This window comes from Lolium perenne, chromosome 3 (genome assembly GCF_019359855.2).
Source record: "Lolium perenne isolate Kyuss_39 chromosome 3, Kyuss_2.0, whole genome shotgun sequence".
Classification (NCBI taxonomy): Eukaryota; Viridiplantae; Streptophyta; class Magnoliopsida; order Poales; family Poaceae; genus Lolium; species Lolium perenne.
In genome coordinates, this window is record NC_067246.2 from 343,331,318 (window position 1) to 343,403,406 (window position 72,089).

Here is a 72,089-nt window from a genome sequence, read left to right on the forward strand (position 1 = left end):
AGCTCATCAAGTCAAGCGCTATAAACCTCAATGTAACTTTGCTTAAACCCTGTTTTGGGTAGAGAAGATTTGATCTAAGGGGTTAGATCAAATGGAACTAATAATCAACACAACAACACTTTACTCAATGATCAATTGCTTGATCTTATAAAAGATTATAATATGGTAATTCTTGTCATAACATATGAATATCCATTTAATTGGAAATCAAGTAACAACAATTGGAGAAACTATTCTTCACTCATCTTCTCCATGCCTTAAAACTATCCATGATCCTACCATACACCTCATGGTATTGATTCCACTTAATACATGGAATCATGACAAGGAGATCAACTTTAGAAATATATATATTCTTCTCTATTCCAAATAGTTTTACATCAAACCTAAAGAGGTGAGAGTCCTATTTTATTTAGGGAAGCAATAACAAACCTTGAGCTAAACCTTGGATCCATAACCAAGTATTCAAATCATCAACTTTAAGAGGAACCCTAGAGTATTATTCAAGACATTCCTTAGAGAGAGACAACATTTATGTGGAACATAGATAATGGTGATCATATCAATTTCTATGGAGCCTACACTTAGGTTAGTATTAAAGTCCTTCCCCAAATAAGAGAGAGACCACTCATACCAATCTTAGTTTTACCTATTTAAGAATAAAGGATAATCATTGAACTAAAGTATTATAAGATTAACCATTTCATCTTGGAGTGGTGAGACAACCTAATATCACATGAAATAATACCATATCCAGGAATTGATAAGGTGAGGAAGAGACTAACCCAATTAAGCTAGACAAATGGAACCTTAGCCTAGATACCTAAGGAGATATTAGGAATACACCATATAATAACTTTTCCTATATAAGAGAGCTCAACCTATAGTGTTATACTCAAGATAGTTGAGGCAGCACCTGGATTTGAGGGAGAGAACTATTCTTATACCAGATGATTATATCATCATTGTTTTTGTAGAACCCTAACAGAATATCTCAGGTATTCTCCTGGGATATAAATTATTTAGGTAACCATAATAGTCCCATCCTAGAAAGTAAAATAGAAGTAATATACCCTAGTTGATCAAGACAATGCTTGATCATGGGAGTGAGAAACCTATTTAATGAAAGATACCTTAGGAAGCCAAACCTTGATCATTATAAATTGAGTAGTGATCATAAACCCTAAGAACTTGAGGTAGAGGATATTAAGAACATAAGGAAAACCTAGTGCCAAATTCTATACCTTGCATGGTGAGAAACCATCCATCATTATAACCAAAGTTAACTATAAAAAGAACCATAACCATTTTAAATACCTTAATGATAGATTATGGCTAATATTAGAAATCTATTGGTAGAAGATAAATCCAATTCTCAAGTACTTAGCAATTAAAAGAGAACAAAAACAATTAAGCAAGTAACCATATTATCATGATTAGGGGAGATTAAACCCTAGCCCATGCAATATGGGGTCATTCCATCTCTATAACCTAGAATTATATCTCAACCCTAGTTGAGTATCATTTGGGTGATCACAAATAAAACCTAAACCACAATTAAGATTCAAACCATGTATCATTAGGTAAATATCATTAGAACCCTAATGGTTCATTAATTAAATCCAATGTTTCAATTATAAAACATAAGAACCACCTAATGCTAAGTTTTATAATTAAACCATATGTGTAGTGATCAACCATTCATCTTTGTAAACAAGATAAACCATGATGGAAACAATCCCTACTGAGATACTTTTAAATGTAGTGATAGTATTAACCTTAACAAGGGGGTTATACTAGAAATGATAAAACCCTAATAAATATGTGCTCACATAAAATCATATACAAGTGACAAAATCCTCAAAATAGAAACCAAGCCTTAATAACAATCTCTGAAATACTTTGAGTTCAAAGTATCAAATCTAATCATTCCAAAGTATTTGATTACAAGAAAAAGGGGATTAAAGTGAGTGCCTAAAATCATAGGTAATTAAAAATTACAATAAAGTTCACATATGTTAAATGATTATTTGGAAACAATACAATAATACAATGAATCTTGTATTAGTTCTCTTGAAAGCTAAATTTATAAACACCTGCAAAACAAACAAGAATTCAAATGTGAATTAAAACAAATTACAAAATAGAAAATGAAAACAGAAAATAAAACAGAAAAAAGAAACCAGAGAAAAAAATGGAGAGAGGCTTACCTGTAGCAGAGCCCAGCAACGGAGCCCCACCAGCAGCCCAGCAAGCACGGGCCCAGCACGGCCCAAGGCCAGCCCAATACCCCTTCGTTAAAAAAATCTCGAGGACGAGCTCGTCCTCATCCCCTCCGAGCACTGGAGGCCACCTCGACGCCGTGCTTCTCTTCGCCTCGCGCTGGCGCCCTCTCCTCGACCGAGTCCGTGACGAGGCACGCGCCTAGGCGCCGTATAAAGCTTTGGACGAACCTAGTCGCCCTCTTCTTCCTCTCTGCTCCAAAAATTCTTCCCAGACGAAACCCTAGCTCGCCCGGCCATCTTCCTCGTCGCCGTTTGACGCCCTCCCACGCCTCGCCGAGGACGTCATCTTCACCGCCATCCTCGACTTGCTATCCCTGCAGGAGGAATCGAGCCGCCACGCTCGGAATCATCCGATTCAAGCTCGCCTTGGCTCGCAGATGGTCCGGCCACCGTGACCATTACGTCGCCGTCCGGCCACCTCCGGCCTCGCCGACACGTCCATCGTGTTCACGGTGAGCCCGCGCATCTCGTAAGCTTCCTATCGCATCAGATCATCGCCCGTACCCTCCTAGCAGCACATGCCCATGTTCGCCGCCGCTCGGCCTCGCCGGCGATCATGCTCCGGTGACTCAATCGGAGCGGCGCCACCACCATATGGCTCACCGCATCACGCTGAGTAGAATAGGCCAGTAGTTCGACCGCGGGGGTAGCCCAACGCCGGCGATCGTCGCCAATTTCACCGGCAGGGAGCCCTGGCCACCGTGGTGATTTTGACCACGGTCAAAGCCACCGTGGCTGATGACCTGGCCGATGGCCCACGAGTCAGTGACCCTGTGGGTAGGCAGCCCGGGTGTATTTAGTTGTTTCGTTTTAAATTTAAATCTCATTTAATTACTGCAACTTCAAATAATTGTAGAAAATTAATAAAAACTCAGAAAAATAAATATAAGATATCAAAATTCTTATAAAGATAAACCCTATCCAATAAAAATATAAAATGAAAATTTTATTTTTAATAAAAATTTAATTATTTAATACTTGTTATTTAAGCCTTTAATTTTAATTCTAAATTCAAATTAAAATTCAATAAAAGGAAAACTACCTAAAATAAATAATAACCAGTAAGAAGTTGAATAAAACAATATAACTTACTTTCTTTAATTATTATTTTGTTAAATCCTTATTAGAAGGATTTAAACCTAATTACTAATTATCTTAATTATTAATTCATTTTAAAATAATAAAATGTCAAATCCAATATTATTTTTATTTTGAACTCATTAATAACTTCAACTTGTTAATGAAGTTATTAATCTAAGAATTATAGGGTAGTTAGGAAACCCTAGTTTCATTATAAACCAAGTGATAACCTCCTAATTTTATGTGGAACCATAAAACCCTAATTCAATTATGCACCAAACCCTAACTCCATTAATTCATATGAATCCTAGTTTGCTTCTAACCTAAACCCTAGGTTAGAACATGTGATCATGTTACCTCATTAGTAATCATAGATTCCTATCTAGCAACTAAATGCTAGTCTAATCCACATAAAATATGGGAACCCTATCACTATTAATTAGCATCCCATGTGTTCATCTTCATCAGACCTAGATAATTAAGTTGGGTTAACCAAGTGTAAACCCTAGATCCTATTACCAAAGACATCATTCTTATTCATTCCTAATTAGCATCACACCATTGTGATGAACCCTAATAACAACCATACCTACTATTTTACATTACAGAACCCTGTTCCACTAAACCCTACAAGTACTTCATAATTATGAATCATCCTATTTGAGAAACCAACCATTCCTTACTTAGGGGCTCCAATAGCAAACCCTAAACAACCTCAACCCAAATTGAAATACTTCTTATTCCTTAAGAAGTATGTTCTTCAAAAGTTATTCTTTTGAAGCAAATAAGGAATCATTATCAACCCTGCTTATAAAGACCTATAAACTCTAGCCAACTATCACTAGCAAGATAAACCAACCTTGACAACAACCATGTATAATGAATTGCTTAGGATGCCTAGGCTTATCTTAACCTTACCAGCCCTAGGTGTTGATGAATCCAACTTTGTTGGGATCCATCTAACACTCACTTCAGCAACTACATGAAACTATAGTTAACCATAAAACCCACCAACCTACTTATCATCCTTGTTCTTTATTAAGAACATGTTCTTCAAAAGTTATTCTTTTAAAGTATATGATAATTAATCATTAACAATGCCATATAGTGTTAAAATTAACCACTGTTCTTTATTTGTTAACATTATGCCAATTATCATTCTTTGTGTGCTCAATTAATTACTATGCCTTATTATCTACCTGTTTATAATACCAAGTAATCACACCTGAATAAGAACCTTGTTTGTGAATCACTCTAAAAGTGCAACACACCCTGAATCAATCATTACAACTCACTGATCCTAAATCATCGGAGTTAGGTCACGTTTAGAGCGATTGCATCTCATACTTATGCATTATTGCATCATTGCCAATCTTTTAAACATCGTCCTTACCGGACGATGATGCTATTTCAGAATTTGGAGTTATTGCGTATCGAAGACCTTGTCTGCATAATCTTGCAGTCAAGAAAGGCAAGTTCATCACTTGCTCATGTCATTTGAGTATTTTTATCAAATTACTTGCAAAGTATTATGGTTATCACTATTGCACAAAAAATCAAAACCACTACTTTCATAACTATGAATATGACTATGTGGTGGGCAATGGAACCATGGATTGTGTTGATATGGTGGAGGTTCCATTGCACGGGTTTATATCCATCTAGGATTAAACAACAAATGTCGCCAGTGATTCTTGTGCCGTAATACCCGTGTTAACCATAAGATCTGGAGTGGGACGGAGTAGTCAAAAGTGTTTCCACCTCTCGTTCATCAACGGATGCGCTTTACCGTAGACACTTGTATCTGTCGGCGGCAAGCGGTAGGCTGGGGAAGCCTTAAGTCCCCACGGCAAAGTCCGTAGACACTTGTCGTTCGAAGTGCAAGCGGTAGGGTGGGGATCCCATTCTAATTCCCCACGGTATTGCGGTCTATGATGGGTTGCAGCTACCGGCGTAGGAGTGTATGGTAGAGCCCAGCACTGTCGTCGTGGTCGGGGTCCACCCTGGAATTACGGGAATAATGGGACCGACGTGGACCCAGGGTCGGCGCATGCAACAACGGGTGGGTGTTCGAGGTAGCGGAGGAACATGATTGGCTAGACCTTATACCGGGCCTCACACCAAAGGAAGTGTGGACGAGAACTATAGCTCGGTTGGCACCAAGGTTAAGATCTCTTATGGGTAAAGCAACACACCTCTGCAGAGTGTAATGAATCGTGACCAGGCACTCCCTGTTCCGGGATATGGAACTGCGAACGCGGCCGGAAAGGAGCTCCATGAAGTTCTAGTAAACCGGTGAAGGCTGACGGACATAGTTCTTCTGAATAAAAGCAACCTTTTGAAGAAATGATTATGAAAACTTGCATTGGTATTAGACTTTCTGGTCTAATGCTGTAGCTAGTGCATTAAACACCTCTTTCCTATAATGAACTTGTTGAGTACGCTCGTACTCATCCCACTCTTAAATCCCCTGCTTAGATATGGAGGCATCGAAGGAGGATCTACAGTGCACTCGAAGAACGAGGAGTCAACAACTACTTCAAGATACGGGAACCTGTCAGAGGAGTCAGATACCACATCCAACAAGGAGAAAACCTAGTTTAGCCATAGAAGGGAACTAGCTTCCTAAACCTAGCTCCTATTTAGCTAGAGTCTATTCTTAGCCTCTGTAGTTAGTGAAATACTCTACAAATAGAGTTCGTGATAGGCTTAGATCACGAGTCGTTCTTCTGGAGTTTATTTGCAGTTTTACCTCATTGTAAAGTAGGAGGCTGTGTGGATCTTTTGTAAAGAGTCGATGTTGTAATTCTATAGACATGCCTTGGACCCGCATATGTTTCTGTTGTACCACTCTGAGCGATATAATACTAGTGGAACGGTGTTTCATTGGTGTTATATCAGACTTGCATACTACACCATGCAGTGGTATGCCGGGTCACCACACCATGTCCGCCATATGGATGGCGAGCTCCGTCTTCTTTCCTCTTCAACAATGAACTCTCCGTATTCATTCTTCATATTGTTGATATCTTGAAGATGCACATGATATCCCACTCCGTCTTCTTCTTCAAGATATACTTGCCACTTGATCTTCTTCATCTTCTTCGTTTTGCAACTTTGAAAGAAACTTATGGTACAAACATTGCCTATGGACAAAACCTATAAGATAAACTCAATGCAACCATTAGTCCATAGGGATTGTCATCAAATACCAAAACCACACATGGGAGCTCCATGTTATTTCAACCGCAATCCTTTGTCACATGCACACCAATCTCATCGTTTGCTGTGGACACAAACTCGGCAGGGCTTCCTACCGCCGGCAGCAAACTGCCGCTTTCCTCTGCTGCATCCACAACAACATCAGAATCCTCTGCCTTGGGTGCCACTTGAACAGAAACCTCCACATCAGAATCCATTACCAACCTCGGTAGTGGAGATGGGAGACTATCACCATCTTCGAGGGCACTGTCACCCCAAAGTCTTCGAGGAACAATCTTAAGTTCTTTATTTTCTGACCGAGAAACTAACTTGGAGTGGACCGAATCATAACACAGTCAATCTGCCCAACCCGCACTACTGGTAGGGATAAGTTTTGGGCTTGCTTAGCAGGAACATTATTAGCTTTGGGCAGGGTAGGTACCAGCTGGAGCAGGCTTAGCCGGTCCACCTTTGGGATCAGTGGTTTTATCATCCTTGCCTTTAACTTCCACATCCTTAGAATCCTCTGGAGGATGAGCATCTTGCATATGTACATCAGGTTTATCTTTGAGTTTTCCCCTTCAACCTTTAAAATAAGCTCATAGCCCTCACCATCATATGTGTGATCCACCGTAGTAGTAGGGATAAGTTCAACTCTAGTTACCTCAACAAGCATTCTTGCCATCGAATGAGTTCTAGTAAAAGTCCACTTTTTCGTTTTGCCAATGAGTGAACCTACTCCAAAAAGGGAGTGATAATCACACCTCTCTTTATAGCACACACCATGAACCTTGACCCACACCGGAGTAAGATAAAACTTATCAACATCCGTGGCTGACCAGTCCTCGAAGTGCAAAAACATGGTTATCCATGACACTGGCACATTGATTATTTTTGTCATTCTAGCAAGATCCACCTTAGAGGGAAAAAGCACTTTAAACGCACCATCATCTGTTGGCCTAAGATCCCACTGGTTATTACATGGGATAATCCATTCCAACTCATTGACAATTTGTTCAGCAGAGAGGTTCTCACCAGTCACATAAATTTTACCCAGTTTGCCACTATCATGTTTAAAGCAGTGGCGGAGTTGTAGCAAGAATTCTGGGCGGGCCAGCTGTACAAAAGCCCTTATTTTTCCAAAAAAACGAAACCTTTCTTAGGCTGGCCCAGCAAAAATAACAAAGGATTGTTCAAATCCTGGGCGGGCCACGGCCCAGGTTGGCCCCAACATAGCTCGGCCCCTGGTTTAAAGGTGACCTCAGAAAATGCAAGTACCTAATGGAACAGACTAACACCATAGGTAATAGCAACCGGTTTAGGCATAGCATGCGAAGGACAATCTTCTGATTCATGTGAAGTCTTCTCACAGTACAAGCAAAGAGTAGCATTACATGCATCCACGAAATGACCATACTCACCACATCGCAAGCACCACACCTTGTCAATTTTCTTCTATGCACGGCCTGAAAAATTGTTTACCACATTCTCAACTGATATCTATTTCCACCTCCAAGCGAAGCATCCGATCCGACCGAGGCCAGTGCAACCACCTTAGTAGCATCCGTAACATGTGCATTGAGGTTTGGAGGTGGATTCTCAGTATTGTTAAAATGCCGCTGATATCTATTTCCACCTCCATTAAACTTGTTCGCATTACCACCATGGAAACTGTTGTTATACCCTCTATTCCAATTTTAGCGATAATTATTATATGGGCGAGGTCTGAAATTTTCCCAATTCATAGCACCGTACCCATTAATGCCCTTCACACTATCCTTCATCAAACCCACCAAAACCCTGATTAGCAAAACCATCATCCCTTCTCCAATCACCCTCACGGCCTCCCTGTGACGAAGAACCTCCTGCCTTAAAACAGGAATGTTGCAACTGCTACCCACCTTGCCCATTCGAGAGACCAGATCCACCAGTAGACACGGTGCCCTCTGGCCTACCTGCCTCGTCACGGCCAGGTGTGCTCCTTGGCAGACCATGTTGTTGTAGGGGAGGATTCGAAGGAGATGGAGGCACCCCATCACGAGGATGTTGCATCTCCCTCCCAGCCATAGCAACAGAAACCCTAGCCGCCACAGGTCTTGACGGCGAGAGTAGCAAACGAGAAATTCTGGAGATTGGCGCTCACACACGTGTCTTAATCCTCTATTGACAAAACCAGGCCTTTGCAAATAATTTGCTGGGTCATGCGCCATGCCTCTGTCCTTATGCCTACGTGGCCCATGAATTTGAAAAGAGCTAGATCCAGATCAGTTGTTGAACGTCGACCGACGATGAGCGCGTTTGGCCAGGAAGGGAAGGCATCAGATCATCGACAACATGCCGCTTAATTTTCTTACGCACCACTTTCACCCTTTTTTTGCGAAAGCGCTTTCACCCATTGATGTGCATCAAAACTCTCTAGGTTAAAAACTGTCGACTCTAGGACAAGTAGTTTCAAAACTTTTCCCGGCGATGAAAAAGGCATCTGCCAAGTACATTTTGGCAAACACTCGGCATAGGTGATCTTTGCCGAGTACCATGAGATTTGGCACCCAGCAAAGAGGAAAATACTAGGCCGAAATCCGTTTTCCCGTAGTGATTATCAAATTATAGTTTAGTGGAACTAGAGTTTGATATTTATGAGAAGTACGATTTGAACACATTTTACGGGAGGAATCTTTATATGAGATGCCCCATATAGTGATATAATATGCGTATTTCAGCGGAGTTGTTGGATTTGTTCTAAGGAGGAAGTCAGTGAGGGGTAGAGAATGACTTAGTGAGAGAAGTATATTACCACGTCTGCCTCAAAAGATAGGCATCTGCACTTGTGTATGGAGCCCATTGATGTGACGACATCTAATACAATCAAGTTTAGTACCATTATATATGTGAATATATACATCAAAATGTATGAATAAAAAACCACGAAGAACGGCAAAAAGAACTCCAAAATTACGGCACAAAATAATACCAATAATCAACTTCAACCTGAACATAATGACAATAGGCTCATAAATACATATATCATTTATTTTGAGCAAGGAAATACATATAGCATGATTGCATACCAAAGGGTTCATATCCCCATCTATGACTATCTTCGTCATGGAGTCACTAAAAAAATGGAGGCATTATTTTCTGGGAAACAAGCTAGTTATCAGAACAGATCGGTGCAGCCTCAAATACATTGCAAGCCAACGGCTACCGGAAGGAATTCAACACAAGTTGATGCTCAAACTCTTGGAATTTGACTATTCCATCCAATACAAAAAAAGGCTCTGAAAATACAGCTGCAGATGTCCTCTCCAGGAAATACCAACCTACAGATACAGTAGTAGAACAAGAACACTGTCAGGCTTTGGCAATAGCTATTCCTTCTTGGACACATGATATCACTGCTTCCTATTGTACTGATGAAGTGGCCTCCAAACTCCTACAAGAGGTAACAGTTGCCCCAAACAGCCATGCTAATTATTCTATTCAATCTGGTATTCTCAGGTACAAAGGACGAGTATATATTGGAATAGCAACTGATCTTAAGCAGAGGGTCTTTGATTCATTCCACTCTTCTATATTTGGAGGGCATTCTGGAGCAAGAGTCACTTACCACAAACTCAAGCATAGCTTCTACTGGCCCAAAATGAAAAACTATGTGGCAGAGCAAATTGCAGCCTGTCCTATCTGCCAAATATCAAAGACAGAAAAGATTCAGTACCCTGGATTATTGGAGCCCCTCAAGATTCCCCAGAAAAAATGGTCTGAAGTCAGTATGGACTTTGTGGAAGGATTACCCATGTCCAAAGGAAAGAATGTGATACTAGTTGTGGTGGACAGACTCACAAAATATGCTCACTTTCTCCCTCTGTCTCATCCATATACTGTCCAGTCAGTAGCTGATATATTCATCAACAACATCATCAAGCTGCATGGCCCTCCCACAGTGATCACTACCGACAGAGACACCATATTCCTCAGCAAGTTGTGGAAGGAAATATTGTTGCGGTCAAAACCCACCGGCGAGCAGCGACGGGCAACACAGTAGAGCCGGGAACAACTTAGGGCTGCGGCTGGTCCTGGTCCCTCCGAGCGACGGCCCGCAAAGCCTCTGGTACACACGTCCGATGCTGATGCAAGGGCGTGCCACCTGACCTATACCTGGTCAGGAAGGTGATGGAGATGCCTCGCTTAGTTTCCTGCATGGCATACACGTAAACATTAAATACGAGCCTCGATCGGCTCTCAGGTTATCCTGTGAATCGGCTCAAGGAGCCGATCCACCCATGATTCGTACGAGGTGCATGAATATATGGTGGTCCTGCTTGATCAAGATAACGCTAATGCGATCTACGACGATTTAGGGTTTTCACCGCATAATCGGATTGGGCCTCGCGGCCACGCACGGTGATCGTAAGCCGATCCTAGACAAGGCCTAAAAACCAACACGAGGTTGATCCTCGGAACATCCTGTCTAGGACTAGCAAACGACACCCTACGTGCCGCTGGATCCTCCAACCCTTTGTAAGGCCTAACTATTGCAGATATTAAACTAATCCTTGAAGAATCAAGGAGCAACCGTAACGGATCGGATCTACTAAATAATAATCAAGCGGGGTGCCGCCCCTACACCTAGGATAGGTGTAAGGGCGGCTAGACATGCAAGGGTTGCACTACGATAGCATGTGATACGAAGAACAATGCTAACCCTAACATATCTAAGATAACTACGTTGCTCGCCATCAAAAAGGCTTCAGTACGAGCAACGCATGAACAACGAGCATAAGCTTGTGCTGCCTAGATCGCAAGATGCGATCTAGGCAGCATGATGCTTACCGGTAGAAACCCTCGAGATGAAGGAGTTGGCGATGCGCCGAGATTGATTTGTTGGTTGAACGTTGGTTGTTGTTTATTCCATAAACCCTAGATACATATTTATAGTCCGTAGACTTTCTAATCGTGGGAATAGTCCCAACTGGGCACGGGCCCAACTCTAACTAACCGACACGTATCCTACTATGTTACAGATACAAGGGCAACCTTAAGCCCAAATTCGTATTCAAGGCCGATTCACGTATATTCTTCCATATATAATCTTCAAGCCCATCTTAATCGCGGCCCACCTCTGACTTGGTCAAATTCGGGTGATAACACATGCCCCCTGGTTTTGGAATTAATAATTCCAAAATCACTCTGTCCTTCCTTCGTCGGGTCATGTCGTAGCAGAGCAGAACCATCGCAGTGTCCTTCATCATGATGCCCTGCCTTCTCAACTTCTCTGCGTGACTTGGCAGTTTATTTCTCTTTGGGCACCACCCCCTCGGGAACTGCTGTGGCATTGAATCTCCACCATATCCCCTGTATTTAACCGCACCGAATAGTTCGCCTCTTCCTTGCTCTGTTCTGGCCATCGGCACTCAACAAACCCCAATCCAGAGCAATGTCCTCCTCCTCTTCTTCCTCCGCCTCGTCGGATCTCTCCTCTCAGTCCTACTCCTCATCCTCCTCCTCCAGCTCGTCGGTATTCTTTGATTCCTCCTCGTCTCGTGAGCCGACGCCGGAATGGGACCCGGTGGCTGCTTAGATGAGGGCGCACAACAGGCGCGCCCCAGAAGAGTGGGACCAGGAGGACCATGCCTCCTCCGTTTGGTCCGAGGACGACAAGTCCTTGACCAGCGGAGACGAAGAACTCCAATTCCTCGCCGACGGGGAACTGGAACCGAAGAGCGAGGATGATTCGTTCTCTTGGGACGAGTATACCTCCTCTAAGGAAGAGGAGGAGGAAGACGACGCCCCCGACTCCCTCGAGGATTACCCGCCGGCGAAGCGGTTCCGCGCCGGGTCAGATGACGATGATGATGACGACGACGTCGACGACGAAGATGACGAGGCCCCCTCTGGGGGCCGCAGGAGCAGTGACGAGGAGCTCGCCGGCAACAGTGCCGACGAGAGCTCCGACGACGACGACGAGGGCAGCAACGGCCCGTAGACTAGGACCTAGTAGCATAGGCCTAGCAGTAGTAGTACATCGGCCAATAGGCCTTTTGTTCTCTTCTCCCTTGAGCAATCGGCTCTTGTCTTTGTAAGAAATCCCCTCATTAATGAAGAAATATCTCTCCCTCAACTTTGCCTTCTTGTTGATTTTGCCGATTGTCAAACGAAGTCACTGTGCAGAAAGCCGATGGTAGGGCATTGGCTTGCGATAATCGCCTATTCACATGGTCAAATAGGTTTCATTCATGCCCATGCCACCTTCGAATTTCAAACGTACGGACCCAACGAGAGAATCATCTCAAATGCCACGGGTCCTAGCTTAGGAATGGCCTGTTGACCTGCTCAATGAGCCGATGATAACGCACCGGTCGCTCACAATCCATCTTTCATCCTCCCAGCTGAAGACTCTGAGATCTGAGGTACAAAGGGTCAATGATGATGGATCCCCTTTTAGATTCCTTCTAGCAGCTCTGATGGTCTTCTCCTGTAACAATCCGCCGCCTTTGAAGAAGGTTATGATGCCGGGCCAGCCGATGACCTTCCAATCGGCTTCCAACACAGCGTGTCTACCAGATCAGCTGCCTCCCGAGCCTCAGATGAGGCGAGGATAAAGGTGAAGACGTTCAGATCATCCACCATGCCGAGCCAGCCCAAACCTGCACCCATCGATCGTCTCTTCTTCCGTCAAAAGCCGATGTCGTGGACGAATAACTGACGGCTTAATGAGCAAAGACCAACAGGCTTCTGACAGTACTGCTGGACTGGCGACCTTGCCAAAGGGTGTCGGAAATCCTCGAAGAGAAGGCTTGGGCACCAAGATCGGCTCATGGAAGCAGAAGGCCTTGAGGCTTAACTGAAGACTCAGGTAGACCCTGTTGTGCAATCTGTGCTAGAGTCGATGATTGTGCATCGGCTGTGCAAATTTTTTTTTTTACGGGCCGATTTTCTATCAGCCCCCAATATTTTACTGCGCATGTATCGCACATGCTCATCCGATTAGGTGCCCCCCGAGCCGAATCTGCCAGGTTACTGCGGATATCGGCTCTGTAGTTAGCCAAGGCACTATCTTTGAACGTCGGCTTCAGTAGGACTAACGTTTACTCTCATCAGCCGACGTAAAACCGCTGCCCATTAGATCTGTGTTGAACATAGGCATAACGTGTGCTGAAGATAATTTTGGCCGATTGCTGGTATCGGCCTCCACGTTGATTGAATCGCTCGATGAAGGCTTGCGATGTTCCTCCATAGCTCCTTGGGGCCGATCCCAAGGATCGGCCTCGCCATGTTTACTCACAGGATTGCTCTTGCTATATTGTCAGGCCGGTGGCTAAGACCAGCCTAACCCCGTCCTTTGTGACGTCGATGCGCTCACAGTCGTCCAAATTGATACCTGATAGCGGCTCTTGACCTGCTGCCTCCCAAACGTTCATGTCAGCCGTTGAAATCTCGGCTGAGTCATCTGCATGGACGACCTCTACTTCATCTCCATCCCACTGTATTAAGCATTGGTGCATCGTGGATGGGATGCAACAGTTGGCGTGGATCCAATCTCTTCCTAGCAGAACAGCATAGGTGCTCTTGCTGTCGATAATAAAGAATGTCGTAGGGATAGTTTTCCTTCCTACGGTCAGATCCACGTTCGAAACACCTTGCGCGTCAGATGCTTGGCCGTTGAAATCGCTCAATGTCACGTTGGTCTTGATTAGATCCGAGCTAGAGCGTCCCAACCGACGTAGCATAGAGTACAGCATAATGTTGACTGCCGCTCCGGTGTCCACCAGCATCTTATTGACAGGACTCCCATCGATATAACCTCGCAAGTACAGGGCCTTCAGATGTCTGTAGCTTCTTTTTCGTGGCTTCTCAAAGATAACCGGCCGTGGGCCGCAGTCAAGTTGTGCCACAAGTGCCTCATCTAATCCTGGAGCATTGAACTCTGAAGGAAGGATGAATACCATGTTTGTGCCAGCCGATGTATCATCATCGGCTTTCCTTTGCTTGGGGCGCCACTCCATTCTCCGTGGTCGACCCTCTTCATCCAGGGGTCGCTGAACTTTCGCAGCCAGATCAGGTCGCGCCTTCCTTAGCGTATGCAAGTATAACCTTTCGGCTTCCTCCAGGCCGCGCAATCGCTGAACCCTGCGCTTCTGGGAACGGCTGAGTCCATCAGGGCACCACCTTGGACGGTGGTACCTATCTTCTTCTTCTCCCTCGTCTTCTGAATCCTTGAGATCTTCCAATCAAGGGGAATCAGCGCGTTTGCTTTGAGGCGGGAGAGGCCCTAAGCGTTGGAACACGGACACGTTGGCTGCCTCCTTCTTCTTCTGGTTGCATTCTGGGCAATTGCCGATTGTGGGTAATCGGCTCATTCCTGAATCCCAGCAGTGTCTGAAGAAGGGGCAGTCCCAGTGCCTATCGTTGTCGTCTTGCTCCCTTGATTTTCCTTTGGCACGGCACTCGTACTCCTCCTCATCGCGATCATGCCGACGATGTCTTCTGGCTTCTCTAGCCAGACGATCTCTTTCATCTTCATCGCTGGATCGTCGGCGTTGGTCATACTGACTCACATACTTGTTGAGGAGGTGATCAGAGAGGGGTCGCTGATATCTTATGTTCTTCACTTCTCCCTCTGTGACGTAGCGCTTGCCATCATGACGGAGCCGATCGCGTGGAGCGGCCTCCTCTGTGTCCTCGCTACGAGAGCAGCTGCCCTCGTCTCCATCCTTGCCAGAGTGGTGCCCAGGTCCTACCATGTTGATGCTGAACGAGGATCCTGGCTGGCAACCTTCAGGGTAAGTGCATTCCACCATGTTAACGGCGGGGAAAGGGTGAGTGTCGACCTTCATGGCGTACTGGTTGAAAATCAGACGTCCTTGTTCTATCGCCATTTGGATCTGCTGACGCCACACCCTGCAGTCGTTGGTGGCATGGGAGAGCGAGTTATGCCATTTGCAATATGGCTTTCCATTCAGCTCCTGTACCGTGGGGAATTTGAGACCTTCGGGTATCTTCAACTGCTTCTCCTTGAGTAAAAGGTCGAAGATTTGCTCAGTTTTGGTCACGTCAAAATCAAACCCCCTGGGCGGGCCTGGTGGCTTTACCCATTTGCAGGACACGGGGGTTGCCCCCCGAGTCCATTCAGCCACTGCTACCTCTTGATCTCTTGCAGAAACTTCGTCTTCCTTTGCTTCGACCAGGACTACTGCACGCTTGAATTTGTCCTGGTACAAGTCCGGGTGGCGCTGTTCATATGCTGACAGTTTCTGAACCATGTGCGCCAGCGAAGGATAGTCTGCTTGGGAGGCCATGTCCTTGATTTGTGAGGCAAGGCCCACCACTACCAACTCGACTGCCTCTTTTTCAGTCACACGAACCGAATAACATCGGTTCCTCAGATTTCTGAAGCGCTGGATGTATTCTGCCACGGTTTCTCCACGCTTCTGACGTATTTGTGCTAGATCGGCAAGGCCAGACTCGGAAGCGTCTGAGTGATACTGCATGTGGAACTGTTCTTCCAACTGCTTCTAAGTCCGGATCGAGTCTGGTGGCAACGAAGTGTACCACCCGAAAGCCGATCCTGTGAGGGACTGTGCGAAGAACCTCACACGTAGTGGATCCGACGCTGAGGCCGTTCCTAGTTGCGCCAAATATCGGCTCACATGTTCGATGGAGCTGGAGCCATCTGATCCACTGAACTTGGAGAAGTCAGGGAGCCGATACTTGGGTGGTAGCGGGACCAACTCGTATTCATCGGGGTACGGCTTGGAATAGCCGATTGTCCTCCTTTTCGGCACTGATGTCTACGGGAGCTTCTATTCTTGTAGACAGTGTTGGGCCTCCAAGAGCAGAGGTTTGTAGAACAGCAGCAAGTTTCCCTTAAGTGGATCACCCAAGGTTTATCGATCTCAGGGAGGAAGAGGTCAAAGATATCCCTCTCAAGCAACCCTGCAACCACAAAGCAAGAAGTCTCTTGTGTCCCCAACACACCTAATACAATAGGTGCACTAGTTCGGCGAAGAGATAGTGAAATACAAGTAATATGGATGTATATGAGTGGTAATAGCAATCTGAATAAAATATGGCTGTGAGTAAACATGCAACAAAACAGTAAACAAACGGAGATTCGATGCTTGGAAGCAAGGCCCAGGGATCCTGCTTTCACTAGTGGACACTCTCAATAACGATCACATAATAGGACTACTCTACTGATGGGGTTCGTAGCATAGAAAACAAAAATTTTCCTATCGTAAAGACGAATAAATCCAAGATCTAATCTATGGAACACCCAAGATCTAATCTACAAGATCGAAGCAACGAGATGGAGATGAGACTAACCCTCGAAGATTCCAAAGCCTACGAGATTAATCTCGTTGTTGGTGTAGACGATCGTCCCCGGTGCTGCAATCCGGCAGCACTTCCGTACTCGGTCGCGCGTACGGTGTCGATGAAGCTCCTTCCTCTCCCGTTCAAGCGGGCAGCGGAGGTGTGGTAGATCTCCTCCAACGTCCAGCAGCACGACGGCGTGGTGGTGGTGGTGGAGGAAGAAAACTGCAGGGCTTCGCCTAAGCCCGGACAGCGTATGGTGGAGGGAGAGGCGGCCAGAGGAGGAGGCAATGAAGGGGTGGTTTGGCCGGCCACCCCCTCCCCTCTTTATATAGGGGGCTGGCCGGCCAAGGTGGCCCCCCTTCCCATCTAGGGTTAGGGGGGGCGGCGGCCAAAGGGGGGAGAGGGGCTTTCCCCTCCCCCAAGTTGATCCCCCCCAGGGAAACCCTAGGTGGTTGGCCGGCCTGGGCCTTGGGGGCCAAGTGCCCCTGGCCCATTAGGCCAGGGAGCATCCCCTCGGCCCACGGTGGGCCTCCTAGGTCGTGGGCCCCATGGTGGACCCTTCCGGAACCTTCTAGAACCTTCCAGTCAACACCGGAATAATCCCGAACATTTCCGAAAACCCAGAAATCAACTTCCCTTATATGAATCTTATTCTCCGGACTATTCCGGACCTCCTCGTGACATCCTGGATCACATCCGAGACTCCGAACAAACTTCATCTCCATACCATATTCAAATCTACTTATGCGACATCGAACCTTAAGCGCGTCACCCTACGGTTCGCGAACTATGCAGACATGATCGAGACTCCTCTCAGAGCAATAACCAATAGTGGGATCTGGAGATCCATAATGGCTCCCACATATTCAACGATGACTTAGTGATCGATTGAACCATTTACATACGACGCCAATTCCCTTTGTTTCGCGATATTTTACTTGTCCGAGGTTTGATCATCGGTATCTCCATACCTTGTTCAACCTCGTTACCGACAAGTACTCTTTACTCGTACCATGGTATGTGATCTCTTATGAACTATTCATATGCTTGCAAGCTGATCAGATGACATTCCACCGAGAGGGCCCAGAGTATATCTATCCGTCATCAGGATGGACAAATCCCACTGTTGATCCATATGCCTCAACTCACACTTTCGAAATACTTAATCCCACCTTTATTGTCACCCATTTACGCAATGACGTTTGATGTAATCAAAGTACCCTTTCGGTGTAAGTGATTTACATGATCTCATGGTCGAAGGATTAAGACAACTATGTATTGAAAGCTTATAGCAAATGAACTTGATGACTTGATCTTATGCTATGCTCATTTGGGTGTGTGTCCATTATATCATTCAAATAATGACATAACCTTGTTATTAATAACATCCAATGTTCATGATCACGAAACCATGATCATCTATTAATCAACAAGCTAGTTATACAAGAGGCTTACTAGGGACTCCTTGTTGTTTACATAACACACATGTATCAATGTTTCGGTTAATACAATTATAGCATGGTATATAAACATTTATCATAAACACAAAGATATTATAATAACCACTTTATTATTGCCTCTTGGGCATATCTCCAACAGTCTCCCACTTGCACTAGAGTCAATAATCTAGATTACATTGTAAGGTACCTAACACCCATGGCATTCTGGTGTTGGTCATGCTTTGCCCTTGGGAGAGCTTTAGTCAACGGATCTGCAACATTCAGATCCGTGTGTACTTTGCAAATCTCTACTTCACCATCTTCGATGTACTCGCGAATCGAATGAAAACGCAGCTTGATATGCTTCAGCTTCTTGTGTGACCTTGGTTCCTTTGCATTGGCGATGGCACCCGTGTTGTCACAATAAATGACTAACGGGTCCAATGCACTAGGAACCACACCAAGCTCAACAATGAACCTCTTCATCCATACCGCTTCCGATGAAGCCTCTGAAGCCGCTATATATTCAGATTCTGTTGAAGATTTCGCCACCGTGCACGCTTGGAATCTGCTCCAGCTTCATCGCCGCACCATTCAATATAAACACATAACCAGACTGAGACTTAGAGTCATCAGGATCGGTGTTCCAACTTGCATCGGTGTAACTGGTTACAACGAGCTCTTGGTCACCGCCATAACAAAGAAACATATCCTTAGTTCTTTTCAAGTACTTCAGGATATTCTTGACCGCTGTCCAGTGTTCCATTCCTGGATCACTTTGATATCTGCTAGTCAAACTAACAGCATGTGCGATATCCGGTCTAGTACACAACATGGCATACATGAGAGAGCCTCTTTGCCCGAAGCATAGGGATCTTGCTCATCCTCTCTCTTTCATCTGCCGTAGCTGGACCTTGAGTCTTACTCAAGACCTTACCTGGCAACATAGGCAAGAACCCTTTCTTGCTTTCATCCATTCTAAACTTCTTTAGAATCTTGTCCAGGTATGTACTCTGTGAAAGGCCTATTAGGCGTCTTGATCTATCTCTATAAATCTTGATGCCTAAAATGTATGCTGCTTCACCAAGGTCTTTCATTGAAAAACACTTATTCAAATAACCTTTAACACTGCTTAATAGTTCTATATCATTCCCAATCAATAATATGTCATCTACATATAATATCAGGAATGCTACAGAGCTCCCACTCACTTTCTTGTAAATACAGGCCTCACCATGAGTCCGTATAAAACCGAAGTCTTTGATCACTCTATCAAAGCGTAAATTCCAACTCCGGGATGCTTGCTTCAGTCCATAAATGGAACGCTGAAGTTTGCATACCTTGTCAGCATTTTCAGGATCGACAAAACCCTTGGGTTGTACCATATACAACTCTTCCTCAATATCACCATTAAGGAACGCCGTTTTGACATCCATCTGCCAGATTTCATAATCAAAAAATGCAGCTATTGCTAACAAAATCCTCACAGACTTTAGCTTCGCTACAGGTGAGAAAGTCTCATCGTAGTCAACTCCTTGAATTTGTCGGAAACCCTTTGCGACAAGTCGAGCCTTATAGACAGTAATATTACCATCAGCATCTGTTTTTCTTTTAAAGATCCATTTATTCTCGACAGCCTTGCGGCTATCAGGTAAGTCTACCAAAGTCCATACTTTGTTATCATACATGGATCCCATTTCGGATTTCATGGCTTCTTGCCATTTGTTGGAATCTGGGCTCATCATTGCTTCTTCATACGTCGCAGGGTCCTCATCATTGTTATCCACAATCATGACATTTAGACAGGGATCATACCAATCAGGAGTGGTACGTTCCCTCGTCGATCTGCGAGGTTCAGTAGCTTCCTCGTTCGAAGTTTCATGATCATCATCATTGGCTTCCTCTCCTATCGGCGTAGGCTGCGCAGGAACTTCTTCCGGCACTGCGCTACTCTGATCTATGAGAGAAGGTTCATTAACCTCGTCGAGTTCTACTTTCCTTCCAGTCACTTCTTTAGTGAGAAACTCCTTCTCAAGAAAGGATCCGTTCTTGGCAACAAAGATTTTGCCTTCGGATCTGTGATAGAAAGTGTACCCAATTGTTTCTTTAGGGTATCCTATGAAGACGCATTTCTCCGCTTTGGGTTCTAGCTTGTCAGGCTGTAACTTCTTTACATAAGCTTCGCAACCCCAAACTTTAAGGAACGACAGCTTAGGTTTCTTCCCAAACCATAATTCATACGGTGTCGTTTCAACGGATTTAGATGGTGCCCTATTTAAAGTGAATGCGGCTGTCTCTAATGCATAACCCCAAAACGATAACGGCAAATCGGTAAGAGACATCATAGATCGAACCATATCTAAGAGAGTTCGATTACGACGTTCGGACACACCATTACGCTGTGGTGTTCCCGGCGGTGTCAACTGTGAAAGTATTCCGCATTTCTTTAAATGCATGCCAAACTCATAACTCAGATATTCGCCTCCGCGATCAGAACGCAGAAACTTAATCTTCTTGTTACGTTGATTTTCTACTTCACTTTGGAATTCCTTGAACTTCTCAAAAGTCTCGGATTTATGTTTCATGAAGTAAATATATCCATATCTACTCAGATCATCCGTGAAGGTTAGAACATAACGATAACCACCGCGCGACGCTACACTCATTGGTCCGCATACATCGGTATGTATGATTTCCAATAAGTCTGTAGCTCGCTCCATTGTACCAGAAAATGGAGTCTTAGTCATTTTTCCCATTAGACATGCCTCGCATCTGTCAAGTGACTCAAAGTCAAGTGACTCAAGAAGTCCATCGGAATGGAGTTTCTTCATGCGCTTCACTCCAATATGACCAAGACGACAGTGCCACATATAAGTAGAATTATCATTTAATTTAATTCGCTTAGCATCAATGTTATGAACATGTGTATCACTACTATCGAGATTTAATAAGAATAAACCATTCTTCTCAGGTGCATGGCCATAAAAGACATTACTCATATAAATCGAACAACCATTATTCTCAGACTTAAACGAATAACCGTCTTGCATTAAACAAGATCCAGATATAATGTTCATGCTCAACGCAGGTACCAAATAACAATTATTAAGGTTTAAAACTAATCCCGAAGGTAAATGTAGAGGGAGCGTGCCGACGGCGATCACATCGACTTTGGATCCATTTCCAACGCGCATCGTCACCTCGTCTCTTGCCAGGCTTCGTCTATTCTGCAGTTCCTGTTTCGAGTTACAAATGTGAGCAACCGAACCAGTATCAAATACCCAGGCACTACTACGAGAACCAGTAAGATAGACATCAATAACATGTATATCAAATATACCTTTCTTTTTGACGTGGCCGCTCTTCAGATCGGCCAAGTATTTGGAGCAATTGCGCTTCCAGTTCCCCTTCCCCTGGCAGTAATAGCACACAGTCTCAGGTTTAGGACCAGCCTTAGGCTTCTCAGGATGCGGTGCAACTTTCTTGCCGCCCTTCTTGAAGTTACCCTTGTTAGGCTTGCCCTGCCTTTTGAAACTGGTGGTCTTGTTGACCATCAACACTTGGTTCTCCTTTTTGATCTCTACTTCAGCAGATTTCAGCATGGAAAAGAGTTCAGGTAAATCCTTATCCATGTTCTGCATGTTGTAGTTCATCACGAAGTTCTTGTAACTTGGTGGCAGTGATTGAAGGACACGATGAATACCCAGCTGGTTAGGGATCATCATCCCCAAGTCATTGAGCCTCTTCGCATGCCCGGACATGAGGAGCATGTGCTCACTAACGGAGCTGCCTTCTTCCATCATGCAGGTAAAGAACTGCTTCGAGGCCTCATAGCTCTCCACGGCCGCATGAGTCTCAAAGATAAGTTTGAGCTCACGCATCATCTCACAGGGGTCGTGGTGCTCAAAACGTTTTTGGAGCTCTGCCTCTAAGCTGCACAAGATGGCACACTGAACTTCGGAGTACCGAGTTGCCCGAGTCTCATAAACATTCTTTATGTCCTCGGACACTACAGGAGGTGGTGGGGGACCTAGCGGTGCATCGAGCACAAATTGCAGGTTTCCACCAGTGAGGAAAATCCTCACATGACGGGACCAGTCAGTGAAGTTGCTACCATTGCCCTTAAGCTTTTCTTTCTCTAGGAACTGGTTAAAATTGATGGAGGGGGGCGCCATGATCTACAACATATTTGCAAAGAGTTTAGACTAAGTTTATGATAAATTGAGTTCAATTTAATTCTGAAATTAACTAGGTGAACTCCCACTTAAAACAACATCCCTCGCATTGTCTTAGTGATTACACGAACCAAATCCACTACACCAAGTCCGATCTTCACGAGAAAAGATGTAGCTTCAAAGGCGAACACTCCAAGTGTTCATCATATCATTCATATGACTCATGCTCTACCTTTCGGTATCCCGTGTTCCGAGACCATGTCTGTACATGCTAGGCTCGTCAAGGCAACCTTGGTATCCGCGTGTGCAAACCTGGCTTGCACCCGTTGTATGCACATGTAGAGTCTATCACACCCGATCATCACGAGATGCTTCGAAACGACAAGTCTTAGCAACGGTGCATACTAAGGATGAACACTTTATTATCTTGATATTTAGTGAGAGGGATCATCTTATAATGCTACCGTCGCGATCTAAGCAAAATAAGATGCATAAAAGGATTAACATCACATGCAATTCATAATGTGTGATATGATATGGCCTTTCTTCTTTGTGCTTTTGATCTCCATCTCCAAAGCACGGACATGATCTCCATCATCACCAGCATGGCGTCAAGGTCAGTGGCGCCGCTTCATGGTTGTCCATCACTTATAGCTACTATAACAACTACTTGAAATAAAGCTATTACATGATGAATAGACACGCAGGTCTTTAAACAAAAATTAAAGACAACCATTAGGCTCCTGCCGGTTGCCATAATACAATAATGAACATCTCATACATCAAATATAATCATCATCACATCATGGCCATATCACATCACCAAACCCTGCAAAAACAAGTTAGACGCCTCTAATTTTGGTTTGCATGTTTTACGTGGTTGAGGGTTTTCGAGTAAGATCCAATCTACCTATGAACATGAACCACAACGGTGATACTAGTGTTGACAATAGAAGTGCAAATTACAATCTTCACTATGGTGGGAGAGACAGACACCCGCAAAGCCACTTATGCAATACAAGTTGCATGTCAAGCGTGGAGCAAGTCTCATGAGACGCGGTCATGTAAAGTTAGCCCGGGCCGCTTCATCCCACCATGCCGCAAGAAGCAAAGTACACAAACTAAAGCAACAAGAGCATCACCGCCCACAAAACCATTGTGTTCTACTCGTGCAATAGATCTATGCATAGACCTGGCTCTGATACCACTGATGGGGTTCGTAGCATAGAAAACAAAAAATTTCCTATCGCAAAGACGAATAAATCCAAGATCTAATCTATGGAACACCCAAGATCTAATCTACAAGATCGAAGCAACGAGATGGAGATGAGACTAACCCTCGAAGATTCCAAAGCCTACGAGATTAATCTCGTTGTTGGTGTAGACGATCGTCCCCGGTGCTGCAATCCGGCAGCACTTCCGTACTCGGTCGCGCGTGAAGCTCCTTCCTCTCCCGTTCCAGCGGGCAGCGGAGGTGTGGTAGATCTCCTCCAACGTCCAGCAGCACGACGGCGTGGTGGTGGTGGTGGAGGAAGAAAACTGCAGGGCTTCGCCTAAGCCCGGACAGCGTATGGTGGAGGGAGAGGCGGCCAGAGGAGGAGGCAATGAAGAGGTGGTTTGGCCGGCCACCCCCTCCCCTCTTTATATAGGGGGCTGGCCGGCCAAGGTGGCCCCCCTTCCCATCTAGGGTTAGGGGGGGCGGCGGCCAAAGGGGGGAGAGGGGCTTTCCCCTCCCCCAAGTTGATCCCCCTGTGGAAACCCTAGGGGGTTGGCCGGCCTGGGCCTTGGGGGCCAAGTGCCCCTGGCCCATTAGGCCAGGGAGCATCCCCTCGGCCCACGGTGGGCCTCCTAGGTCGTGGGCCCCATGGTGGACCCTTCCGGAACCTTCTAGAACCTTCCAGTCAACACCGGAATAATCCCGAACATTTCCGAAAACCCAGAAATCAACTTCCCTTATATGAATCTTATTCTCCGGACTATTCCGGACCTCCTCGTGACATCCTGGATCACATCCGAGACTCCGAACAAACTTCGTCTCCATACCATATTCAAATCTACTTATGCGACATCGAACCTTAAGCGCGTCACCCTACGGTTCGCGAACTATGCAGACATGATCGAGACTCCTCTCAGAGCAATAACCAATAGTGGGATCTGGAGATCCATAATGGCTCCCACATATTCAACGATGACTTAGTGATCGATTGAACCATTTACATACGATGCCAATTCCCTTTGTCTCGCGATATTTTACTTGTCCGAGGTTTGATCATCGGTATCTCCATACCTTGTTCAACCTCGTTACCGACAAGTACTCTTTACTCGTACCATGGTATGTGATCTCTTATGAACTATTCATATGCTTGCAAGCTGATCAGATGACATTCCACCGAGAGGGCCCAGAGTATATCTATCCGTCATCAGGATGGACAAATCCCACTGTTGATCCATATGCCTCAACTCACACTTTCCAAATATTTAATCCCACCTTTATTGTCACCCATTTACGCAATGACGTTTGATGTAATCAAAGTACCCTTTCGGTGTAAGTGATTTACATGATCTCATGGTCGAAGGATTAAGACAACTATGTATTGAAAGCTTATAGCAAATGAACTTGATGACTTGATCTTATGCTATGCTCATTTGGGTGTGTGTCCATTATATCATTCAAATAATGACATAACCTTGTTATTAATAACATCCAATGTTCATGATCACGAAACCATGATCATCTATTAATCAACAAGCTAGTTATACAAGAGGCTTACTAGGGACTCCTTGTTGTTTACATAACACACATGTATCAATGTTTCGGTTAATACAATTATAGCATGGTATATAAACATTTATCATAAACACAAAGATATTATAATAACCACTTTATTATTGCCTCTTGGGCATATCTCCAACATCTACACCCTCTTGTTGGATGATGAACACCATTGTGTAGGATTACACGAACCCTCAATGCCGGAGTTAACAAGCTCCACAATATTCAATGTTCATATTTAAATAACCTTAGAGTGCAAGATAGATCAACACAACCAAACCAAGTACTAACATAGCATGCACACTTCTACCATCACACTATGAAAGGAGGAATAGGTCGCATCAATACCATCATAGTAATAATTAACTTCATAATCTACAAGAGATCACAATCATAGCATAAACCAAGTACTTCATGATGCACACACTGCCAACATTACATCATGGAGGAGGAGTAGACTACTTTAATAACATCACTAGAGTAGCACATAGATGATATTCAACTAGATCACAAAGAGAGAGAGATGAACCACATAGCTACAGCGGAGCCCTCAGCCCCGGGGGTGAATTACTCCCTCCTCATCATGGAGGCAGCGATGGCGGTGAAGATGGCGGTGGAGACGGCGGTGGAGATGGCTCCGGGGGCAATTCCCCGTCCCGGCAGGGTGCCGGAACAGAGACTTATGTCCCCCGAATTGGAGTTTCGCGATGGCGGCGGCGTTACAGTAGTTTTTCTGGAGTTTCGTCAATCGGTACTGCGTTTTTAGGTCGAAAGGGGTTTTATAGGCGAAGAGGCGGCGCAGGAGGGGCACCAGGGCGCCCTCCCCATAGGCCGGCGCGGCCAGGGGCCTGCCCGCGCGGCCAGGTGGTGTGGGGCCCCTGGGCCTCCTCTCCGGGTCTCCTTCGGTGTTCTGGAGCCTTCCGGGAAAAATAGGAGGTTTGGCGTTGATTTCGTCCAATTCCGAGAATATTGCCCGAACAGCCTTTCTGGAACCAAAAACAGCAGAAAACAGGAACTGGCACTGTGGCATCTTGTTAATAGGTTAGTTCCGGAAAATGCATGAAATCATCATAAAGTGCAAGCAAAACATGTAAGTATTGTCATAAAACAAGCATGGAACATCAGAAATTATGGATACGTTGGAGACGTATCAGCATCCCCAAGCTTAGTTCCTGCTCGTCCCGAGCAGGTAAACGATAAAAGAATAATTTCTGTAGTGACATGCTACTTACATAACCTTGATCATACTATTACAAAGCATATGAAATGAATGCAGCGATTCGAAGCAATGATGAAGATAATGAGTAAACTAATGAATCATATAGCAAATACTTTTCATGAATAATACTTTCAAGACAAGCATCAATAAGACTTGCATAAGAGTTACTCATAAAGCAATAAATTCGAAGTAAAGGTATTGAAGCAACACAAAGGAAGATAAAGTTTCAGCGGTTGCTTTCAACTTTAACATGTATATCTCAAGAATAATTGTCAACACAAAGCAATATAACAAGTGCAATAAGTAAACATGTAAGAATCAATGCACACAGTTGATACAAGTGTTTGCTTCTAAGATAGAAAGAATAGGCAAACTGACTCAACAATAAAGTAGAAGATAAGCCCTTCGCAGAGGGAAGCATTGATTACTATATTTGTGCTAGACCTTTTCATTTTGAAAACAAGAAACAATTTTGTCAACAGTAGTAATAAAGCATATGAGTTATGTATAAGACATCTTATAAGTTGCAAGCCTCATGCATAGTATACTAATAGTGCTCGCACCTTGTCCTAATTAGCTTGGGTTAACACGGATTATCATTGCATAGCATATGTTTCAACCAAGTGTCACAAAGGGGTACCTCTATGCCGCCTGTACAAAGGTCTAAGGAGAAAGCTCGCATTGGATTTCTCGCTTTTGATTATTCTCAACTTAGACATCCATACAGGGACAACATAGACAACAGATAATGGACTCCTCTTTAATGCATAAGCATTTAACAACAGTTATTATTCTCATAAGAGATTGAGGATTAGCTGTCCACACTGAAACTTCCACCATGAATCATGGCTTTAGTTAGCGGCCCAATGTTCTTCTCTAACAGTATGCATACTCAAACCATTTGATTGTGAAAACCGCCCTTACTTCAGACAAGACGAACATGCATAGCAACTCACATGATATTCAACAAAGGTAAAAGAGTTGATGGCGTCCCCAGAAAACATGGTTACCGCTCAACAAGCAACTTACTAAGAAATAAGACACATAAGTACATATTCTTCACCACGATAGTTTTTAAGCTATTTTATCCCATGAGCTATATATTGCAAAGGTAAAAAATAGAAATTTTAAAGGTAGCACTCAAGTAATGTACTTTGGAATGGCGGAGAAATACCATGTAGTAGTAGGTATGGTGGACACAAATGGCATGGTTATTGGCTCAAGGATTTGGATGCACGAGAAGAATTCCTCTCAATACAAGGCTAGGCTAGCAAGGTTGTTTGAAGCAAACTCAAGTATGAAACGGTGCAGCAAGACTCACATATGAACATATTGCAAACATTATAAGACTTTACATCGTCTCCTTGTTGTTCAAACACCTTAACCAGAAAATATCTAGACTCTAGAGAAACTAATCATGCAAACCAAATTTTAACAAGCTCTATGTAGTTCTTCACTAATGGGTACAAGGTACATGATGCAAGAGCTTAAACATGCTCTATATGAGCACAACAATTGCCAAGTATCAAATTATTCAAGACATTATACCAATTACCACATGTAGCATTTCCCGTTTTCAACCATATAACAATTAACGAAGCAGTTTCAACCTTCGCCATGAAAATTAAAGGCTAAGAACACCTGTGTTCCTATGAACCAGCGGAGCGTGTCTCTCTCCCACACAAGCATTTATTCAAACAAAAACAAAAACAAGAAACATACAGACGCTCCAAGTAAAGTACATAAGATGTGACTGAATAAAAATATAGTTTCAAGAGAAGGAACCTGATAATTTGTCGATGAAGAAGGGGATGCCTTGGGCATCCCCAAGCTTAGACGCTTGAGTCTTCTTGAAATATGCAGGGATGAACCACCGGGGCATCCCCAAGCTTAGGCTTTTCACTCTTCTTGATCATAGTATATCATCCTCCTCTCTTGACCCTTGAAAACTTCCTTCACACCAAACTTCTCATAAACTTCATTAGAGGGGTTACTACATAATCAAAAACTCACATGTTCAGAGGTGACACAATCATTCTTAACACTTCTGGACATTGCTCAGAGCTACTGGAAGGTAATGGAACAAAGAAATCCACCCAACACAGCGAAAGAAGCAATGCGAAATAAAAGGCAGAATCTGTCAAAACAGAATAGTCCGTAAAGACGAATTTTTAATAAATACTTCGTTGCTCAAATCAGAAAACTCAAAACTAATGAAAGTTGCGTACATATCTGAGGAACACGCATGTAAATTGGCATATTTTTCTGAGTTACCTACAGAGAAAACAGCCCAGATTCGTGACAGATAGAAATCTGTTTCTGCGCAGAAATCCAAATCTAGTATCAACCTTCGATTAGAGGCTTCACTTGGCACAACAAGACACAAAACTAAGATAAGGAGAGGTTGCTACAGTAGTAAACAACTTCCAAGACACAAATATAAAACAAAGTACTGTAGCAAAATAACACATGGGTTATCTCCCAAGAAGTTCTTTCTTTATAGCCATTAAGATGGTCTCAGCAGTTTTAATGATGCTCTTGCAAGAAATAGTATTTGGAGCAAAAGAGAGCATCAAGAGGCAAATTCAAACCACATTTAAGTCTAACATGCTTCCTATGCAAAGGAATCTTGTACACAAAAGAATTCATGAAGAACAAAGTGACAAGCATAAGAGGATAAAACACGAGTAACTTCAAGATTCTCAACATAAAGAGGGGAAACTTAATATTATTAAGATGCATATAACCATATTTCCCTCTCTCATAATAACTTTCAGTAGCATCATTGATGAAATCCACAATATACCCATCACTTAAAACATTCTTATCATGGTTCATATGCATAGAAGTATCATTAATTTTGGCATACGAAGAGTTCTTCTCATTAATAGTAATTGGAGCAAGATTATTATCAAGAATTTGAACATGGTAAACAAGTTGCATATTAAGGGAATTGTTTTTGGTAATCCAATCATGACTATGACAAGTTTCATAAGGATAGTTATAACCTATATCATAGCATTCATTATAATAATCATCAAAGGTCGGAGGCACAGTGTAATCATAAGAAATAGAATAGTTATCTTTCACAGTTGGTTTATCTGTGTCCATACCATCATTGTTATTAGAAGGAGATGTATCAAACACATAATAATCAGTAGCAAAAGGATTTTCAAACACCCCTTCCCCAAGCTTAGAGCTTTCTATATATTATGGGAGGAAGCATGGATAGCACTGACACTATGGCAATTATTATCATTTTCAGAATTAGTTTCCCAGAGATTTGTAATATCAAAAGTATTGTGCTCATTCAAATCATGATCGCTAATGTATGTAAAGGGCATAGGAAGATCATCATATTCAGATTCATTGTCATAATAATCATTAGGAGCAACATACTTACGGTTACCTAGCGTTATCTCATTCACGCGGGGATGTGTCATTACCTCTTTCTCTTTATTCTCCTTCTTCTTCCTCTTCTTCTTCGTTCCCTTCTTCTTCTTCTTCTTCTTCTTCTTCTTCTTCTTATTTTCCTTCTCCTCGTTCCCTTCTTTAGGAGGAAGAGGCTTGAAGGGTGGCTTGTCCGCATAACCTGATTTACTTTCAGAAACAATAGAAGAAACTTAGGAGGATCCCTCCTTTTCATTAATTAGTTGAAAACACACAGCGGTCCTATCATATTTTGGCAAGGTGTCATCTTCTAAAATATTTTGTATGTAAGTATTTGTATGGCTATTATCAATGCAATAAGAAAAACACCCATGCAGGACATCATCAATATCAAGATCACTCATATGTAATAAAGAGATTTTTCTTGAGAGTTCTTCACACCCCAAAAATAAAGTAAGTTCATCATGCTGATTAGGAGTAATTTCATCATCACAATACAAATTTGCAGCACTCATTGGGTTCAAATTATCATTGGAGGAGCATTGAAAATTAAAATGACCCACTTCATGGCAAACTTCACAAATAAAAGGATAACTAGCACAGACTTTTTTACCAAGATCATCTAAAGCCCTAGACCACTTTCTAGTTTTTTCATTCATATGGTGGATACAATATTCATCTTTGCTTTGATTAATTCCACATGGTCTATGCATTCCACAAAAATTAACATGCTTATTGCAATCATTAACAACAATTTCATCCTTCATGCAAGCCTCTTTAAAAGGTTCATGATACTTATCAAAATTCTTTTTAGGCAATTCGAAATGAGAAGCAAAGGCTTTATAAAGATTTGCAGCAACTTGAGAGTCAAGACCATAAGTAGCACTCATATCTCGAAATTTATCGGTATCCATAAAAGCTTCAATGCATTCATAATCATAATTTATACCTGACTCTTCACCTTTGTTGTTCTCCCATCCTTTAGCGTTGTCCTCAATCCGATCAAGAAGATCCCACTTAGCTTCAACCTCCTTGCTTGTGAAAGATCCCTCCGAACAGGCATCCAGATAGTCCTTGTGTTGTCCTGAAAGCCTTGCATAAAAATTGTTAACAATAACATTACGGGGGAGCTCATGAATGGGACATTTGAGCATTAGTGACTTCAATCTCCCCCACGCTTGAGAAATACTCTCTCCATCACGAGGATAAAAGTTATAAATATAATTCCTATCAATATGCACTTCATGAGGAGGATAAAATTTAGAATAAAAGAGAGGTACAATTTCCTCCCAACCAAGAGAATGACTATTCTCCAACAATTTATACCAATGCGCCGCTTTGCCAGACAGCGAAATAGAGAATAGCTTCTTCCTCACTTCATCCATAGAGATACCTGCACACTTGAATAACCCGCATAATTCATGCAAAAATAGTAAATGATCTCCAGGATGGATAGTTCCATCCCCTTCATAGTGGTTATCCATAACACGTTCAATGATTTTCATAGGTATTTTATACGGAATACTTTCAGCAGGTGGATTTAAAATATCAGAAGCATCATTAGAGTTGTCGCATATGGGAGACAAAGCATTATCAGAGCAAAATATTTCTTCCAAAGCTGAGGAGCAAAAAAGATTATTTTTATATAAACTAGCTTCCCCAAGCTTAGACTCATCCATAGTATTAGCAGTGATTGCGTTCATACTAATATGTTCCATGGGTTTTTTAATTTTCGGATCAAACCATCCATGTCTTAAATCAGGAAATAAAGTAAGAAGCTCATTGTTGTCCATTATGCCAAACTAGTGTAAACAAGAAACAAAAAGATGCAATTGCAGGATCTAAAGGAAATAGCTTCGAGCACAAACACAATGGCGCCAGAAAAGTATCATTACAGGAACCGAAGTATGAGTGCCTTTTACCTTTCCTCCCCGGCAACGGCGCCAGAAAAGTGCTTGATGTCTACGGGAGCTTCTATTCTTGTAGACAGTGTTGGGCCTCCAAGAGCAGAGGTTTGTAGAACAGCAGCAAGTTTCCCTTAAGTGGATCACCCAAGGTTTATCGATCTCAGGGAGGAAGAGGTCAAAGATATCCCTCTCAAGCAACCCTGCAACCACAAAGCAAGAAGTCTCTTGTGTCCCCAACACACCTAATACAATAGGTGCACTAGTTCGGCGAAGAGATAGTGAAATACAAGTAATATGGATGTATATGAGTGGTAATAGCAATCTGAATAAAATATGGCTGCGAGTAAACATGCAACAAAACAGTAAACAAACGGAGATTCGATGCTTGGAAGCAAGGCCCAGGGATCCTGCTTTCACTAGTGGACACTCTCAATAACGATCACATAATAGGACTACTCTACACCCTCTTGTTGGATGATGAACACCATTGTGTAGGATTACACGAACCCTCAATGCCGGAGTTAACAAGCTCCACAATATTCAATGTTCATATTTAAATAACCTTAGAGTGCAAGATAGATCAACAGAACCAAACCAAGTACTAACATAGCATGCACACTTCTACCATCACACTATGAAAGGAGGAATAGGTCGCATCAATACCATCATAGTAATAATTAACTTCATAATCTACAAGAGATCACAATCATAGCATAAACCAAGTACTTCATGATGCACACACTGCCAACATTACATCATGGAGGAGGAGTAGACTACTCTAATAACATCACTAGAGTAGCACATAGATGATATTCAACTAGATCACAAAGAGAGAGAGATGAACCACATAGCTACAGCGGAGCCCTCAGTCCCGGGGGTGAATTACTCCCTCCTCATCATGGAGGCAGCGATGGCGGTGAAGATGGCGGTGGAGACGGCGGTGGAGATGGCTCCGGGGGCAATTCCCCGTCCCGGCAGGGTGCCGGAACAGAGACTTCTGTCCCCCGAATTGGAGTTTCGCGATGGCGGCGGCGTTACAGTAGTTTTTCTGGAGTTTCGTCAATCGGTACTGCGTTTTTAGGTCGAAAGGGGTTTTATAGGCGAAGAGGCGGCGCAGGAGGGGCACCAGGGCGCCCTCCCCATAGGCCGGCGCGGCCAGGTGGTGCGGGGCCCCTGGGCCTCCTCTCCGGGTCTCCTTCGGTGTTCTGGAGCCTTCCGGGAAAAATAGGAGGTTTGGCGTTGATTTCGTCCAATTCCGAGAATATTGCCCGAACAGCCTTTCTGGAACCAAAAACAGCAGAAAACAGGAACTGGCACTGTGGCATCTTGTTAATAGGTTAGTTCCGGAAAATGCATGAAATCATCATAAAGTGCAAGCAAAACATGTAAGTATTGTCATAAAACAAGCATGGAACATCAGAAATTATGGATACGTTGGAGACGTATCAGGCACCATGCCGAACTGGTCCCTCAGGATCGTACTGATCTGATCCGCGGTGCTGGCTGTAGGAGTCGAACTCTGAAGATTCGCCGGGGTGGCGTACTTAGCCAGCCATGCTTGCTTTTCCAGCTCTGAGCCAACTGCAGGAGCTGTGCTCTGGAGGTTCGTCGGGGTGGCGTATTTAGTTAGCCACGTCTGCTTCTCAAGATCTGTTGCTGACGTTCCTCCCGTTCTCCCAGAAGTCCCTGATGTCGCGGCCTGGTTTGTGAGCGCCCAGTTACCGCAATCTGGCACATACGTGCACATGTACCCGTGAGGGATCTCCTTAGGCGCCTCATGCAAGAACTGGCAGTCACTAGGGTCACCACCGATCTTGTAGACGACGAATGCCGGTGAATTCGGCACTTCTGGTGCTGCCAAAGCAAATGGCAGCGGTGGACGGGACTGGAGTGGCATCTCTCCTTGGTGTGTCCCGAGAGCTGGTCCTGACGGAGAGTATTGACGACTCATGATTTCCTGGATCACTCGAAGAGCAACACGCTCCAAAGTGTTCACCAGGTTCTCAGAGTGGCGGTGTAGCGAGTGAGCCACCATGTAGTTAATCTCCTGACGAAGGGACCTGGTGCGTTCTTCTGATGGGGCAGACAGGTCTATTCCATCGAGCGCACCTTGAGGTGAGAACCCTTTCCACCTGATGCCATGTGAACGGGTCCTGTGGAACGAGCCGATGAGGTCGGCTTCGAGGATCGTTTTAACCTCGTCATACTTCTTCTTGAGCTCGTCGGTCAGATCCTCGTACGTGACTGGAGTGCCGTCCGCCATCTCAGATGTAGATGGCGATGTGGTTGATGACGAAGCTTGTCCCACCGGGCGTGCCAGAATGTGTTGCGGTCAAAACCCACCGGCGAGCAGCGATGGGCAACACAGTAGAGCCGGGAACAACTTAGGGCTGCGGCTGGCCCTGGTCCCTCCGAGCGACGGCCCGCAAAGCCTCTGGTACACACGTCCGATGCTGATGCAAGGGCGTGCCACCTGACCTATACCTGGTCAGGAAGGTGATGGAGATGCCTCGCTTAGTTTCCTGCATGGCATACACGTAAACATTAAATACGAGCCTCGATCGGCTCTCAGGTTATCCCGTGAATCGGCTCAAGGAGCCGATCCACCCATGATTCGTACGAGGTGCACGAATATATGGTGGTCCTGCTTGATCAAGATAAAGCTAATGCGATCTACGACGATTTAGGGTTTTCACCGCATAATCGGATCATCCTACTCACGATTGGGCCTCGCGGCCACGCACGGTGATCGTAAGCCGATCCTAGACAAGGCCTAAAAACCAACACGAGGTTGATCCCCGGAACATCCTGTCTAGGACTAGCAAACGACACCCTACGTGCCGCTGGATCCTCCAACCCTTTGTAAGGCCTAACTATTGCAGATATTAAACTAATCCTTGAAGAATCAAGGAGCAACCGTAACGGATCGGATCTACTAAATAATAATCAAGCGGGGTGCCGCCCCTACACCTAGGATAGGTGTAAGGGCGGCTAGACATGCAAGGGTTGCACTACGATAGCATGTGATACGAAGAACAATGCTAACCCTAACATATCTAAGATAACTACGTTGCTCGCCATCAAAAAGGCTTCAGTACGAGCAACGCATGAACAACGAGCATAAGCTTGTGCTGCCTAGATCGCAAGATGCGATCTAGGCAGCATGATGCTTACCGGTAGAAACCCTCGAGACGAAGGAGTTGGCGATGCGCCGAGATTGATTTGTTGGTTGAACGTTGGTTGTTGTTTATTCCATAAACCCTAGATACATATTTATAGTCCGTAGACTTTCTAATCGTGGGAATAGTCCCAACTGGGCACGGGCCCAACTCTAACTAACCGACACGTATCCTACTATGTTACAGATACAAGGGCAACCTTAAGCCCAAATTCGTATTCAAGGCCGATTCACGTATATTCTTCCATATATAATCTTCAAGCCCATCTTAATCGCGGCCCACCTCTAACTTGGTCAAATTCGGGTGATAACAAATATTTGCTGCATTAAAAATCTCCTTGCATTTCTCTACTGCTTACCATCCAGAATCTGATGGGCAAACTGAAAGGGTCAATCAGTGTATGGAGCAATACCTCAGATGCATGGTCTTTCAGCAGCCAAAGAAGTGGATTGATTGCCTCCCTGCTGCAGAGTTCTGGTACAACTGTAGCTACCACACTGCAATCAAAATGTCCCCTTTTGAGGCACTGTATGAATATGCTCCTCCTCTATTGACTGAACTACATGCAACTTCCTCCATGACACTAGCTGCACAAGCAACTCTGCTGGACAAGGAGAAAGTGATCTTGACCCTGTAGCATAACCTGGCCAAAGCCCAGAAATCAATGAAGAAGTATGCTGACATGAACAGGACTCCCAGGTCGATGCTACCACAAAGAGAAACAGCACTGGGTTCAGGTAATCCTTTGAAATTGGCGTCTAAGTGGTATGGACCTTACAAGGTGATACAGTTGGTGGGCAAGAGAGCATACAAGCTGCAGTTACCCGAAGGCACCCTCCTGCACGATGTCTTCCATGTCAGCCAACTAAAGAAGCACATTGGACCCAAGGCTATTCCCTCAAAGAACCTACCATTGGTGACACCAGCAGGGAAAGTCAAGTACTGTCCCGTGGCCCTTCTACAGCGACGCCAAGTCCCTCGCAGTGCTGGTGACTATGATGCCGCGGTGCCTCAATGGCTCATCCAATGGGAAGGAATGACAGCTGACGAGGCCACCTGGGAGGATGCTGATTTCATCGCCAAGACTTTCCCAGCCTTCAAGCCCTGAGGTCTTGCCTCAAGGGGGGAGCAATGTCAGGACAGTGACCTGACGATGAGGTTATTTGTTCAGTTGGCGGACGGCTCAGATAGTTTTCGACAAGATCCAACGGTCCACAGCTGTCGTGTTTAAAATTCTGTTTTCCCCGCCTTAATTGCATTAGCAAGTTGTAATCACACTTTATCTGAACTAAGCGTGGCCCTGTCCTAGAATATAAAGGGCAGGGGTGGGTGGATGGGAGGCACGCTAAGCAATATGAAACCCTATTTTCCTGTTTATCTCCTTCCTCCTCCTACCGACGAGCGCCGCCGGAGCGCAATTCCCCTCCCTCTCGCATAAATCTCGGTCAGCGAGCGTCCGTCTCCTGACAGGAAGTCAGTGAGGGGTAGAGAATGACTTAGTGAGAGAAGTATATTACCACGTCTGCCTCAAAAGATAGGCATCTGCACTTGTGTATGGAGCCCATTGATATGACGACATGTAATACAAAGTCAAGTTTAGTACCATTATATATGTGAATATATACATCAAAATGTATGAATAAAAAACCACGAAGACAATAGGCTCAGAAATACATACAGCATTTATTTTGAGCAAGGAAATAGTACATATAGCATGATTGCATACCAAAGGGTTCATATCCCCATCTATGACTATCCTCATCATGCCTGATAGCTGCTCACACCTAAGGATCAACGAATGGAATGTATAAGGCCGACCAGAAAACCCTGATCTGCATGGTGTGGCGAGCGCAGGGAACGATCGCACGTCCTTCGCCGCAGAGAAGAGGCATGAATGTGAAGGACGACTTCATGGTTGCTTCTTGCAAATCGTCGCCACCGCAACCAGCCCATGTCTCGACCGTGACCACTAGCGAATCCCGCACAGGCACGGCCACCACACAACGTGAAAGCTTGAGCACACCGTCGTCCCCAAGTGCGATCGCAACACCGGATGCCCCGCTGTCGAAGAGCACAATCTCCTCCGAGAGGCCGGAGTTGCGCGCCGAGATTTTCCCATACAATCCGCCAACAAAAGCATCCATATTATTCCCATCATCTTCCTCTTGAGTAGAGTCCTTGAGTATCTTGACCTCGACGGTGGACTCGAGCGCCCTCCGCACCGGCGCGTAGTTCAACTCGAGAATGCTGTGAGGGGATTCCAGCTTGTTGGAGATGGAGGGGGACTTGTCGAAGATACAGTTGTGCATTATGGTCCCTCGGCTGAAATCCACGTCGTCCTCCACGAGCCGTGTCTTGAGCTTGAGGTCGACCTCGAAGTCAAGGTAATCAAAAGCCACAAGGCCTCGAGTTGGACCTGTCAGCAGCAATGATTCATCCTGCCAAAATGCAGTCATACATGAAAGAAGCATGTCATATTTGAATCGGATTTATTCAAGTAATTAAGTTAGTAACAAGATGAAAGTGAGATGATGATTAACTAGCTAATACTACTACTACTAAGGCCGGGGTACCTGTGAGGTGATGATCTGGGGGTCGTCGCGTTCACGTCGGAAGAGGCAAATCCCGTCGTTGTCCAGGGCGTCCTTGACGAGGATAGACCCGTAGAGGCTGAGAGGGAAACCTGCCGCGCCGGAGCTGGCAACCTTGACGGAGAGCACGTTGGCCGAGCAGTGGAGCGACGGCGCCAGGGCGTCCGTGTGGCGGCCGGGCTGCAGAGGCGACTCCTCCTCCAGGTCGAAGTCGACGAACTGGCAGTCGACGCGGCCTCGGGCGTCCGCGTCGTGTCCCTTGTACCGCGCCGAGAGGATGTTGGGTGATGGCGGTGCTGCTGCTGGTTTGTATCCGGGCTCCCACAGGAGGAACACCTCGTCGTCCGTCTCCGCCTGCATCGTAAGCTTCGCCATTGGAACGTCGGACATGGCCGACACCGCGGACTTGAGATCCAACGTCTCGACGTTGCATGGGGTCACGCGACTACCAGCCTCCATCTTTTGAATCGCCGCGGGCACGCCGGCGGCGGTCCCCATTTCGTTCTCACCGCGGCGCGGCGCGGCGCGGCGCTGCTCTCCTCACCCGATCCTAGCTACTCAAACAGCACGCGCGCTACAGCTTTTATTGAGCGAATCGGCCGGGGTAAGTAATCGGACACGATACAGCTTACAACGCGCCGAGTTCTACTCGTATGTTGATCGGTTTTGTTTTCTTTTGGTGGGGATGTGTCGATGGGAGGTCGGTTTCCGTTTTAGCTCTTTCTGTTTCCCGATTGGTCTAGATTCTTTTTCTTCGCTATTTTGGTGTCCTCAACTTCCAATCATCTCTTTCTTTTTTCGTTTTCATGTGTTCCGGCACTTGGTAATTCTTCGACATCACTTTTGGTAAGAATGAGCAGATAACATGTTTTCTTTCATCAATCGGTAGTTGAATTAAGATTTTTTTGAGATATTTTATTTGACATCAAATAAGTATTAACACATGTATTCTCTCTATTTTAGGAAAGTGAGTGCGTGCTATGCTTAGCTACTCTTTGTGCCACCAACAGCCACCTCCATCTACATTGGATTGACGAAGATGACATAGCCCTTTCTTTGTTTATGGTCACAGCGTTTGCTCCGAACATTTAATGTTGAATACAGTGTAATCGCATTCACGATCTTAATTGAGACTTTGCATGCTTAAGTTTGACAGTAACAGTCGCCAAACGACCCGTCAATGAAGATGACCACGAAGTCAACATGACAACTTTATATAAATAGCACTGAATGTCAGGTGAGATCTAAGATCGACACCAAACAGAAGACTGCTGGTGCTGGACCTGTGTTAAAAAAAAAGGCTTATCATTATTTAATCCATGTATGTACTCACGGAATCTACCATGCATTGTGTTTTATACAACAAATATTTTTTGTGTTTGAGGATTTCAGTCAGATTATTGATATTCAGAAATAGAGGTGTGTGATATGTAATTCGCTTTCCTTTAAGGTCTTGTTTGGTACTAGTGTTTTAGTTGAGAGTAGTGGGGATAACACTCTAGAGTATTGGGTGAATCACTGCTGTCACTCAATCCCCACAAAACCCCATCCCAATCCACTAGGTAGGGGTAGAGTATTGGGGATTGAAAAAATTACACTAAAATTTGGTGAAAGTAGGGATAAGTGAGGATTAAACTCGCTCATACTCTAGCACCAAACATGTATTGGGGATAAGTGGGGATTTGAAGTTTGGGACGGATTATCCCGCTAATCCCCACTAAACTCTAGTACCAAACAAGCCCTAAAGCTGCGCAGAGCGTTCGATAAATTTTCTAACTCTGATTATTGCTGCAAGCACAATTTAAGCACTCAAATAAGTTGAACTTCCTCAAATGATAGTCAGACAGACAAAAGACAACCGGTATTTCCTTGGAACAAATTAAATACCGGAGCAGACAACGTACATTTTAAACTCATCCCAGGTTTTGACATTATATGCACAAAACTGACAAAATGCCGTGTCAGAAATCACCAACATTCAACAGCTACCACACTTGACTCACAGCTTCACATAGATTCAGAGAAAGATTCCAATGGCAGAAACCACGAGCTCGGAAGACCATCGACCATGGGAGAGTAGAGCAGCGACCAGGTAACTTTGCCAGAAAGTTGATAGGAAGTATTGCGCAGGACGAAGGTGTCACAGCCAGAGGCGCGCCCAACTAACGAAGTGACGTTATGCTCACCGGTAGTAACCTTGAGCGACAACCTACCGCATATTGGCACAGAAACGGCACATCGTGACAGCTGAATGAACCCCTCGTCGCTCACCGCGGTCACGGTGCCATCAGCCTCGCTATCATAGAGGACGATTTCCTCCGGAACCCCGGCGATGCTGACTTTGACCTTGCCGTGGAACTCGGGGTGTTCCTTCCTCTGCACCTGGCTGAACGGGACCCACTCCCTAATGGCATTTCCTCTTCGGCTCACTCTGATGGTAGTCAAGATCTCATCAAACTTAAGTTCAACCGTGGCCTCTACTGCGTGGTGGACCGGTGAGTAAGTCAAGTCGATCGTGCAGAGTTTGCCGGCGATCCTGTTTCTGACGACCTTGGAAGAGGAGGTGGTTACGTCGTTCTTCAGGCAGCACCTGGCAACATCTCTGTCATCTTCTGCTTGACGACTCTTGCTCTTCAAGTTGATCTCAAAGTGGACATCGCGGCGTAAAAGGAGCCCTCGAGATGGTCCGGTTAGGGTTAAAACCTCATCCTACAATGCAATAGCAGAACATGAGGTGAGATGCATCTATGCTGGAATGTCATGAGCAATAAAACTGAACTTTGGCACTAGAATTGGAAGCTGAACCGTTATGCTTCAGCATTTAGATTGTAGGAAATCTCACTTCCTGGAATCTCTCACTGCATAGGCAGTTCTTTATGGAGAGCAAACTGTTTGGTGAGCAATCACGAAGAAAAAAACGATCATCTAAAACAAGAAATCGCCTGCTCAGGAGTCAGGACTCGGTTAAGTGGGGTTTATGGAGAAGTTGTAAGCGCAACTAAAAGCCTGATTCTTCAGGGTTTCTAAGACCAAATTAATATTTGGTCTTGGTGTGCTGAATCCCAGCTTCGTATGCAAAGACACAATCAAATGCCATCTCTCCCATTTTGTAGACACAATGGCGAGAGATGGATTAAATTTTCAGCCAAAAAAGGTTAAACAATGGCTACACGCTTACCTTGGAGTTTATCCTCTGGCAGTTGTGGCGGCCACGGCGGAAGATGTAGACGCGCTTGCCGTCCAGGTCGTCCCTGACGAACACATGGCCGTACACATCGACAGGGTACCCCGCCACCGACCTGATCACTCTGACGGCGAGCACGTTCGCCGACGACGCCAGCTCCGGGCCGCCCAAGCACGCCCCGTAGTGCCGCATCGGCAGCAGCGGCGGCGCCGCACCTGCACGCACGCCAACAACCAGCGCATATGTAAACACGAGCGAGAAGGATCGATCGATGGAGCTAGCGTGGAATGAGAAGCGAGTGACGCACGTTTTTCCTCCGGTTCGTCGCCGGCGGGAACTTGTTGGATAAGTTGTTCTTGATGCTGCCGGCAGAGCTCCCGCTGCTTCTCCGCGGAGTGCTCGAGGATCCGCTGAACGTCCCAGTCCCCCGCTGCTCTCCGATTCGCCCTCTCCGACTTCGCCGCCGCGGCGTCGTCGTCGTCCTCCTCCTCGTCGACCAGGTACGCGGAGAGGAAGAGCTCCTCCTCGTCGTCTGCCGCCATCTCGACGCCGGCGCTGCAGTCGAATCTCGCCGGTGTGCTTATGCTGCTGTCCAAGTTAAAGGGTTCCTTCTCTTTTTTTTCGGGAGACAACAAAGGTCCTCGCAGTTAGAGTTCGAGTCGGGATCGGAGAGGATTTTTTTTTCTTTTTCATAAAGCCGCGCGCCATCCTTATTTTGAAACTTAAAAATCCACTTTATTAAGCTATAAGTTTTTAGGGTTACCACTTACCACCAACCTTTATTTTGAAACTTGCAACCCACTTTATTAAGCTAACTGTTCAGGATTGCCGTATGATCAGCAAACGACTCCGCGCGTGTCCTCCTATAGTAGACCCGGAGCCCGCGGTAAGATTTAAAACACGGCTCGACTCGTGAACTCGCTAGTACCTCGTTTAGCTCGTTATAAGTGTGCACAAAGGAGAGCATACGAGAAAACTGTAGATGCAAAGCATGGGCGATAATAAATAACTCTTCATAAACGATTCTTGTTTTTCTATATATATAAACTTACAAATTAAAGACAACAAAAGGACAACCCAAACGGAGGATGGCGTGCCGGCGCCACTGATACGGTAGTGCCGACGCACCTATCGGCGCCTATTTGGGGGCAAAGGTGGAGATGCTTCTAGGATCGATTTTTCATCTAGCATGTAGGTGCAATGACAATGTTTGTCAGATGCATGTATATTATTGTTTGCATTACACACCTAAACAAATAAAAGCTAGGTTGAGAAGAGGTTGGGTGGTTAGGAGGGTGGTTTACCCCTAGCCCACAAGAGTTCGAACTCCAGGTTTGATATATGTGTGTCTCATAAAGGCGGAATATTTATTCAGTGAAAGGCGTTGTTTTTATCGATAGCGAGGCGCCTATGATGACTTCGTCAATTTCAAGATACAATCCGCCGGCTCAATCATTCGGAGGTGCTCATAGAGGTAGAGTGTGCGTGTGTGCGTTCGTAGGGATGAGTGTATGTGAGCGTCTATGTTTGTACTGTATTTCTAAAAAAGCTAGGTTTAATACTCCGTACCATACATACCTCTCCAAATCATTGTCTTGTGGAGGGAAGCAGTATAGGAGCCTCCGGAGGAGAAGTGTGGCCGTTTTGCGGTTTAGATCGTGCATAAGCATAAGCTCGTCTTTTCCCTACTTTTGGAAAGATGGCCATGATTTTACAGGTTCACACTTTCAAATTAAGTAAAATTATTCCATCAAGTGATGCTAGTTATACATGTTTTGTCCAGTTTAGTAAAAAATGCTTGTACCGCTACCGCCATGTCCTAACAAAGTTTCATCGTATTTTAGATCCCTAGGCAGCACAGACACAGTTCAGAAGAATTGAAAAGGTAGCAGGTGCTAAACAGGAACAGGATATACCTGGGGCTGTGGGGTTCCTTCATAGTGGTTCCACTTTCCCACATAGTTGGTTGAGAGAGCAATTCTTAACTCCCATATTTCAGTAGTAGCAGAACCTTAAAACCAGGACAGTGAAAACACAACCTGTGTGATGCATCATTCATATAGAAGATGGGAGGACTGGTTTCCGAACATACAGCATGGAACTGATTACTATCTGCACAAGTTAACCTGGCAAAGGATTCAAAATCACGATTCTTGATTAGCCTCTTCCATTTTCAATATCCGACTTGGCACTACAGCCTGAAATAAAAGAACAAGCAGTGCTAGTAGCAGAACCTCAAAACCAGGACAGTTAAAACACAACCTGTGTGCATCATTCATATAGAAGATGGGAGGACTGGTTTCCAAACATACAACATGGAACTGGTTACTATCTGCACAAGTTAACCTGGCTAAGGATTCAAAATCACGATTCTTGAATAGCCTCTTTCATTTTCAATATCCGTCTTGGCACTAGTCTGAAATAAAGAAAAAAGCAGTGCAACATGTAGGTTCGTGCCAAACATTGTTTTGCATCAAGGCCGAGTAATGCATTACCGGGCTACTCGTGTACTCTTGTCATCGGGAATCAATAGAGCTGGAGGACACGCCCTCTAGATTCATGTCCGCTTGATTATATCCCGCGTCCGAAGAAACTGCCCAGGCATTGCCATAGGTTTCCTTCTCTGATTACACAGCAGGCAGATGTACTTTTATGGCTCTTACCGTATCACTGTTTTTCAAATGCCAAAGCATTATAAAATTAAAAGTTTCCATCCAAACATTGGACTATGCAAGCAAGATGGTAATTTATTCAACCAACTTTTATTGAAAAAGAAGAATCATCGTGCTATTTAAAAGGTGACAAGGATGCCAAAAAGTTAGTGAGTGTACAAGAAACGTGAAGTCTTTACATTAATGCCAAACACATGAGCCAATATTACATAAACTTACAACATTGAACAAATAATCATCTAAAATTACACTCCTTTTGCCAGTCCTGTGGCTGAATCGATCAATGCGTGGCTCTCATCAGCGAGAACTTTGGGGCCAGCCCCAGGCCTGCTGCAGATAAAGTAGCTTACATCGCCTTTGAACTTTTGGTTCGGCATCTTCATCTCCGGAGGCGCTGGAAGGGCCTCGATGTCGGCTACGGACTGCAGTCCCGCGTCACTTAGGATCGATTTGTCGCCGAGCATATAGCTGCAATGATCATGTTTGTCAGATGCATACATATATATTATTGTTTCCACTACACATAAAAAAATAAAAACTAGGATACACACCTGTCCAAGTCATTATCTTGAGGAGGGAAGCAGTATAGGAGCCTCTGGAGGAGAAGGGTAGCCGTTTTGCGGTTCCGTGCTATTAGGACAGCGTTAGGCCCAGCATCAAAGGTGTAGGCAACCTGCCATTACAAGATATCAAATGCAAAAATAGGTCTTCACACAAAAGTTGGTTCGAGCATCAGATAAAGCCCCAACACTTATTATGGATCAGAGGGAGTAATAGATATAATACAGAACTATAAAAGTATTAAAAAATCCAGCTACTTCAGGACTGAGACAAGTAGTAATAGTAACTCTTCAAAATGAACTATATTATCCCAAGAAACGAAGGGTTCAAAGCATAAGCATAAACTCCTATTTTTGCAATGACAATGAATTTACAAGGATCATGCTTTTATAATTAAGTTAAATTACTCCATGACTCCATTCAATAATGCTAGCTATGCATGTTTCGTCCAGTGTAGTAAAAATTGCTTGTACTGCCATGTCATAATAAAGTATAACCAAGCTAGTCATATAGCAGAAGCGTATTTTAGATCCCTAGGTAGCACAGACGCAGTTCAAAATAATTGAAAAGGTGATAAACAGCAACAGAATATACCTGTGGGGTTCCTTCTGCGTGGTTCCACTTTTCCACAAGGCTAATTATCCTGCAGTATAGAAAGAAAATTTAACTCTGGTACAACAACAACACCAAAGCCTTTTTCCCAAGCAAGTTGGGGCAGGCTAGTTTTAACTCTGATACTTCAGTACTATTTTTTTTTTTAAACTCTGCTACTTCAGTAGTAACAGAACCTTCAAATTAAGAGTTTAAGACTGCTTAGGAACTACCTGTGTGATGTATCATTCATATAGAAGATGGGCGGGCTAGTGTCCAAACATACAGCATGGAACTGGTTGCTATCTGCGCAAGTTAACCTCGCAAAGGATTCAAAATCACGATTCTTGATAGCCTCTTCCATTTTCAATATCCGACCTGGCACTACAGTCTGGAAAACAATAACAAGTAGTGCAGTGCACAGTGAGAACAAGAAACAGTAAGCTACAGCTAAAGCGATATATCAGTATAATTATGAAAACACTTGGTAATTTTTTTCAAACTAGAAAATTTGATTGTACACAAAAGAGGAGCCTGAAAATTACAGTTCAGATTTCAAAATTTCAGCTCCATAAGATTCAAAAAAGAAATCAGCTCCATGATTGTGCATCCTCAACGATTATTGGAAAAATAATATGTCTGCAATTACCTGGGCCCTGTACTGCAATAGGGGGCTTGTTTCGACACTGTCTCGCATCCCACTGGTGCTACTGGTTTCCTTCTGCTTTGAACTGACCTAATAATTCCACAAAGCAACATAATAAGAAAAAAAAGGCCGGGATAGATATGGTAAAGCAGTATGAGTACCTAGGTAAGGATTGGCATTAATGAAATCATGACTGAATGAGCAAAACACAGTGATAAGTTATATGAAGCAGATTGTGTTATATAACAGAGAACATATTGACATACCACTGCTATGATTATAACAAGTTCGTCCCAATGCGACTCATCAACAACTTGTACTGCCATACTATCACTTCCATTGTCATTCTACAAGTATAGTATAGAGTCAAACTCAATTGTTATCCAACAGAAAAGCAAGCATTTAAGTAATGCAACTAATCCGCCATAACCAATAAATAGATTACTTACTTTTCCCATACACCATTTCACAAATCCACCATATATACTGCGACAAGCACTTCCAGACCCCTGCCTGCATTGAAATTTGTCAGCTGGGAGAACTAGAGAAGTATAAGTAAAAAAGAGGACTTGTTGTTAAGTAAAATGAAGTGCAATTGTTACGCTACATGATCAAGCAAACATCACAAATAGGAGAGAGCACAAACAGGGTGTTGCTACATAACGCATCAGTACAGACCTTGCTATTGAAGAAAGTTCTCCATAATCTTCATTCACGTTCATTAGCTTACCGAGGGTGAAAACTGCAAACAGTGTTGAGATGAGAAACCAATGCTTAGAATGAGTATGATAAAATAATACAAGTAAATAAGTAAGATGGAAACATCATTTTGTCATGGATAGCTATATCTAACTGCAAGATAACGTAACCAATATTTCACACTATGAGCAGTGACAGACAAGCAAAATAGACTCGGAACCAGATATTAGCAGAATTATCCATTCACAAAAAAAAATTAGCAGAATTATCAGTGAAATTGTTAAGACCAGCCATTTCTTCAAAACTAGCAGAGTTAAGATGAGCCAGCAGTCAAGCTCCCTGAAAAACGTTTTTTACTTGCTATGTTTTGATGCCTCTGGATAACCATCTCAAGTAAGACACGTGATTCAGTGTTTTATTTTAGGTGATAATTGCATAACAATAATTTTGCCCTATGATTATGAATAGCACAGGCAGGTGTATAGGACAGACAGACACGACACGTCTCGAAAGGATAACAAACCATGAGACCACTTCTAACTAGAAAAACATCTATCCTCCTCCATAGAATATTTGCATATTGCGTAGGCAAGGGAAGTAAGAAATACTCCCTATGTTCGTAAACATAGTCAAAATAATCCAAGTTTGACACGAAATATTCAGAATTGTATTCATGCATCGGTTACTAAACATAAACATTGGTCCTTTTTGTTGTGTGTGATGCCACAAATAAGAAGTTTGACACGGAATATTCACAATTGCATTCAACTATATTCATACATCTGTTCGTTTAACCATATATGAGGGCTAGGAGACTTACCAAGACAAGCAAAGCCAGCAGCCGAAGAGGCCAAACCAGCAGCGGTTGGGAAGTTGTTGTAGGACGCAATGTGGACGTGCAGCTTCTCCCAGTCCTCTTTCTTGATCTTGATCCCCTTTTTCTTGTCCTCGACGTCACGGGCCCGCTTCCTGATCTCCCTGAGGCAGCTCTGAAACCTCCCACCCGATAACTCGATCTCCTGCACACCAAAAGGAATCAGCACTACTACCATTTACAAGACGACACTTTGTGCAGTTGTGTTGGATGATGATCCGGTTCAAGCCTACTATATAGGTTATTTTCAGTGTCTTGTTCGAGATGGTGACGTGGCAGCTAATCTTGAAGTCAGAACAAGGTCCTCCCCGCCCTATCCTCGCTCCGGGCGGTGCATCTAGCGCCAGCCGCCGGCGGAGGGTGCGTGAAGTTTTACATCCCGCGGATCTTCTCGGATCCAGTGGGTTTTCGTGTTTGTTAGCGTGGTTTCAAAATTGACTCTTCCGATCTATGGATCTCATCTTTAGCGATGGTTGTTGCTCTTGCTCTGATCCTTAGCGCAACGAATTCCCATTTGTCTATTATATAACAAGCTCTATCACGACAAGCTTTGCCCGGTTCGTCGCTAGGTGGTCTAAACATTTATATGTAGTTTGTGTTACTTCTTGGATTCTTTGTACACTAATATGGATTAATTATCAATAGATCGCAGGACTTTTGTCGCAAAAGCAAAAAGAAACTACAGAAAGCGCCTTTGGTCTTTTGTTGAAATAATAAAAAAGACAAATTTGCAGCCAAATCTTTCCGTAATTGCAGCTAGGTTTTAGTAGAAACAAGTTGTCCCGATCCAGATCTAAACTTGCACCGGTACCCAGATCGGCCGGCGTTGCTACGCGAGAACAGGTGGCAGATGAATCCGCATTGCCGGAGGTCGGAATCGAAGGGAATCTTATCGATCACAGCCACCTAGAGCTAGACAGTCGCAATGGGTGCGCGTGAGGCGGAAGAAATTGGTGCTGCTTAAAAAAACACTGTAGGGAGGGAGGGGAGGGAGGAGGGAAGCGGACCTTGCCGTTGAGCCACATGCGGTCGGAGGGGAATGCGGGGCTGGCGGCGACGGTGGTGGTGGCGGAGAGGTGGTCGGGGTCGAGGGTGACGCTGATGCTGTCGTTGACGGGGAGGATGAGCGCCTCGTCCCGCTTGCCCCAGTACTTGATGACGGCGATGTTGGTCGGGGAGCGGCCCGTGGCCATCAGCACCCACTGCGGCTCCGCCGCCACCGCCATGGGTGATTCGCCGGTGTGGAGGGAGGGCGGGCGGGCGAGGGAGTTCTTGGCTGGGCTGGGCGGCGGAGTGTACGAGGACGGACGGAGGAAAGGCGGGTTTTTTAGGAAGGCAAGAAGAGGTGGGTGGTGATCATGCCGGGGCGGTGGCTGCTGCAGTCAACGGGGATGGTGGTGATCGTGACATCGTGCTGCAATCAAGATTTGGCTCAGTTATTAGTCAAGGCCCGCGTGGAAGGCAAGAGCATCTCTACCCGATTTCTTTCCAATTTAAATTACACTGCTCAATTATACACCCTAGTATTCAGTTCAATCTTTTTTTTTTGCACTGCAGTGGACAAAACATGTAAATAACGAGCATATATCACTCGATAAAGCAATTTGACAAGGTTAGAGCATCTCTAACAACTGAAAAACTCGAGTTTAGTTCGCCGAACTCGTGTTTACCGATCGGAAAATGGCTGACGCGGCGGTTTGCGGGCTCTGTTCCGCGACGGCAGCATCCAAACATGTAAAACCAATGTTTTACATAAAATCGCCATATGATAAACCAACAACGGGAAACAATCGATGCATAGTTCGTAGTTTTACATCAAATCGCCACGACCAGTTCATACCAAATCGAGCATAGTTCGTAGTAAAAAGTTGATGCAGCTCGTCACCTAAATCAAACGGAGTCGGGTTCGTCGCCACCTCATCCTCTTCGTCTTCATCCTCCTCGCTTTGATCTTCATCCCCTTCATCGTCTTCACCGTCATCCTCCCCCCCCCCCCCCCCCTCACCGTCCACCTCTTGGGTGTCACGGCCGAACGGAGCGAGTGGAGGAGCGGCAATGTCAACCTCCCCTAAGAGGTCCATGAAGGAAGAATCGTTGTTTCTACAAAGTCGGGCTCAATTTTCGCACACAAATTCAACCGTCTCGAGGATAGAATTTTCTTTAACTTGTAAACCCGTCGCCGAGCACGTTGGGGGCACCATTTGCGTTGTCACCTACTTGCGGCGGGAGGATTGTGTCCGCCGGCGGGAGGGCGCTACGAATGGTCTTGATCTTCGGCTTCGTCCCCCTCGGCCCCGCTGACTGAACTTTGGGGCGGATGTCTTCGTCGACTTGGCTGTAGTTGGCGCCCGGACGGGGACCGTCAGCAGAGCCCCGGTTCCCGCAACACATGCTTGCGGGACCACGTGCGTACCCGAGCGCCTCCACTTGTTGATGCTCGTCGCCGCGACCATGGTCACAACGTCGCCGGCGGTTGGCAGACCTCTGCCCGCCTCGAGAGACACGGTCACCACATGAGAGGGTGGTGGAAGCTGAACTGGCTCTGATGGCCGGTGGGGTCGAATTGAGCCTCATCAGGCCGAGATCCGGTTGCGGCATCGCAGGAGACGGTGGGGGTGCGTAGATCGGCGGCGGCGGGAGTGGAGATCGGGCCGCGCTCAGTTTGGCCTTCCAACCCCTACAACTACGGGCTAAGTGGGGGTGGGGGGGGAGGGTTGGCGCCTCTTGCAATTTTTTGTACGGATCACCCATAGTAGCTGATGTACGCCCGTTTTTCGAACCAAACACTTAAACTGACTATTATTTATTTTATAGTTTTCACGTATTTTACGAGCTCTGTTATACATATATCACTGGATAGAGCAATTTGACTCGGTTACAAAAGTGTGATTTTAACTTAGATTCTATATATCATATGCGTGCAGGGATGTAATTGTTAGAGTATGTCTAACAGACTCCCTAAATTTCTGCCCCGTACAACACACGCGTAGAGGGTCCTGTATTCGATTTCGATCGGCTGAAAACTCGTTCGAGCTAGCAGACTCCGTATCTCTAAACTGTAAAAGGGCATATTCCTAGAATATGCGAATATGCCAAATCAAAAAATTCTTTTATTCCTCATTTTCCTCCTCTCCTTCTTCCTCCTCTAGCCACTGCCCGCCACGGCCTCCGTCGCGCGGCGCCCCCGCCCGCCACAGCCCGGCCTCCGGCCGCCCCGCCCCCGCATCGGCCCCGTCGCGCGACGCCCGCCCGCCACGGTCCGGCCTCCGGCCGCCCCCGCCCGACACGGCCTGCTGCTGCTCATCGCTCCATGCCCTGCACCAGCCTCCGGCCGCCCCGCCCCCTGTCGCGACCGACGCGAGGCACGGACGAGCGCCAACAGCCGTCGCTTGGGCATATGGGAGCACCAGCGGGGCCCCATGGCGGAGCACGCCCGCACAACTGCAGATCGTTGGATGATTCGGATGTTGAGGAGTTGCTTCAAGACGACGATGTCGAGATGGTGAGCCTCCTCATCGACGTGCAAGAGTTTGAAGACCGCAAGAAGCTGATGGATCAGAGGAGAGGGTCGAAGATGGGGCGAGTCACCATCTACCGGAACCGCGCTCTCGGCCACGAGCAATTGATGCACGACTACTTCGCGGAGGTACCGACAATGTTGGTACCCGTGTGCAACCGGAAAGAAACAGTTCTCGCGTACAAGCTTTTCTTGAAGCACATCGTCAGATTGAGAATGAAAAGACTCATGCCCAGCTCCGGGATGATCTAGTAGAGCACCACTGGTAGATAGGTGCTGGACAAGTGAGCGTCTGGCGCGTCGGGGACTGCCCCACGCGACAAGATGCCCGTTGTGTGACCAGTCGGTGGAGACCATGGCGCACATCTTGACCGGCTGCTCCTTCTCTAGGACAGTTTGGTTTGAGGTTCTGTCGTGGATTCGATCCACCGATGGGCCTCCTACGATTGAGGGTGACTTCGCGGAGTGGTGGTCGCTAGTGTGGCGCGGACCTCCCCACGCCAGTTGCGCAAAGGAACATCGTCACTCATCATGCTCACGGCGTGGTGGATTTGGAAGCACATGAACGTGGCGGTCTTCGACAACGCGCGTCCCTCGGTGGCCTCCTTATTCAGTGACATTAGGACCGAGGCGCGACAATGGGCGGACGCGGGCGCCCGAGGGCTTCGCCAACTCCTCCCCTAGATTAGGTCTTTTGAGTTGAGTTGTACGGCGTGGTGTTGGTCTTTCTTGGGGACATTGTACATACAAACCTTCTTTATCTATCAATGTATCGACGCAAAGCTTTTGCGTTTTCGCGAAAAAACTGCAGACTCGGCCACAACTCTATTACATCCCATCCTGGATGCTAAAGATAGCCCTTCCTTCATTGCCGTCACTTCCGACCATCGCAACTGAAGATATGTGGGGAGAAGAAGAGCTATAAAGTTACCTTGGTAATCTTGCAGGACTGCCCCAACCGATCCAACATGAAAGGAAGCATCAACATTGATTTGCACATGTCGTGGATCAGGCCTCGTCCACTTTGCATCTCCTTATCGAATAATCCCCCTGGCAACCTTTGCTGCATTCGCTGTCATGCCCAGGATGGATAGTCTGCATCTATTGATCGGCGGTGTTACTACTTCATCGTGTGTACGACGACGTCTCATCCACCAAAGATATCAGAAGGTAACTGATATAGTTTCCTTCAGATCAACGACCTCTAGTCCTCGAAAAGAATTATCTGCCAGCCCAAGAAGATGTGCCAAAACTGCAGAACCCGAACACATACTGATACGTTTAGTTTGTCAAGAATCGCAGGACTTCCGAAGCCTTTTGTACTGTATTATTGGATGGATGGGGATCCGTTTGCGTACGACCTGCCGACCTCCGAAGCCTTTTTATACCCTGGGGCTGGACCGCGACAGCAACAAGGCAGGATGGAAGCCGCCCGATCATCCAATGCCCCGTCTCGTCGGGCAAAGCGGATGCCGCTAGTGCTCTGGGTCCGCCGCCCCTGGTCTCAGGTGTCTCTGTTCAGGCCAAGAAGGAAACGTCGGCGCCCTTATTGCTGCACCAAGCGCGCACGCGCCGACCTTGCCTGCTCCACCAAGTTACAATTTGAGCTTAAACTATCTCTTCTTCTTCTTCAATAGATTACGGGCGCTGATTAATATGGATCCCATATGATTTGCAGGAGGGAATGGGTGAATCTAGGGGACGACATGGCGGGGCTGATCGCGGAACGCGTCCTCGCCTACGACGTCGCCGACTACATCCGCTTCCGCGCCGTGTGCCGCTCGTGGCGGCGGTGCTCCGTGGACCCACGAGCGCAAGGCTGGCTCGACCGCCGGTTCCATCCTCATCGGTGGAGTCTCTTCCAAGACGTAAGCGCCACACCCGACCGCCTCCGCTTCCTCAACATCTGCACCAGAGAGTCCATCTGGGTGGACCTCCCGGAGCTCCGTGGCCACAAGGTGCTCGGCCACAGCTGCGAGGGCCTCCTCGTGCTGCTCAGCGACGACTGCAATCACCTCGTCCGGCTGCTCAACCCGCTCACCTGCCAATTCACGCACCTCCCACCGATCACCACTCTGCTGGTGCCCTCGGAGAGCCAAAACTTGCTCTCTCAATGGTCTATCGACACATACTTCAACGCGTGGGGCTCCGGAGTTTCCAAAGATGATTCAGCGTTTGTGCTCTGTCTCAACTCACTCGGAATTCTAGGGGTTGCCAAGCCGGGCGATCTGTGCTGGACGTTGTTGAAGTCTGACGGCAAGGAAAAGGTATCCTCAATGTTTGCAGGCCCTTTCTAGTGTTGTAATATATACCTCCATTTTTTTTAGAGTAGTTTTGTCATAAATCGAGGGAGAGACCACACTTTGAACTTTTGAACAATTGGTCGCATGCAAAATCGGAAACCTGGTTGAGTTTGCCTCGTCGAGTTGATTGAAAACAGGTAGTACAATAAATGAAAGACCCATATGAAAATATCTCCCGCCGGCCCGCCGCTCACCATGCTCCGAGAACCACAACAAGCTTTCTGGATGGTCTTCTCATCACATACTTTAGCACATAGGGCTTTGACGTTGGCGAAGATGATTCATCGTGTGTGCTATGTCTCAACTCACTCAGCAATGTAGGGGTTGCCAAGCCGGGCAATGTGTGTTGGATGTTGTTGAAGTTAAATTCTGACAGTACTACATATGAAAAGGTATCCTCAATGTTCGTGGGCCCCTTCTAATTTGTAATACCACAAAGTTTTAACGGTAATCTATACCTACTAATAAATGAAGGAAGGTTTCTCCCCAAAATTTTCGTCCTTTTTTTTATTGCCCTTATTTTTTATGAAAATTACGACAACTGCCACCGGTTATGTACAAAACGTTTTGCAGCGCGGAGAAAAAGATCGAACTCTGCTTCGCCTTTTCATGAATAAAAAGGGAATCACATCACAGCTTCGGCTCTGTCCGCAATGGGGGCAAGCCCAATCCTTTGCGCCGCACCTCCCACCGCGTGGTCGTTCAGGTGGGCGGGAGCAGGGCGTCCGTCCCGGAGGAGTACGGCGGCGGGGAACCTCACGTGCCGCCCCTTGCCGGCAAGCTCCTGCCCCACGCGCCGCCCCTCCTGGCGAGATCCCTTCACCGTCTAGCTGTCCCCGTGCGCAGCCCCTCCTTGCTGCCCCGGCTAGCCCCTCGCGCCTCCACATCGTCCTCGCCGAGGCCTCCCTCGCCTGGCCGGCGCCAAGAACAGAGGAAAGGCTCCGCAGTGGCGTTCGTGGTGGTCCTCGCCGGGATCTCCCCCAGCCCTAGCCGGCGCCAAGAATCCTCCCATGCGCCCACCACGAAGGCCATGCGAGGATGAGCATATCCGGGAGTGACTTATGCAGGGGACGAGCCAGGATTGAGACGGGTTGCGGGAAGGAAGCAGAGCGACGGTGTTCGGGTGAGGCGGGGCTTGCTCCGGAGTAGGCAGGCGCGGAGGCGGACGCGTAGCTGCACAGGTTGCGGCGAGCGCGGAGGCGGGCGTGGAGCTACGCAGGCTGCATGAAGACGGAGTTGCTGGATCAGGTGTACAACCGCTCGCTCAGTGTGGAGCTGATGGGACTGCCGCTCTCGCCTCTCGCACGAGTTCACAAAGGGGCTGAGCATCGGGGTGCTGCAGAGGATGATCGGGCTCTGAAAGAAGTCCGTGCTTGCACTTCCCCACATCTCCAGATCTCCTTTGCAACCGAGCGCCTTCGAATAAATTTGATATCAGATGACAATGAAATTACATCATCTCCGCTCGCTAGCAATATAGCTATCAGTACATTCATTCACTTCAAAGTTTCGAATCTGAAAACCAGATCCCGTTTTTAGTGATGCACAATGCACACTTCCAAACATTTGATACAGACTTGCCACGAAGATTTAGTTGACTGTTGAAGTAAGAAAATTCAGCAAATTCAGCTACCCACACGAAAGAAGTGTTTCAGTTTATTATTTGCTTGTGATTTGCCTACAACTTACTTTCTACAATATCGGTTGTAAACCATTGGGTGAATATCTCACCATCAACATCACACCTTCGCACATAACTTACCGACAGAAAATGATACTTATGTTTTATTAATTCTCCAAACTATCTAAATTACAATTTTAGATGACTCATAGATCTTATAGATACTAGAAAACTAGCTAAAGAGCAATGTAGGTTACTGAAATTTATGGACAGTGTAAGAGACATAGCAATTAATAAAAACTTATTATGAAGTTTGCAATTTATGTTACGGATTATGGACAGTGTTAGACACATGAAAACTAACAAAACTATCTTCTTAAATATTGTCGATGGTAGTTGCATTTTGTAAGCAATATCAGGAACAATAATCCGCCGCAACGCGCGGGCATTTTTCCTAGTACTACACTTACGGACGGATTGGTTTACGGAAACGTTACGGACGAACGTGGCCTGCTATAGTTGGTTGTTGTGTGATCCCCTCCTGAAAAATCGGGCCAGACTCTGGATTTCTAACGCTGCCGTGTGAGTCCGTAAGATTTTTCTGTAAAATATTCCCGTACGTGTAGCATTACTCAAGTTTTAAAGACTAGCTTTCAGTTGAACCATGACAGAGTTGACCAAACTTTGACCTTTGATCCATTCTTTTCACAAAAATCGGAAAGAGTTGTTCAGTTTGCCTTCTCGAGTTGATTGAAAATGACTACTTATTTTCCTAAATCGAATATCAGATGAGTTTGGAGAGCTAGTTAGTTTCAGCCGTGGGGTCTATTTTTAAAATACAAAACTTTCTCCGATTCATATTACTTGACAATAATATAGATGTATCTAGACACATTTTAATTGTAGGTACATCCATTTTAGTAGCGAGTAGTATGGATCAGAGGGATAGATATCTCCCGCCACTCACCACGCCCATGGTCTAGAGCTGGCCCTGGGCAAGGCCAAATCCCTATGCGCTAGAGTATGTGCAAACAATGAAAAGTGGTCAATGATTGGCGCGCTCTGATAAATGATTTTGTGTATGGAGGTAGTGTCGCAATCCGGGTTAATGATGACACCGGTCACTATTTCCAAACACGAAAAGGGTTACGCAAAGGGGATCCGTTATCACCGATGTTGTTTAACATTGTAGCAGATATTCTGGCTATACTCATAGAGCAGGCTAAGGCTGATGGCCAGATTGAAGGAGTGATTCCACATCTAGTTGATGGTGACTTATCTATACTTCAATATGCCGATGATACAATTCTATTTATGGATCATGATCTTGAAAAAGCTCTAAATTTGAAATTAATCTTGGCGGCTTTTGAGCAATTGTCAGGATTGAAAATCAATTTCCATAAAAGTGAATTGTTCTGTTTCGGTGATGCCCAAAATGATATGACTCTGTATACAGAGTTGTTTGGTTGCGGGCAAGGCCAATTTCCGATTCGTTATTTGGGTATTCTGATTCATTATCGTAGACTTTCAATCGCGGAATGGAAATTAGTGGAAGAAAGACTACAAAAACGTCTTAGTAGTTGGAAAGGCAAGTTGCTGTCCCTAGGTGGAAGATTGGTACTCATTAATTCGGTACTCACAAATATGGTACTGTATATGTTATCATTTTTCATCCTACCAAAAGGAATTCTGCATAAACTTGATTATTATCGATCCAGATTCTTTTGGCAAGGGGACAGCGAGAAAAAGAAATATCGACTGGTTAAGTGGAGTATAGTTTGTAGTCCCAAAGACCAAGGTGGGCTTGGAGTTCATGATTTGGCAGTCAAGAATTCGGCTCTATTGGGAAAATGGCTGTTTAAGCTCCTCACTGAGGATGAGACTTGGCAGACTATCCTTCGGCGAAAGTATATCGGTTCGAAGACATTATCCCAAATGGTTTGGAAACCAGGGGATTCTCACTTCTGGGCCGGGCTAATGGCGACAAAAAATGAATTTTTTCGCCATGGCACTTTCTCAATCAGAAATGGAGCACAAATACGTTTCTGGGAAGATGCTTGGCTTGACAATGCACCCTTAAGTGAACAGTATCCAGCTCTTTATAGGATTGCTCGTCGTCAAGGTGATACCATTGCTACCGTAATGGCTACCTCACCCCCGAATGTGACGCTCAGACGGGTTTTACTTGGACAAAGGCTTGTGGCATGGAATACCTTAATTCAACGGCTCGGGGATATTCAATTATCGGACGAACCGGGCGAATTTAGATGGAACCTTCATGCCAATGGTGCTTTCTCTGTGAAATCTTTCTACAACGCGATCCTTCTTTCTGATTTACCAGTTGATAATAATAAGAAGATTTGGAAGATGAAGATACCATTAAAAATTAAAAATTTTGGATGGTATCTTCGTCGAGGGGTAATCCTCACCAAAGACAATCTTGTTAAGCGTAATTGGCATGGGAGTACTCGATGTGTTTTCTGTCATCAGGACGAAACAATCAAGCACTTATTCTTCCAGTGCCAGTTCGCGAGATCTATATGGTCAGTCATCCAAGTAGCGTCTACCCTGTATCCTCCGACTAGTGTTGCCAATGTCTTTGGCAATTGGCTTCATGGTGTCGATTCAAGGTTTAAGTTGCTTCTTAGGGTGGGGGCGCTAGCAGTTATCTGGGCGCTTTGGCTATGTAGAAATGACAAGATTTTTAATGATATAAATTGCTCTTTGTTGCAGGTCATCTACAGATGTACAGGTATTCTCCGTTCGTGGTTACCTCTTCAGCGAGTGGAGAACCGAGACCTGTTTACGGAGGTCTGTACACGGTTGGAGGCTACGGCGAGGGATACTTTTTCCCAACATGGGTGGCAGCATAGTCTACGGATAGATGCCCCACCCACTTCTTAGGCGTTATATGATTCATCGTTCCGATATGTATCTCGCCTAGTTTTTGTTTTTTATCTTTTTTGAACCTGAGACAACATAAACGGCTGTGTGCATCCTGGTTATGCAGAGGCTGGATGTAATTGCTTATAAAAGTAATGAAAGCATTCTTTATCGAAAAAATGAAAAGTGGTCAAGTAAACAATTAATTTGGTACATATTATATTACAACAAAAATCACCGAGTAATTTTTACAAAAGTCACAAACGTTTACAACAAAAATTACTCAAAATTACTCAACAAAAATCACCAACTAATAAGTTCCAAGACAAATTACTCCGAGACACTAATTTATGCTCAAGTCTATTCAGTCGAGTTACATATAGCAGCCTACTTGGCATGGCTAAATTGTACAAGCAACTTGCTGCATGCATAAACAACTTAAAAAGGGTAGCAGCATGTATTGATGTTTTCTCCCATCAAACTTCAGTCTCAAGTACACAGATTTTTTTAGCACAACATGCATCAACGTGTTTACTCAGCCTCATGTCATCCTCACAACACCAGTACAAAAACAATGTGCATACATAAATCTAGCTAAGCTGTCCTTGCAGAACTCTTCTTTGCACTAAACTAGCTAAATAGATGATTACAACCCTGCATGTATGCACACAACTCTAGCTCGTGGCTTCAATATGCAAATTAAGCAGGCCGAGTCAGCCATACATAACTCTAGCTAGATGCATAAATATATAAACTCAATAGTATCTAACCAAATGGTATAAATAGTGCACACTGCCTAACCAACCAGGCATGCTAAATTATGAATCATCAACAACAGTATTGGGACAGAGCCAAACAGTCAACGAGAGTATGCAGGCGTGGCACCAAGCTACAGCGTAGTTTGACGCTTCCATGTGCGAGATGATGTCAACACCCGGATTTTTAAGTCCAGATGCCTATTATGTCATTTCTCGCAATCCCAGGAATATTATTTTTGCGAGACATAATAGATTGATATCACAACACATCATTCATTACAACACATAATCGTCTTACAAATAAAGGATCACATGATCCAGTCTTATTACAATAATAGAAATTCTATTGATCCATTACATAACACATAGCGGAAGCGAAATAGCGTAGTAGTAGTCCATCTATTCCACAGGCAACTGTTGACGTCAGGAGGATCCTAGTTGTCGTAGACGTCCTGCTGTCCTTCTTCCGGGTTCTGGTACTCGTCTTCATAGTCTGGCCATTTGAATAGCCAGGGACACAGCCATGAGTACTTTAAAGTACTCGCAAACTAATACTAAGGTAAACACTATCAACTATAGTAAGGGGGTTCTAAGCTCTAGTTTTATTTGCATAAAGCCAATTTTATTGCATAAGCACTTTAATAATCAAAGCCTCTTCATTTAACTAACTCAAGTGGGAACATTAGTGTCATTCCCACAATGTGATTCAAAGTCAAAGTCACCTTTCAATTCAAATCACCATTCACCATTTATTTTTTTAGAAAAGTTCTGATGACGGAACAGTATGGCCTTTCCAACTGTCCATAACCGCGGACGCGGCTATTCGAATAGGTTAAACTCTGCAGAGGTTGTACACTTGTGCCACAACAATTGCAATAGTTCGTCAGGGGTAACTGGCCCTGATTTATCGTACGCAGTACGCGAACTACCAATCCTAACCTTTCATTTACATACCCTAGTATAGGCACCTCTCCCCATGAACTTGGCCTCCCGGTGAAAACAAACCGTCAACCCGGGAACTGCACAGGGCTTGGGTAGTACATTCACCTCATATCACGTCATTTCACATTCAATGGAGGCAGCCTCGGCATAACCCCTATGACGCTTGTTCAGAGGGAACCCATACTAAAATACATAAATTTCCAGCTAAGCCTTACCCAAATTCAGGTATTGTGGGGGTACTTGTAAAATTGGAATGGTATCGAATCCGAACCCAACCATCAGTTTTGGTAAAATTCACCAAGTCATTCACCAGTCATGTTCACCTTCAAAATCTTTCAATAGAATGACTCATCATTCCAAGGTTTTCAAAGTCATTTCAATTCACAATTTCCCAACTAGAGTAGTCACTTTTAATATTTAGCACTAGCAACTAGTCATGAGGGGTGCTAAGTAGTTTGCCTTGCTTCTAGGCTAAGTGTGATGCTCTTGTACTACTCTATAACTAAACCAAGTGGATCATAAATCAAAAAGTAACTTTGATAAATAAAATCCAGTAAAGCTTGTAAAGTAAAAACTTGGGATAGGATCATAAAGTAAAATGCAATGGTGCCTTGCTCTTGTAGAGCTTTGCACTTGGCAAGAATATAAGATTGCAACCAAAATAGCTTGCATTAGTCTAGCTTGCATTGGTAATAGCTTGCCTTGATTGGTGAGGTGATCAAAGTTTTCTTGCTCTTCCTCTTGGTAGAAGACCTCTTCCTCTTGATAGTCTCTGGTACTAGTGTCTATAAATGAATACGAGGATACAATCACCGAACAACACTTAAGTAGTCTTACTTAGCCTTATTGGCTCACACAAATGATATAGCATCACTACTTAACATTTATTCACAAAGTCTAGGGTAAAGATTTATAAATATAGCCATAGGCACATATGCCTTTTTCTTATTTAATTTCCTTTTATTTAATTTTAACTTGGGTGGTGAAAAGAGGGGTGAGGTTTAGGGTTTAAGATCATTTCAAAATACTTTAACAAGCAATCATGGCAATAGCACAAGATTTAAGCAAGATCACTATGTATCAAACTTAATTTAATAAAAGTTTTTGTTGGTTCCAAAATTTGGAACTAGGGAAATTCATTTGTTTTGTTTTGAAATTTTTGGGATGTTACAAACCCTTCCCCCTTAAACAAATCTCGTCCCGAGCTTTTAAGAAAAGTTAGGTTCCTAACAGAGATTGAGCATTCTAATTAACAGGAAGACATACTTGGCATGGTCTGGGGTGCTTCCTGAGCTTCAGTGGCAAGGCGGCCGTTGTTGTTGTTTTGGTTCCTTCTACCTGCGAAGCGGCGTTGTTGTTGGGCAGGTGCAGCGGTATTGGCGGCAATCTTGGCAAGCTTCTTGGGGCACTCGTTGGAGTAGTGACCCACAACTCCACATTCATAGCAGTTGATTGTTGCCTTGTCCTTGGGGGTGATGGGGGTAGCATTGCTTCCAGTCCTTGGAGCAGTATTGGTGTTGTTGTTGTTTCCATTGTTGTTGTTGCTGTTGTGGTGGTTGTTGTTGTTGTGGCTATTCACTACAAGAAATGTGCCATAATATGACGTTTTTTTTATGACTGGAAATCAAAATGTCATAGGTTTATGACGTTCCTAGCTTTGACCGTCCTTGGCCACTCCGGGGGGGCAAAACCCTAGAAAATCGTGACGTTATTGGGCAAAAACGTCATTGGCAATTTAGGTCAAAACGTCATTAGCAAAATTAAGTGGCCTACGACGTTTTTCCAATGCCGATTGCGACAAATCAATAGCGTCATTGGCATTTGGCTCAATACAGTGGTATGTGTTTGGCTGCCATGTCATCCATTTTGCCTATGTGTCCCTTTTCGGGTCCCACGCGCCTCACACGTGTCACTGGAAGCAACTGGCTTGAACTAACTGACATGTAGGACCAACTGATACTTGTGGGACAAAGGCGTCTTGTTATTTTTTTTCTCTGTGCCGTCCACCATTTTAATGGGCTGCTGGTGATATCCTCCTCTTTTGGGCTGTCCTCTACTAGGCTGCTGGCTGCTGGCCTACCCCACGGCGGCCCATCCGGGGGTTGAATTGCTGGCCCGACGGCCCATCCGGGGTTGGAGTGGCTCCCGATGGAAATAACTGGCAAAAATTGCGCTTGCGGGGACTCGAACCCTCGACCTGGCGCTGCCGCACTACCACTCCCTACCGCTTTGCTACAATAGTGTTGTTGACACAAGTATGGTTATCCATGTATATAGACATGATAGACTAATCAGTTGTCTTAAAAATCCCTCCACCTCGACCAAAATCCCTCCGACCAGGTGCATCTAGCTAGGGTTCCTCCTCCGACCAAAATCCCTCCGACCAGGTGCATCTGTTGCATGGCGGCGCGATTCCCAGCCTGCTCGGGCAGTTCTTCTAGGTCGGAGCGTCGTCGCGTCGCCGCCGGCGGCCGGGCACGCCCATCCCGTATCGGCAGCGGCCATTCGATTATGAGCCCGCCGACGTATGTGGCTGTGGCGAGAAGATGCCGCAATGGATTTCTTGGAGTGATCCGAATCCTGGGAGAAGATACCGGAATCGCAAAATTCGCTCGGTTAGTATTCTAGCACGCCCCACGCCCCCATTCTGAATTTCGCCCGCCGTCTTCTGAAGTTTCTTTTCTACTATGGCTTACTTATCCTCTTTTGTTCTTCATCTGTCAGATTGCTGGTGGAATAGGGTGTAAAGTGTTTAAGTGGATTGATGATCCGCTGGATGCACGTCACAAAGAGTTAGTTCGTGATCTGCGTGATGCTGTTTGGGATCGAGATGAAGAAATTGAGAGGCTCCAGGTAGAAATTGAGAGGCTCCGGAAGAAAAGTTTCTGCTTGCTGCAAGGAAACAGAGCAACCATTTACCTAAGAAAATGTTAGGCTTCATGGTTTTGGTGCTATCTTTAGCTTTTGTCAACTCGTTGTACAGGTGATGTGTAGGAACTGAAATTAGGGTGAATTCGGTGATCTGTTGGTCGAGGAGAAGAAGCTAGAGTATATGCTAGAGTTATTGTGTTGTAATTCCAACCATTTGTCTGTTCGTGCCACAATGTTTAGTTCCTGAATTTGAACCATGTCTATGTATGTGTGCAATTCTGTTCAGTTGAAAATGTGTTCTGTTGAAAATGAGTTCTGTTGAAAATGTGTAGCAGCTACTTTTGCACGGCGCGTCGCCATATATGGTCGCCGGCGTCAGCCATGCACGGCGGCGCCGCCCATATATGGTCGCCGGCGTCAGCCATGTATTGAAAAAATTGGGCATGGATTCCCCTCAAAATTGGGCATGGAGTCCCCAAAAAATTGGGCACAAATTCTGGGTACAAATAGCTGACATATTCAACATAAATTCGGGAATATTGAACATAAAAATTGGGCACAAATTCTGGGAACAAATAGCTGACATATTCAGGGAACAAATAGCTGACATATTCAACATAAATTCTGGGAACAAATAGCTGACATATTCAACACAAATTCTGGGAACAAATAGCTGACAAATTCTGGGAACAAATAGCTGACATATTCAACACAAACTGCTACTCATCTTCTTCGAAAACTTGACGCTTCCTAGTCCTATTTCCTCCATCATCATCATCATCATCCTCATCGCTGCAATATTGGTACATTGTCTGATCAACCTCCTCGATTTCTTCGGGCACAACCTCTTTGCTATGTTTCTTCAGTTTGTCCACAATGACTTTTTCAAGTAGCACACGTTCCTGGTCACTTCTCGTCCTACTCCGTGCTGCCTTCTTTTTCTTGCACAGGAACTTGACTGGAATCTTCATCTTGATATGATAGTACAGCAACACCGGGTCCCTGTTCATTTTCTTTTACACTCCATAGATGTCTATGGTGAAATTTCTGCACAACTTGCCATTTTCCTTTCAACTTGGTGTCTGGCACATAGAAGACCTTGGTTGCTTGTGATGTCAGAAGGAAAGGATCAGTCTTGTACCAAAACTTTTACGTGTTAACACTCTTGAAGTGTCCATCATCGTCGAGCCGGGTTTCCTACCACCAAGGTCAAACCAGTCACACCGGAAGAGGACAACTGACCGATGGACGCCACCGCTGGAGTTGTATTGCAATCTGATGATGGATTTGAGCTGACCAAAGAAGTCAATGCTGTTGCCATCATGATCTCCCTCAGAAACGATTCCACTATTTTGTGTCTTCCTGTTCTTCTCGCGGTCAACAGTATGGTACCGAACACTGTCAACAACACATGCCGAATATAGTCTCACTCTAAAATCTGGTTTGCACGCCAAAGCATAGAGATCAGGACAGACATCATTTCGCATTTTTCCAATCTGCATAAAATCAACCGGGGGTGAGTAACACACACAGCAAAATTATATCATGAACTTTTCCAATCTTCAGAAATAAACCAGCTAAAGATCTCACATGAGTATGAAACCATCTAGCAAAGTTCTTGGCAAGCCATCTATCAACATTGATCTGACCACCTTGTTGGTTCAACTCTTGTTTGCACAGGCTGGAATGGCAACAGAAAATAGATCCTAATTATTATTTGGAGAGGCTGCAATAACCTATCTATATAAGGGGATGAAGAGAAACGTACTCGATGTATGGATCAACCTCAGGGCAACTTCGGAGCACATACCACACCATGTTGTCATAGTCCTCACCAGCAAACACATATTGAGAGGCTCCAATAAATTTCACACCGTGTTTGAAAACAGACACATCACCAATATGTGAATCATCCCGCTCCGGATTTCTGCTTGGACGGTTGAATCTTGTTTCAACATCGTCGAAGTATCTCGAGCAAAATGTCAGGCACTCATCAACAATATATGCTTCGCAATCGATCCCTCCGGCCTGGCATTGTTCGGACATAACGCTTCAATGTTAGCAACCTTCTTTCGACTGGTACATCCAACCGTAATGCAATCGGGCCTCTAAGCCTTGCCTCTTTTGGTAAATGGATGGCCAAATGCACCATCACGTCGAAGAAAGATGGGGGGAAGATCTTCTCAAGTTTGCAAAGAATAACTACGATTTCCTTTTCAAGTCTGTCCAGAACGTCTCTCTTCAGTGTTTTGCAGCACAGCTCTCTGAAGAAATTTCCAAGTTCAGCAACCGCTTCATATATGTCTTCATGGATTGTTCCTCGAAGGCCAGCCGGTAAGATCCTTTGAAGCAATATATGACAGTCATGGGTCTTCAGCCCTTGAAGCTTGCACTTATCAGCAGCAACACACTTGGATATGTTAGACGCGTACCCATCTGGAAACCTCACAGCTTTTATGAATTCACAAAAAGCAATTTTTTCTTGTTTACTCATTGTATACCACGCTTTGTGGCATCTCAAAAGAGTCAGCTGAAACAGGCTGCAAATGCAAGTCACCTCTTATGCCCATGTCTTCCAAATCAAGCCTTGAATTCACAGTGTCTTTGGTCTTGCCTTGTATGTTCATGAAAGTACCAAGCAAATTGTCACAGATGTTTTTCTAGATGTGCATTACATCGAGATTATGCCTCAGCTTTAGATCTTCCCGGTATGGCAAGTCCCACAAACATGATCTACGGCTCCAACACCGACCGTCCTCACGTTTCCTTTTCTTACGAAGCTTGCCTCGGTATCACATCTCTAACCCTATCAAGCTGTTGCTTCAGCTCTTCCGGAGTGAATTCCATTGGCTTCTCACGGCTTTAAGCACCATCGAATTCTTTGCTATTTCTCCAAGGATGGTGCCGAGGTAGCCAACGGCGGTGCCCAATAAAGCAGATTTTGTTCCTTAATTTCTTGGAGCAATTCTCTTTGTCACAACGCACACATGCCTGGTAACCAGCTGTGGCCCTCCACGACAATGTGTGCGGTGCGGGATAATCATGAATACACCATAAGATTGCAGCACGGAGATCAAACTTGTCTGGACTATTGGCATCATACGATTTTACACCTTTCCAGAGCTCTGCAGCTCTTCCATCAAAGGCTCCATGAAGACATCAAAATCTTTTCCGGAGAGGATGGACCAGGGATTAGCAATGCAAGCATGAAGTTGGACTGATCCATACATGCCCACGGCGGAAGGTTGTATGGCACCACGAATACAGGCCACATCTTTGTAGGAGTTGCTCATATTCCCGTAGGGATTAAAACCATCCGTGGCAAGTCCAAGCCTTATGTTCACGGCATCGACGGCAAAGTCTTTATGAATATTGTCAAAATCCTTCCATGCATCCCCGTCTGTTTGGATGACTGAGATCATTCTCCACGTCTTGCCGCTTTCGATTTGTGCCACTGTACTTCCTTTGATTGCTCCTTTGAAATAAACATTCTTTGCAGCCTTGGAATCAATGGGAAGTGCCTTAGCACCTTCTCTGGGATCTTTCTCCTACCATCAGCATCTTTCCATCTGGAGGCTTTGCACTTGGGGCAATTATTCTCCTTGGCATAATCCTTCCGGAACAATACACAGTTATTCGGGCACACATGGATACTCTCATAACCAAGTCCCAACCTGCCGACTCTGCTAAGTGCCTCCTCGTATGACTTTGGTATTGAGCTATTAGGGTATTGCAAGGCCAAAATCAGGAGTATCGCGTTGAATGCAACGTTGCTAATCCGGTAGTACGACTTGGCCTGAAGTAACTTGACTGTGAGTGAAAACCTTGACATTGTACCCCCATCGCTGGCTGCGCACTTGGCTTCCTCTATCAACTCAGCAAATATAGTGTCCTTTCCAAAGACCTTGCGGTTCGAGTTGTACAAATCAGCAAGCAGATCAGGAATTCTATCATCTTCGTAACCATCTTCCTCTTGCAAACCATAATAGTGTGCCTCGCATCACCTCCACCAACATGGTGTGCCCCCGCATCACCTCCATGTCCAGCCTCAGGTTCACCTCCATGTCCAGCCTCTGGTTCACCTCCATGTCCATGTCCGGCTTCAGGTGCACCTCCTTGTCCTCCATGTCCAGCTTCAGGTACAGGATGTAATGGTTCTCCATGGAAGACCCATCGGTCATAAGTGCTTGCCATCCCAAAAAGAAGCAAATGAGACTCTACTACATCTAGAGGTTTTGTGCACCGGTTGAGACAGCTACGACATGGGCACATCACCTGATCAACATTGGCAGCATTCAAGCGAACAAACTGCATAAACTCTGCCACTCCCTTTGTGTGTTCAGGGGAAAGCCTTCTAATTCTTGTTGTAATCCAGCGTCTGTCCATCTGCGGAAGAACAAAATGATGCAATTAGCACACACCTAACTGCACAGCAGTTCCAATTTCAAGCAATGCACATCAGTTCAATTCGATTTTGTGAACTGATGAAGAAGAACAGATCGAGAGGGGAGAGATGAGAGGGGTGCAGACCGGGAGATGCGGAGGGGCTCGTCCTGGAGAGGGCGAGGGGCTCGTCGTCGGCGAGGCAGATGGACAGCAGATCCCTTGCTCGGACGCAGCGCCTCACCGCCGTCACCTCGGACTCGGTACTTTAGTCCTAGTAACAGCACATATTGGATCACAGAGATTCGATATTGTGAACTGACGAAGAAGAATAGATCGAGAGGGGAGAGGTGAGAGGGGTGTAGACCGGGAGATGCGGAGGGGCTCGTCGTCGGAGAGGGCCGGGGCTCGTCGTCGGAGAGGGACGGGGCTCGTCGTCGGAGAGGGACGGGGCTCGTCGTCGGAGAGGGACGGGGCCGCCACCGCCGCCGCTCGTCGTCGGAGATTCGAATTTCTGCTAGGTTATCGGAGGGAGTTGGATTCGGAAGGGATATTTGGGCTTCTCCTGGGCGCCAAAAAAAAAACAAAAAGAGTGAGGGCTGGGACTCGAACCCAGCACCTCTAGATGTGTCAACGTGCCAGTTAACCAGTGGAGCTATTGGAGAGATCTTGTCAGCTTACCATCCTTTATCCTTTACCTCGTGGAACTAAGGCAACTTTTTTTATAGTTATGGATATGATCTTGTTACATAATCTATCAGAGGGGATACTGATTTAGGACAACAGTTAATTTGTACAGGAGCATTAGCTAAGCAACAGGCTAATATATGACTAATAATTAATTACGGCTAGCAAACTATATATATCTATATATACTCCAGCATATATAGACCACCAAAAGCACATTATATTACACATATATAGTGCCAGCCTTGAGCTCAATAACATAGTACCAAAAGGACACGTTAATTATAGATACTACCGAGGAGGTTCAACGCTCATTTACTTGAGCACATTACATAGACCAACAGGCCATTAGATAGTACCAGATCGATCGATAAGAGGTTCAACGCTCATATTAGTTGAGCTCATACTACACACATATATATAGTACTACTAGCTTAATTAGAGAGGTTCAGCCTGCTAGCTCATTTCTCGAGCTTACGACATACAACTTGAGACCGCCCGGGCGCGAATGCGGAACCAAAACACAAAGATATCATTTGCCTTCATCTTGCTCTTCCGCACCACAAAGACTCAGGTTTGTTGTGATCATCGCACCGTCAAACTTCCCTTTGCCCTGGAAAATCCTCACTTTCACACCATGTCTCTCACCGTAAGAGACAAGAAAGTCATTATCCGGAAGCTGCATATTCTTCGAGATGTACTTCTTGGTAAACTTCCGGTTGAAGTACTGCAGATTATAAGATGCAAAACTTCGTTCAGATGAAGTAATTGTCAACATATAAAGATGCAAAAACATCCTTGATCGAGATGGAGTAATTATATTTACCATTGGAACAGCCTTCCACGGTACTTGCACTCTTTATAGTGCACACATAAAAAGGAATTGCGGGGCGCTTTTCGTCAACAAGATATCTCAGGGTATCAACTTGTGTAGGATTCATTTCCACTAGATTGGGATACATGCAAAAGTCATCCCATTCCTCACCTGCCTCTATCCTGGGACCTACATATATAAGGAAACCAGGGAATAAGGCCTAGTTTAAAGTTTTCCTAAAACTGAAGTATATCAAACCAACAGTATTTATAGAAGCTGAAGTATTCCTTGAATGCTACAAATTGACTAGCTATTATGCCAAACCGAGACTAATTAAGCATTTGACCTATATCCTCCAACTATAACTAATATATCTATATTTTACCTCGACGAGTCGAGATGGACATCAGCGGGGAGGAGGAGGAGCAACTTCCTCATGCTCAGCTGCACAATCCATTGCTGCAGCATCATCAGCTTTCTCTTGCTTGACGTGAACCCTATCTAGAGCACCATCCTCACCTTCGGAGGATGAGCTGATGTCGATGGTCTCAACGGCCTTCTTGGATGGGACCAAAATGGCAACTTCATAGTCATAGGGGTCCATGGTGTCTACCTAATAACAAGCAGTGAACAATTTGAGAACTATGAAACTATTAATTACACATTAATTAAAACTAAGTTGGGATGTTTAGGTTCAGATTGACATTCGCACTAGCAGCACTAGCACATGTTTTGAATCAATCTAAACCAGGAAAATCTACTCTAGCACTAGAATCTACTTTGAATCGATCAAACCCTAGGAAAATTGCCGCTCGGACAAAAAAACCCCAATTAAAATCCCCCGAGATTAAGTACGGCAAACCCTAGAAAATCCCCCGCTCATCCCCCAAATTAACCCGAGCTTCGGCCGACGGAGGCGATCGTGGAGCTTCGGCCGACGGAGCTTGACGGAGCTGCTTGACGGAGCTTCGGCCGACGGAGTTGGGAGAGGAAGAGGCGCGGTGGCGGCTGGGTGAGAGAGAGTGAGACCGGGGAGAAAGGTGCTTTTGGGTTGGGCCATTTTGGGGTGGGTGGGGCAAAATGGCACCCACTGACGTGTGGGGCCATCTGACGGGTGGGTTGGGCCATTTCCGGTAATTTTATGTGGATTAGGGGCCAGCAGGTAAAATGGACCCCTCCTCCTCTGTTTTTACTAATTATAATAAATCAGAAATTCCCTCCTCCGCCTCTCCGCTTGACGGTTCCACTCCGCTTCTTGCCGGTTCCACTCCCACTAGACGGAAAAAACCCTCCTCCGCGCCAAGACGCTCGCCTCGCCGCTTCGCCTCCTCCGCCGCTTCCTCCTCCGCCGCTTCGCCTCCTCCGCGCCATGGACGCTGCTTCTTCTTCCTCTTCCTCTGTTCCGCAACCGCTTCGCCTCCTCCGCCGTCGGCAATGCAGGCCATTACTCAGATCGGGACCTTCACCGTCCATGGCGGCAAGGAGATCGAAGTGGTGTACACGAACGAGCACGAGACGATGAGCAAGTACACGAAGATGTACGCGCAGTGGTATGCGGAAGAAGAAGAGAACAAGTTTATAGGATTGGATCTCGAGTACACTCCGGAGGACCCCAACCACGAAGAAGACAACTACCTCGCCGTCGCTCAACTGTGCATGAGGAACCACGTCCTCGTCTGCCACTTTTCCTGGTTTGTAGACCTTAATCTTGCTCTGATTTACTTAATCTTGCTACTGATTTTGTTAATCTTGCTCAGATTTTAGTTAATCGCTAGTGCATGATGAACCAAGTCACCCTCGAGTGCTCTGTTTTAGTTAATCTTGATCTGTTTTAGTTAATCTCGAGTGCAACAAATTAAACTACAAACCGTGCTAGCTGCAAAACTAGTTTTGTTTCTGTGTTTTGTGTAACAAAAGCCACAAAGCATGGTGTGCTGATCTTGCAGATTGAATCTATCCATATGCTCATCTAGCATGTACTGGATTTCATTATACCAAATTAATTATATGATGCAAAATGATATTTCAATGACTAAAAAATTTGCACTTGCACATTTCATAAAAGTGTTGGTCATGCATTCTTTTAGTACCAAATGGATTATGACTAGATAATTTTCAGACTCTTGATCACGCACTTACTAAACTTATGTCAATTTTATTCAAGTTATGAGATTGCATAGACTAAACATTCGTATTCCCAAATTTTATTCAAGTGTTGATCTCGCAAGTACTAAATTTTTGCATCAAATTGAATCTATCCATATGCTCATCTAGCATGTACTGGATTTCATTATACCAAATTAATTATGACAAGCAAATTTCCGGAGTCTTGATCTTGCATTTAATAGAATTTTGTTAGTTTCAAAATTATATGATGCAAAATGAAATTTCAATGACTAAACAATTGCACTTACACATTTCATAAAAGTGTTGTTCATGCATTCTATTAGTACCAAATGAATTATGACTAGATAATTTTCAGACTGTTGATCATGAACTTACTAAACTTATGTAGTTTCAAATTTTATATTCAAGCTATGAGATTGCATATAGACTAGCTTCGTAGTCCCAAATTTTATTCAAGTGTTGATCTCGCAAGTACTAAATTTTTGCTTTCAGGACCAACGGGGAATGTCCGGCGCTGCGCTCATTCCTTCAAGATCAAGGAATTGTGTTCTGCAGCGTTGACAAGAGAGCAGATTTTATAAAGTTATATTACGAGAAGATTATAATTCCAAGGCAGAACTGGATCGATATCCAGGAAATTGTCATCGTCAAAGGTCTCAACGAGAGAGGAAACTTAATGAGGGATGGAATGGCTAGTCTTGCAACTAGCATCATCGACGAGTCGTACAGCCAGATGAAGAGCAAATTCCCTCGAGAGAGGCACAATTACTGGGAAGAGCAGCCGTTGTGCGATTTAAACCTGGAGTATGCAGCTAAAGATGCTTACGTGAGCTACCGACTCTACGTTAAGATATGGTTCTTCTGCGTTACCTTGTGTTTTGCCCCGGTTGCAAGAAGGAAGACGAGCTGAGGGGACGTACGTGTTGCAAATGCAGGGTAGCAGAGATCGAAGCTGAACAGCACGAGAGAAATGCTGCAGCTGAAATAGCAAGGTTAAATGGTGAACTTGCAAGCGCGCTGGCTGAACTAGCAATCTTGAAGGCACCAGCTTCCTGCAGCGACAACACCCAGCAGACAAGTCCCCCTCATGGCAAACGGACGAAGATGAATGATGAGCAGTGGCTGGAGCGTAGTGATGCGCCGAAGAGTAGTGATTATTGGCGAGAACACGAGGATGCGATCGTGGACTGGTGCTGATCGAAGAGTGATGATCCGTGGACGACGGAGATGAGTGATCAGCAGAGCCCGAAGAGTGATAATCCGTGGTGGACGAAGCCAGGCAATTACTGACGACTTCTCCAAGATCCATGCCTAGTTAATTATTTGTATTTGCTTGTCAAGAAACTTTGCTTCTATCGTCTCAGATTATCAGAGAAATCATACTTTTCCCGATGTGAATAGTCTTGTCGAGATCTGGTTGAATATTCACACCCAGATTTATCTTTTTTGTTTCTCTAAGTGTACAAAGTGTGTTTTCTGTGGGGAACAGGAGACCATTCAACACCTTTTATTGAATGCCCTTTAGCTAAACTCTTATGGCGTCGTGAATTTTACTTATGCTCTCCCACCTCCCACCAATATTACCAATATGTTTGGTAATTGGTTGAATGGAGTCGATAGACAATCAAAAGCTTTTATCCGGATTGGGGTTTCGCTTTATGTTGGTCTATTTGGAAGAGTAGGAATGACATAATTTTTAATAAAAAACCTTCCTTTCATTTTTTCCAGGTTATTCATATGGTTTCCCATTGGGTCCAACTTTGGGCCCTACTCTCTCCGGAGGGGCAGCGGGATGCCATGGCTTCTGGATGCACACGGCTCCTGATGGTCGCTCAGGATATCTTGTGCCAGGCTGGTTGGCATCATACTAGAAGACTATGTTGATGTGTAGTCTTACTATGTGTTTCTTTCGATGGTTGATTCTTGTATCAATCCTCGATGATGAGTGATTTGTAAACATTTATACTTTAAATTTTTTTTAATAAAAGGATGTGTGCATCATCATGATGCGAAGCCGGGATGACCCCCATTTCGAAAAAAAAATGTCGAATTTGAATTTGAAGTTACATGTACATCTCCATAATTTATGTGTATGCCTCAAGTTTCACGAGAAATCTAGGGGGGTAGACCCGCCGGGGCACACGTTCCGCTGTTTTGGGGGAAGGAGGGGGAGAACGACCGCCGGAGCACCAGAACCCCACCAAATCTTGCATGTGGACCTATGATATGTGTTAAAGTGTGGTGCAAGGTCTAATGGTGCAAAAGTAGCTCCCCTAAACCCTAAACCCTAAACTGGGGAGGCTTGAGCCCTAATCCCCTCTAAATCCCTAAACCACGACGCGGAGCTACGGAACCATGCATCATAAACCCTAACCCTAACCCTAAACCCTAATCCTATACCTA

General features: G+C 45.0%; 4 protein-coding genes across 4 annotated transcripts; 1 reads left to right on the top strand and 3 right to left on the bottom strand.

Annotated features, from left to right (window-relative positions):
* The first annotated feature begins 35,644 nt into the window (after positions 1 to 35,644).
* Positions 35,645 to 36,070, top strand: LOC139838309 (uncharacterized). The gene has a single exon (XM_071827717.1). The coding sequence runs from the start codon at positions 35,645 to 35,647 to the stop codon at positions 36,068 to 36,070; it is 426 nt and encodes a 141-aa protein (XP_071683818.1).
* A 602-nt stretch (positions 36,071 to 36,672) lies between these two features.
* LOC127338975 (uncharacterized) lies at positions 36,673 to 38,093 on the bottom strand. Its single transcript, XM_051364898.2, has 2 exons — positions 37,536 to 38,093; positions 36,673 to 37,400 (listed from the first exon to the last, which is right to left on the bottom strand). Exons 1-2 carry the CDS (start codon positions 38,049 to 38,051, stop codon positions 36,747 to 36,749), a joined length of 1,170 nt encoding a protein of 389 aa, XP_051220858.1. The 5' UTR covers positions 38,052 to 38,093; the 3' UTR covers positions 36,673 to 36,746.
* A 1,366-nt stretch (positions 38,094 to 39,459) lies between these two features.
* On the bottom strand, positions 39,460 to 41,308 carry LOC127338977 (uncharacterized). Its single transcript, XM_051364899.2, has 3 exons — positions 41,045 to 41,308; positions 40,732 to 40,952; positions 39,460 to 40,262 (listed from the first exon to the last, which is right to left on the bottom strand). Exons 1-3 carry the CDS (start codon positions 41,277 to 41,279, stop codon positions 39,561 to 39,563), a joined length of 1,158 nt encoding a protein of 385 aa, XP_051220859.1. The 5' UTR covers positions 41,280 to 41,308; the 3' UTR covers positions 39,460 to 39,560.
* Positions 41,309 to 43,563: 2,255 nt separating this feature from the next.
* LOC127346064 (diphosphomevalonate decarboxylase MVD1, peroxisomal) lies at positions 43,564 to 48,037 on the bottom strand. Its single transcript, XM_051372596.2, has 10 exons — positions 47,788 to 48,037; positions 46,727 to 46,925; positions 45,886 to 45,949; positions 45,657 to 45,720; positions 45,474 to 45,554; positions 45,211 to 45,297; positions 44,795 to 44,952; positions 44,565 to 44,613; positions 43,961 to 44,082; positions 43,564 to 43,877 (listed from the first exon to the last, which is right to left on the bottom strand). The coding sequence occupies exons 1-10, from the start codon at positions 48,004 to 48,006 to the stop codon at positions 43,655 to 43,657; spliced, it is 1,266 nt and encodes a 421-aa protein (XP_051228556.1). The 5' UTR covers positions 48,007 to 48,037; the 3' UTR covers positions 43,564 to 43,654.
* Between the last annotated feature and the right edge of the window lie 24,052 nt (positions 48,038 to 72,089).

What these genes read in the sequence shown, in the direction of transcription:
- LOC127346064 (XM_051372596.2), bottom strand. Translation starts at nt 48,006, where the DNA reads ATGGCGGTGGCGGCGGAGCCGCAGTGGGTGCTGATGGCCACGGGCCGC. An exon ending in TGAAATGGTGTATGGGAAAA is followed by an intron (nt 45,555 to 45,656) that starts GTAAGTAATCTA and finishes CTATACTTGTAG; the next exon opens with AATGACAATGGAAGTGATAG. An exon ending in TATTGCAGTACAGGGCCCAG is followed by an intron (nt 44,953 to 45,210) that starts GTAATTGCAGAC and finishes ATTGTTTTCCAG; the next exon opens with ACTGTAGTGCCAGGTCGGAT.
- LOC139838309 (XM_071827717.1), top strand. Translation starts at nt 35,645, where the DNA reads ATGAACAGGACTCCCAGGTCGATGCTACCACAAAGAGAAACAGCACTG.
- LOC127338977 (XM_051364899.2), bottom strand. Translation starts at nt 41,279, where the DNA reads ATGGCGGCAGACGACGAGGAGGAGCTCTTCCTCTCCGCGTACCTGGTC. An exon ending in CGACGAACCGGAGGAAAAAC is followed by an intron (nt 40,953 to 41,044) that starts GTGCGTCACTCG and finishes GCGTGCGTGCAG; the next exon opens with GTGCGGCGCCGCCGCTGCTG. An exon ending in GCCAGAGGATAAACTCCAAG is followed by an intron (nt 40,263 to 40,731) that starts GTAAGCGTGTAG and finishes ATTGCATTGTAG; the next exon opens with GATGAGGTTTTAACCCTAAC.
- LOC127338975 (XM_051364898.2), bottom strand. Translation starts at nt 38,051, where the DNA reads ATGGGGACCGCCGCCGGCGTGCCCGCGGCGATTCAAAAGATGGAGGCT. An exon ending in CCCAGATCATCACCTCACAG is followed by an intron (nt 37,401 to 37,535) that starts GTACCCCGGCCT and finishes GCATTTTGGCAG; the next exon opens with GATGAATCATTGCTGCTGAC.